The sequence below is a fragment of the Paramormyrops kingsleyae genome, chromosome 16 (assembly GCF_048594095.1).
Source record: "Paramormyrops kingsleyae isolate MSU_618 chromosome 16, PKINGS_0.4, whole genome shotgun sequence".
NCBI lineage: Eukaryota > Metazoa > Chordata > Actinopteri > Osteoglossiformes > Mormyridae > Paramormyrops > Paramormyrops kingsleyae.
In genome coordinates this window covers 11,410,649-11,481,528 of record NC_132812.1, presented here as the reverse complement: position 1 = coordinate 11,481,528, position 70,880 = coordinate 11,410,649, and the positions used below count along the sequence as shown (strand labels likewise).

The 70,880-nt window shown below is 46.4% G+C and overlaps 3 protein-coding genes and 1 long non-coding RNA gene across 6 annotated transcripts; 2 read left to right on the top strand and 2 right to left on the bottom strand.

The window, feature by feature from the left end:
* Positions 1-3,458: 3,458 nt before the first annotated feature.
* nab1b (NGFI-A binding protein 1b (EGR1 binding protein 1)) lies at positions 3,459-19,613 on the bottom strand. The gene is made up of 8 exons (XM_023814854.2): positions 19,265-19,613; positions 14,485-15,242; positions 13,912-14,045; positions 12,699-12,750; positions 9,630-9,752; positions 8,219-8,372; positions 6,559-6,696; positions 3,459-6,134 (listed from the first exon to the last, which is right to left on the bottom strand). Exons 2-8 carry the CDS (start codon positions 15,238-15,240, stop codon positions 6,052-6,054), a joined length of 1,440 nt encoding a protein of 479 aa, XP_023670622.1. The 5' UTR covers positions 15,241-15,242; positions 19,265-19,613; the 3' UTR covers positions 3,459-6,051.
* Positions 19,614-33,794: 14,181 nt separating this feature from the next.
* nemp2 (nuclear envelope integral membrane protein 2) lies at positions 33,795-40,141 on the top strand. Its single transcript, XM_023814840.2, has 9 exons — positions 33,795-33,958; positions 34,241-34,350; positions 34,772-35,000; positions 35,082-35,154; positions 35,417-35,516; positions 36,755-36,869; positions 37,670-37,895; positions 38,249-38,446; positions 38,792-40,141. The coding sequence occupies exons 1-9, from the start codon at positions 33,796-33,798 to the stop codon at positions 39,150-39,152; spliced, it is 1,575 nt and encodes a 524-aa protein (XP_023670608.2). The 5' UTR covers position 33,795; the 3' UTR covers positions 39,153-40,141.
* On the bottom strand, positions 40,098-49,216 carry LOC111845422 (major facilitator superfamily domain-containing protein 6-like). Of its 3 annotated transcripts, none has more exons than XM_023814837.2 (7): positions 48,981-49,216; positions 46,162-47,500; positions 43,747-43,844; positions 42,234-42,395; positions 41,552-41,650; positions 41,204-41,451; positions 40,098-40,520 (listed from the first exon to the last, which is right to left on the bottom strand). In XM_023814837.2, exons 2-7 carry the CDS (start codon positions 47,496-47,498, stop codon positions 40,248-40,250), a joined length of 2,217 nt encoding a protein of 738 aa, XP_023670605.1. In that variant the 5' UTR covers positions 47,499-47,500; positions 48,981-49,216; the 3' UTR covers positions 40,098-40,247. The 3 variants fall into 3 exon arrangements, with proteins under 3 accessions (XP_023670605.1, XP_023670603.1, XP_023670606.1); XM_023814835.2 differs by having other exon boundaries at positions 48,988-49,215; XM_023814838.2 differs by having other exon boundaries at positions 40,098-40,517; positions 48,988-49,215.
* A 53-nt stretch (positions 49,217-49,269) lies between these two features.
* Positions 49,270-56,962, top strand: LOC111845424 (uncharacterized). Its single transcript, XR_002838605.2, has 3 exons — positions 49,270-49,320; positions 50,321-50,378; positions 56,365-56,962. It is a non-coding gene; the product is annotated as an uncharacterized lncRNA (long non-coding RNA).
* Positions 56,963-70,880: the final 13,918 nt, after the last annotated feature.

Sequence of the window (70,880 nt, the reverse complement as noted above, 5' to 3'; positions counted from 1 at the left end):
ATTTGGCTTTAACCTGAAAAGAACTTCAACGAGTACAGGGAATGTTCATTAAAACTTTAATTTTCAAAACCTAAAACATGAAATGGTGGGATTTGATCAATATAACTACTCTCTTCATTGCTGAAAAGCAGCTGGGTGACTTAAAACACTACAACCAAATGTTATGGTTTCCCATTGAATCTTCAACAAAGTTCTTAGGTATTCATTTGTGTATTCCTACAAGAATAGGTGAGGGTTAATTTATCCTCAAAGGGCTGATAAACAATCTGATACATCATTGTTGTGTTTGAGCAGGACGCTGACGCAAAACTCACAGCCAAACACACTTTGGGCTCCATGAAAATAGAACCTCTGTCCTACAGTCTAAGCCCCGACTTGAATGCTGATGAACATCTGTACCAATCTTAAATATTTGGCTCATCTTCCATAATCATTCATCCAGCATAAATGGTCTGTCGCCCATCCCAGGATGCCAGTGGGCATAGCCAGTGGGCATGCTGGGTGGGAGACTAGGCCACCACAGGGCACACGCACAGTCATACAAGTGCCTGTTGGGGTTACAAACTCAACCAACGACGTTTCTGAACAGCAGGAGAAACCCGCATAGGAACAACATGCAGACTCCACACAGGCAGGGCTGGGGGGGCAGGACGTGAACCCCCCAGTGCTGCAGGTACGAGGCAATGGCTCCAGAGGCATCATGCCACCAGGTTTCTGTTAACAAATGATGCCTAATTAACATGTCAAAGCATGGAGAATTTCACCCCGAGAATGTGTTTGACTATTAATCCATCTAGAAGTGGAGGGCCGACTCATCACTCGTCATTTCTGCCAAATGTGGGTCTATAAAGTCTTTACTTAGTGGGATGAGATGCTATCAAGCTAATGAAGTTCATCTGTTTATTTTTTCATTAACTGCTGTTTCACAGTAACACTTCTCTCAACTCTGGAAAGTGTTGAGTGGGTTGTGTGGATCAGTGGAAAAAAATCCCAATTAAATGCATGAAAAGTTCAGGTTGTACCACAATAAAATGTTAAAGTCTGGGGGGCGGGGGGTGTTGGTGGAGGGGTGTCCATTTCCTGTAGGCGCTGTAGTCTTGAATCTGCACATTTCAGCTTGTGTCTATAATGAACTTCATTATCGTAGAGCTTCTGGAAAGAGATAAGAGCCTGAACAAAACGGAACTTTGCAGTAAGGCTTGATTAATGCCCCCTGTGCACATTAATGTAAAGCGTAACAAGATGGATCATACCCCAGTCCCCCGAAGGCCACATTAAGTGCCCCTCCCCCACCCCAATAGGATGCATCTTCATTGCAGGGTTTGTATTTTTTATTATAATTTCCTTTGTTTTCATTTCAATACATTCATTTTCCAAACCCACTCGTTCTATGCAGAATGTAAGGTTCCAGAACCTATCCTGCAAGCAACAGGTGCAAGGCAGGGAATAACACAGGACAGGGCAGCAATCCATCACAAGGCATGCACTTTGTTATAATTTCATAAATAAAAATACTGGTTTTGCAGTGGAAGAAGTCAAGAATCTTGCCCGGTTTCATGGCAAAACTACAAAGGGTCAGACTCACCCAGTGGCATCTTATATATAATGTAATATAATACATTTCACAGAATTACAATAGAGAATCTTTCCAGAGAAAAGAGAAAATGTTTTTAAATGACAATAAAGTTTTAGTAATTTCAGTTATTTCACACCAAAGCTACTTGTTTCGTTCTACCTCCTCTATCTCTATGGACCAGCCGCCTCTGGTCCCCCCCTTTGTGTAACCTTGTGACCCGCCCAGCATTTCAAAGCTGAAGCTCCAGGTGAAGTAGCCTCAAGCTGAACTAAACGCTGGGTCAGGCAGCAGGGTCTGTCCGTGAGGGTCGCCTCTCCTTTGCCCAGTCGTGCCTGTGCACAGGATGCTATGAGAATGGGGTGCTGTGGCGTGACCCGAGATGTTTGTCCCATCGCGCGTGCACCAGCAGATCCACCACAGAATTTCCCGCTATTCAAATGAGAACGGTTGTCCTTCGTCAGCAAGGATGTTACCGAGCTGGGGAACTCTTCCATCTGCAGCTAAGCCTAACCCTTCAGGGCCGCGCAGACCTTCAAACACATCTCTGTAGGCAAGGCTCAGAGGGCCCACACACACACACACACAAATAATGTATACTTTCTTCGAATCTTTGAGTTTTCCACCAGCTACTATCAGAGCAGATCAAAGGAGTTTCAGAAACAGAAAGAGAGATACTTTTCCCCATCCAGTTTCTCAGAAATTATGTTGGCAGGTTAGATTTTATGCGTTGATGGTGAGGAGTACAGGGCATCGACAAGTTGCTGACTTATTACACGAACCCACAGTGAACCTCACTTATCTGTTACAGAATCAACCTCATGTGACGGCCTTTTGTGTGCTGGGATTTCATGGAGAATGTTGACAGTAGTGCATCTGCAGCTTCCCTGTCAAATTAGCTTTTGCATTGTTTTTGCATTGTCTTGGGGGTTATCAGATCGTTCCTCAAGAAGAAACGCCTCCAGTTCTTCGAGGAATGTAAGAGGAGGTAAAAAATCAACTTCACACTCTGGGCTCCAGAAAATCCCACAAAGGTTCACCGACGTTTACAGTATATCTGATCATTTGGGAAGCTGGAGACGTTCTACTTAATCTTGGCATCCGTGAAACCACTCTTTAATTTTAGTAGGATGTTTGAGGGGTCTTGTCATCTTGGAATACGAGTACATCATGAGGGAATACCAGCTTCTGTGATTTTTTCCTAACGTTCATTGGGAATTTTAGGCCCATGCAAAGCAACCAACCATCCTAAAGACCAAGATGGGTGCCAGTTCCAACAGAAGGTGCTGGTGGGTTAAAGGCATCCTTCGGATTTCTCCGAATGGAAACCCATCGTTACTAAAAGCAGAGCGCAATACTCATCCACCTGCCCCAGGACTTCAGCCTTTCAACCCGTTACACCAGGTTATAGGTCATTTTCAAGGTCATGTCTGTGAGCTGTGTCCTGTTGCCCCGTCCCTGCCAGTCTGCTCTTGCCCGTATCCTCTGGTTCCCTTTGCCAAGGCAGGCTGTCCTTGTCTGCCACGTGCTGTCATTATTTACCATACTCTTCCCCTTGACATATTCAATCATTTTGCCATTTTAATGTACTGTACCTGCAATTTGGGCACTGAGCGGTTGGCGTATTTGAGACTGTTACCCATCGCTAATCCTCATGCCAGTGGTGAGGCCTCTTTTGTGGCTGAAACACATACTGCTAACTGGGATTCAGCCACATGTGCAGTGACTCCCATTCATAGCTATTTTCCTAGCTGTGATTTAGTCGCTTCAGAGTTAAAGTCTTTTTTCACGAAGGCCTTTCCATTATTTTCACCGCCTCCTGCATATCTATCGCATGAATTGGCATGAAAAGAACTTCAAAAGAACACAAAAAAGCAACTCACCATCAGATCTCAAAAAAATATAGTTTAATGTTCATATGTTGTATATCAAATTAAATATATTAGTGTTTACAAAACAACATATGCATAACAGTGACGAGTACAGATAGGAATTCTACAAACGACAAACACTATACTATCCTACAGTTCAGCTTTCATCGCTTTCCAACAGAGAACAAAAAACACTTTGAAGCGAGATGAAAAAACAAAACCGTATCAAAGGTGGCAGAGGACAGTAAGAAAGACGCAACAATGTAAGGGGCTGTGGGAACATCCTTGCCCATATTGCTTACGGTTCTTTCAGGAGAGATTTATTTTTTAACTTGCTATTGCTTGTTCCACGTTTTAAACACAAAGAGTGTGTTATCTTAATCACCTTTCTTTCAGCCTAAAGAGTGATGTATAATCTTTAGGGAAGTCACTTCAGGCTACATGTTACATGAGATTTATCTCAAGCATCTAGCATCGTTTGTGGAAACACAAGGATGTTTTTTTTTTCTCTATTAAACTACTCCAAAGGTTTTGTTTATGACTTGAGGGTTTTCAAACATTTCAAAGTCTTGTATCTGAAGGAGTGTGATCGAAACTAGCCAAATATGTTATTCATACAATAAACACCTCAGTACTTCAAATCAGTAAGTTACTGTAGGCTTAAAATATGCCGTGATCTAATCTGATCTAGTTTTATGATAAATGATAAGTTTAACGTTTTATCAGGATGCTCAGAGGATAATTTTACCCACCAGTAAATTGCAGGGGTGGCTATTTTTATAGAGAAATATTTACTCTCTTACTGTTTTGTTAGCTAAGAAACATTAGGCAAAATCAGAATGAAAAAGCACATTGGGGCTCAGCTAAATATCGTAGCAGGTGACACACCAATGTCTTCAAAATAACTTCTCAGGTCATATTCTGAGCTTTTTCCTTTTCATTCAGCATCTCTTCCCCTTGACTCACCCCCAAAATGGCACTTAAGAAGTGAAAAGATTTGCATACTCAAAAGAAGTGTTTGCTATTTGTACACAACTTGAAAAAAATCGTCACACAATTGTGATATTTTCCCGAAACCGGCTCCGAAGTGACTACTGCACACAACATTCGGAGCAACTGAGGGAAGGAGGTATCGATGGCCGTTTAAATAAATGCACAAAGACGCTGAGAAGCTCCAATTGAAAGTGACGTGAGGCGGGAAACCTGAAAATACGCTCCACGACAACCCTCGAGGTTACTGAGAAACTGGGTCCTCTACGACTATATCATATCACTCACTGAACCACTAAGATGACTCTAAAAGTGATGTACTCACAAAAAACACTGAACTCTTTTATGCTTACTCTAACAGCACAAACATTGGCTTTTAAATAATGATTTTTAAAAAACGGTGCATATCAGTCACAGGTAAACTAGCAGATAAGTCAAACTAAGACTATGACTACACTAGTCAACACAGAACTATAGTTATGAGAACAATCTAAGTGGTAAGACAACCAGAAACATTCACTGAGTTTTCTCCACAACAACTATTTGGTATTGCTCTAGTAACATAAACATACTACTGGAATCAGAATCAATGCAGTAAATACTAGTTGGAATGAGCAAATAACAAAATCCTGCTTCACTGATCCAGTTGTACTGTTATTTTCAGATTATGTACATATTAATTCAGAAAACTGACCCCTTCCAAAGAAATGAGTAAAACAGTAAGTAAAACAATGTGATTTTGTAAAAATCACATTTCCCCTTAATCAAGATACCTTCCTTCCTGTAAAGGACACAGACATCGGGATGAGATGTGTGTTGTGCTTATTCTAGGAGGCCACAGAACTGAGGGGTCACCACTGGGCCGTGCTGGTCACATGATCAGCATCGGTCAGCCTTCATTTCAGACGCTTTCATTTCCGCCACTGGATCGAAACGGTGACCTCAACTTAAACACTGAATGTACTCGTGGTTGCAGAAGAGCTTTCATCAGAAAAACACATAAGTCTGTGTGACCTTAAATGTGCCACTAGAAGGCATCTCCTTGGGGCCCCTCAGTCTTTGTAGGCCAATAACTGTCTTTCCTAACAAATCGGAATAACCGGTGTCTCTGCATGTGCACATGAAGGGGCGCTGTGTGCAGCAGGGCAAGCAGACACACGTAACAGGCACACAAACACCGTCAGCCCCGGGTTCGAGGGACAAACGTACTGCTTCTATACAGAGCACATTATTAAATAACATCATGTACAGTTTTCTAGTGGAACATCATATGTACAAACAACACCACCGCGGTCCCGTGTCATGAGACCGGGGGGGGGGAGGTGGGGGAGGGCCAGTCGAAGGCCCCCCCAAAAGTAGTCCCATCGGCAGGAGCACGGGCCCTGGAACCTCCCCGAGAGCTAAGGGTTCGAGGCGCTTCGGAAAAAAACAAACGGAAAACGACAATAGAGAATGAACACACTTCTCCTCTTTGAGGCACCGTCGGTCGTTAAGGCTCTGCTGTAGCTGGGCTTGTTCAGTTTTTCGCTGACAGACGGACTGAACGGGCCGCAGCCGGGGGTCAGGTGTGGGCCAGGGGGAGCTTGGAGGGGTGGGGCAGCCTCGAGGGGAGAGCCGCTATCTGGAGTCTTCTGGCTCTGACTTGATGGTCTTCTTATCGGAGAGGTTGAGAACTTGCTGTGAGAAGTCAGTGCCGTTTTCTGAAATCCAAAAGTAAATGTAATGTAATAATGTAAGACAGTATGTAGTAATGTGCTGCCCCCTATGAGAATGGAAGGCCTCTCTCCCATATATAAATACCAGTGGAGGGGGGGTGGTTAAGGCAATGCTGGGATTTTCTGAGCAACTGGGGATTTCTGACCCACCCTGAACACGTGCAAGTGTATGCGTGTGCGTGTGTGTGTGTGTATTATGTTTATACTACACTGTGGGGACTACATGCCCCCCACATTGTAATAGAAACCAGTTCTTTTGACATTGTGGAGTTTTGTTGACATTTTTCAGGTCCCCACAAAGATCTGTGCAAGCAAAAAACTAAAGGTTAGGGCTGGGTTAGGCGTTAAGGTCGTCATGTTGTGATTGTGTGTGTGTGTGTGTGTGTGTGAAGCAGGAATAGAGGCTGACCTGTGAGCACCGCCTTGCCCTCACTGCTGAAGTGATGCCTCTTGAGCTCATTGGCCAGCTGCTTGCCCAGAGGCGTGTCCCCATCCGTTATGGCCGCCCTCTGGCCGGACACTCTCAGGTTCAGCGGTCGGTCTGCTCCTGCACACATGTGAATATACCTGCAGTACTACCTTTGTTTCCCACCCAAACAAAAGGTACAACTGATAAACTGTTTGTTTAGGCCACTAACCCCAGGATGAATCCTAAAAAAATTGGAACACAATTGGATTGGTCTGGGTTGGGACTCCAATATGATATACCTTCATGGGGCCCAAAATCAGCCACTGACACCCTCGCCAGTCTACGGAGAGTCAGATGCTGCCCCCTGTGCCCCCCCCCTACAACGCCTCGCTTAAGTTGGGGGGCACTCTCACCACAGTTTCAGCACTGACCACATGCTGAGTTGCTGAAAGGCATTATGGGAGAATTTAGTAGGTATTACATGCCTGGGTGGCACTTAATGATGACTTCTTGGTGAGGTGTCACTACACACAGTGACAAATGAGTAATGCGGCTATTTAAGCACCACATCAGGTGCACTGCTGGCCCGCGCACATCAAAGCGCACACTCTGGGTGAACCCAGAACGCTGATCTGCCCCTGGAGAGGTGCCAAACCTGGGTTGCGTTGGCACAGAAAACGCATGATTCCCCGGGTCAGTGGGCCTCACTGTCCCAGAACCCTCAGACGAGCTGTACTAAAGCAGAACGACGGCCAGCATCCGGGATTCGGGTCTGCGCCAAGGGCACTTTCTGCCCGATCCGCCTTCTGTTACTGCAGCCCGAGGCGGGTTCTTTTCCCGCGGGGCGTCAGGTGACGGACCGCCACAAACGACCACTAAGCTTAAGGTGGCTGACGTCAGATGCACAGCAGGTACCAGTGCAGAGTCTGACAGGGATCAACAGACCACCTTAAGAAGCTCACAATCTCGCTGGATTTGAAAGCTCATCTTCTGCTGATGTAATGGCTGAAATCGAGAAAAATCACCAGATCTTTCTCATGTTTAAGATGCTGCTTTTTTATTTCTAAGAAAAATTATACAAAATTTTTCAGCGTTTTAGTTGCCTGTTTATAATCTGCTCCTTGCAGGTGCAAAAACACGCAAACCATTAAATTGACAATCAGTCAAAAATGACATGTGGTACTGTTTAGTCCCGAATGTTTCCGTCTGACATGGCAGTGCGCAAACACACCACTGTGATATCATTTTCGACCAAGTGTGACCAAAACATCGAAAGTTACTGCGTCACGCGTTGGGGGGGAGGGGGGTCTCCATTCACGTCAAGATCGACAGCTCCACGCCTGGCGCACTTTCACTCTGCGTGGTGCATTATGGGACGCGAGAGCCGCCCTCAGCGCCCTCCCACCCACCGCGAGAGACTGTGCACAGCTGTCGCCAGGCCCAGAAATGAAAGCGCAGAGAGAGGAAGGCGGCAGCCGGCAAGGCGCTAACCGCCCCCGCCAGCGCGCTCCCTCCAACGCCCACGCCGTGCCCCCACCCCCTGTTTCAGGATGACTGCCAGTGCCCAATGTGGCCACTTTTTCCAAAACTGTGACGACAGACGGCTAACGGTCGCCTCTCGAGACGGCTGACGTGGGCTGGGGGTGGCGGAGGGCCCTACCTGCCAGCCTGACTCCCTTCTCCGCCGAGAGCCCGTTGCTGCTCTGCTTGAAAGGCAGCGTCGGCAGCCTCCAGTCCAGCACCTGCAGCCGCTCCTGTGCTGCTTCCTCGTGGAGCATCTCCTTCTGCCTGGAGAGGAGGCACTCCAGCTGCACCTGGGGGGGGAGGCGGGGGGGCATGGAGGTCACACACTTAGAAACACAGACACACACACACTGAGAGCCACACCCACACAGACAGTTTACACCATGAAACACACCGGATTTAAGGCAGTGTTTCTGTACTGGTGGTTCCCAACTATAAAAAAGTGTATATATATTACCAGCCCCCCCTCCCACAAATCTGACTGATGCTTAATTTAGGAACATTTTGGATCCTCAAGCTAGGTCAGCTGAGAACTTCTGGTTTAACACGTCCGGCCTCTCGCTGTCATATCCCCTATGTCTCCACAGGGAGATCCTCTCAGACAAAGGGCCACACGAAGTGTCTGTCTCTCCACCGGCTATGTGACAGACGGTGCTAATGTTTGAGGCCGATACAGGCCACTGCTGGCTGACTGGTCCACCGCCACATACGCACACAATGCTGGACACGCACAGAGCCACACACCGCGATATGCTGCTGCACCCCCTGTGCTGATTATCTAGGCCTCGGACGGCCTTGATGGGCCATTGCTTGCTCGTGTTTAAATTCCTGCCATGAAAGATTCATTTCAGCATACCGACTTCTTCCTGTTTAGTCTGATCAAGATCAAGGAGGAAAACTCCACGAGTCCTGCATCATTAGACATTCCGTAATTGCAGCAAAATCAATCTCTGCCCGGAAATCGGTGGGAAATTACATATTTTTTATTTATTTAGCAGATGTTTCTGTCCAAAACGGGCATTTTTGTGAAATCAGGGACAACCTGCACTTGGAGCAATCTGGGGTTTGGGGTCAGCGGCCCAATGGTGAAACCGTACCAACCATGGGACTTGAATCGATCACGGGCACTAACCCACCCATCCACACAGATATTACACTCCAGAATCCCTCACGTTCGATTCAAAGCTGCCTCTGTCTCCTGCTGTCACATCACCCTGATCTTAATTCGCACCCAGCTCTGAGATGAGCAGCTGATGGCAGGCTGTCGGCTTGGGGACCCGCGGGGGCCTGAGGGGTGGGACCCGCTCCCCGCTAAGCCCCTACAGCTGCCCGTCACCGGGGTGACTCATGCCCCCAGTTATTCTGAGCCCTTATTTCCCGTCAGGCCTAATCTGTGACTCAGATGGGACTGGCACAGGGGACAGGGACGCGCCCCTGTGGACCGCCCCAGCGCGCCACGCCGCAACACGGCTGGGCTGAGGCCCCGGAACAAGCAGACAGGCAGATGAACGGACGCCTTTCCCCGGGGACCTGAGCAGTTTAGGTACCTGGATGCTTCGCACCACAGCCTCCTCTCCTTTGGACTTGGCAAGAGCCAGCTGCTCCCTCAGCGTCTCCTGCCGTATGTGAATTGCACGCAGCGCCTCCTGGAGATCAAAGAAGCCTTGTTCCTGAGGACAAACAGGAAATGGCACTTAGCACATTAGCATGCAGAGATGAAGGAGACCTCTTACATGTCACATTCTTAGGGACATCGTAAGCCTTTCAGCTCACTAATTCAGACATGACCTTTGCTAAAGTCCTCTATGCAGCCTTCTGTGGATTGCTAACTCAGACCCGAGTTCTAGTGTCCATGTGTAAGACCTTCTGCGGACTGCTAACAGACCTGACCTCTAGCGCCCTCTATCAGGCCTCCTGCATATTGCTAACGCAGACCTGACCTCTAGCGCCCTCTATCAGGCCTCCTGCAGATCGCCAAAGCAGACCTGACCTCTAGCGCCCTCTATCAGGCCTCCTGAATATTGCTAACACAGACCTGACCTCTAGCGCCCTCTATCAGGCCTCCTGCAGCCTGCTAACTCAGACCTGACCTCTAGCGCCCTCTATCAGGCCTCCTGCAGATCGCTAACGCAGACCTGACCTCTAGCGCCCTCTATCAGGCCTCCTGCATATTGCTAACGCAGACCTGACCTCTAGCGCCCTCTATCAGGCCTCCTGCATATTGCTAACGCAGACCTGACCTCTAGCGCCCTCTATCAGGCCTCCTGCAGATCGCCAACGCAGACCTGACCTCTAGCGCCCTCTATCAGGCCTCCTGCATATCGCTAACACAGACCTGACCTCTAGCGCCCTCTATCAGGCCTCCTGCAGCCTGCTAACTCAGACCTGACCTCTAGCGCCCTCTATCAGGCCTCCTGCAGATCGCTAACGCAGACCTGACCTCTAGCGCCCTCTATCAGGCCTCCTGCAGATCGCTAACGCAGACCTGACCTCTAGCGCCCTCTATCAGGCCTCCTGCAGATCGCTAACACAGACCTGACCTCTAGCGCCCTCTATCAGGCCTCCTGCATATCGCTAATGCAGACCTGACCTCTAGCGCCCTCTATCAGGCCTCCTGCAGATCGCTAACACAGACCTGACCTCTAGCGCCCTCTATCAGGCCTCCTGCAGATCGCTAACGCAGACCTGACCTCTAGCGCCCTCTATCAGGCCTCCTGCAGATCGCTAACGCAGACTTGACCTACTTCCACATTGAAGAGCATGACGAGAGAGATGGGAAAAAGGCCCCAGACCATCCATCTGACATGTACAAAGGGAAAGGCGCTTTTTTTAAAGGGGCGTGACCGCACTCACTTCATGCACGTTAAGCCAGGGATTTCAGTCCTCCGCCCTTGGCCACGTCCCCTGGGCTCTGTGCCTTCCTTACGCTTGACATTTAACGCCACTTTAACCGCCAACGCATCACAAAGCCCAGAAGGATGGCAGCAAGGACCTCAAAGTTTAACATTAATGCGTGCAGCAGGGATGAGTCAGATGGAAGGTACCGGTAAACAAAAGGACCTGTGCTCACATTAGCAGCCCTTGGGGACTGGTCGGGCCCGTCAAGGGGGCGTTGGCGTCACAGGGCCACGCCCTTGAGCCGGTGCCCCCGGCCATTGCTTCCCCTGTCTTGTCCCCGCCCCCTGGTGGCACTAGCGTAAGCGGGCGGGCGTCCGGCAGCTCACTCTTGTGCGTAAGCGGGCGTGCAATCTCCCAGCGGCAGTGCCTTTCATGGCTGCTGAGTATGGGCGTGGGTGATTCCAAGCACGCCTACCCGATGATGTCAGAAGCACCTCAGGACTATGGGTAGGCGTGTGATTGATCTCAGTCAAGCTTATCGCCATGAACGTGGGTGGGCGGCTAATTCTTAATGATGTGAGCGAGGGGGGTTTTTCTGGGGTGGGGGGAGGGAGGGGCATAGACACTGAGGCCTGATGGGGGATGTACATTCAGCCCACCTTCATGACAAGTCAAAGACCCTTACTGATGGAAGTGCAGGGATAGTAGCGCGAGACTGTGGCATAAACGATTAGGATGATCTACGCAAAACTTCAAGCTTGTTAGGGCTGCCACACTCGAAAAACTGTGGGGGGGGGGGGGGGGGGCACTGGGCGTTTATCACTTAATAAAGCGGCCACACAGGCTTGCGTGGTTAAGAAGAAAACCAAAGTTTCCAACCGCCTCGCGTCTGCGTCAGAGTGACTGGGGGTGGGGTGGGGGGTGTCGTGAACCCCAGCTCGCCCCGGGTCGTCCGTGGGGTCTGGACAGCGACCGTGGGACGGAGGGAGTTTCCAGAAGACACAGATCAGATGTCTGGCAGCCACTCAAATATGTTGCCAGTGAAGAGGGTCAGCGGACAACTGCCAGCAACAACATGAAGACAAAAGGCTTCTTCACAGGAGGAACATCAAGCGTGATGCAGAGCAGATAAAGCTCCACGGATCATATCAAAGACATAATAACTGGTCAGGTGAGCCACCCCATAAGCCATGGCAGGGTGTGGAGATACCACGTCACGTCCTGTGAGGCCTACAGCCTTCCATCCCGCTGGAGAAGGGAGAAGCACTCCACCTCCCTGTACACAGGCTGCCTTGGGGGACGTCCTCCCAGTCACCCCGCCCACGTACCCCGGGGCCGATGAGAAGCAGCTATTCAAACAACAAAGGTCATCCCCACCCTACCCTGCCCTGCCCCGCATCCTTCAACATCCACTTCCGCTGTTTTCCTCTTGCACTTAAACGTTTTTTGCCAACGGGCCCCTAAGACCCCACCATTGGAGAACCCCCGACCAAACACAGTAGCTTTTGCGGTCACGAGTGTCCAACACCTCCGGTTTGGGTGCCATGCGCTTCCGGAAGGTTCGGTCATGCCTGTCAATTGCAACCAGGAGGCCGAAATGCATAACGAATGGGGTTGCCGAGGGCTTCTACAACCACTGAAAGATTAGATCTGGACCAAATGCTCAAAGTGTCCCTTTGCACTAAGCAAACCTCCTTGTACTTCTAAAGGCTTCTACAGCAGTGCTACCAAAGTTATGCCCTCCACACACTGCGGAACAAAAGACCCAGCCCACCTACCTCTGTCTTTATCCTCTTAGGGGAGGGTTCGTCCTTTTCTCCGCACCGAGATCTGCGGGAGAGAGAGACTCACTGTTAATCCTCTGTCGGTGAAACAAGTAGGAAAATAAAACGGGGCAGATACAGGTGCACAATGAGACCCTCGTCCGTCTCATCGTAACACGTAACCCTGTCATCATAAAGCACGACGCATCACGCTAGTCGGCAAGAAAACAACAACAACCAAAGGAATGATCCCAAGACTAAAACACTCAACACCCAGCCATGGCAATTTAGAGACATCGGCTGCCAGTAAAGCCATAAAACACTGGAAGGAGCAGGTCAGCATCACTATTGTGAGGGTGGCGACTCAAACGTTACCCACCGCTCATGGTGCTGGTGCCCCAGAAGCAACCTGAAATACCACAGGAGCGGGCTTAGAAATGGACCATGAGCAGAACTCAACTCAGCTTTTCACATCATGTTTCAGCTGCTATGTTTAGCTTTTCTACTAGAAGATTCCTCTGGCTTTCAAAAAAAAAAAAAAGTTTTACCATGAGATATCTTAATGGCTGAGTGCTGTGGCAGAAACGGGGGTAGTTGGGTCCTTTTTTGCCCTCAGGTGACGGAGCATGGAAAAGCCACAGAGGACCAGTACTGCAGAAATGACCAGTCTCTCTAGTGGTAAGTACTTTCACAGAAAATCTCCCAAAAAAAAAAGAACACTAAAAGAACATTTTTTTCTGAATGAAACTGTATGGGGGTGCAATAATAAAATGGGTGCAAAATAATGAAACGAAACAGAGGCCCAAACTTGAGAGACAATTTGTTTCAGACCGAGGAGTCCAGGTGCGATTCAAATGAATCACCTTTGACAGAGAAAAGCAACTGGTACTAGAACAATGCAAACTTAAGCACTTGAAACAATTATGCCATTATTATTGTCTCAGAAGAGGAACGTTTGTAAGTGATTTACTGACTATCTGTTGGCTACAGGAGGATTGCTGTCAGAGCGGTTTGACCGGAGACCCCGTTCTCTGTTCTAGATCCTTCATGCCTCATTATCGGCTGTCACAGTTTGTTCCACTAGAGAGGCAACGGAAAAACAAACCTTTGCCACGTATTTACTGGCATGAGACATCGGAAAATCAAAGGATGTGGACATGACATGAGCACGATCTCAAGGGTGGGGAGGTACTGGGTGGCGGGGTCAGGCTGGGGGGGCAGAGCTTACTTGCTGGTGCGGTAGGTGTACTTGTAGGTGACCTCGCGGGAGATCTGGCGTGCCAGCCCGAAGAGCTCGTCTCTGCGCGTCAGCAGCACCATGTCCCGCATGCACAACTGCGCAGCCGCTTCGTTCACGGTCAGCTGTGGGGAGGGGGGAGGCTGGGGGTCAGAAATGTGCCCCTAGGGTTTGGTGTCTTGCTGAATTGGTGAGTCTTCACAGAACCCTGACACTGCCACAGGTATCATGCTACACAGTCATCCTGGGTCAGAACCACATGCTCACCTTTGATGGCACCCTTCCTCACTCACTCACTCACTCACTCATTCCCTCACTCACTCACTCACTCACTCATTTAATCACACATCACACATTACCCATTCACTCACTGATTCCCTAACTCATTCATTTGCTCACACCACTCACTCATCCGTTTAATCACTCACTCATTCACTGACTCATTCATTCGCTCCTGTTTACTCACTCACTCACTTGCTTACCCGCTGACTCTTTTCCTGACTCACTCATTCATACATTCATTTGTTTTCTCTCTCGAACCCACTACCCGGACTGCTGGTGTACCTCGTGCAACGTCAGGTGCTTGCCATCCTTGCGCTTGGAGTCAAAGCGCCCGTAGATGGCGCTGTACTTGCGCACCTCCTCCTCACGACGCGGGTCCTCCTCGGCCATGTCAAAGATGTGCCCAATCATCTTGGCCAGCTTCTTGTTGCACTTGAGCTGTTCCCTGATGTCGGCAGTGGCATCACTGCGGGGCAGCGCCTGCACCATGCGCTCCACACACTCCGCCACCGAGCGCACGGCCGCCGCATCCAGCGCCTCCAGGCCGTCGCGCGGGGAGGCCGGCGAGCCCTGTTCCGCCGGGGACAGGCTGGGCTCGCTGTCACCACCAGAGCTAGCCCAGAAGCGGGGTTCACTGCCACCCTGCAGGGGCGACGTGCCGGCGGCGTCCGGCTTGCCCACGTCAGCGCCACCGACCGCCGCGCACTTGGGCACCTTGGCGTGCGGTGAGCCCTCGGGCAGCTTATAGACAGGGATGCTGCAGACGGGCAGCGATGCCAGCGGCTGGTTGAAGAGCGCTGGGTTGGTGACCCAGTCGCGCAGTGCCTTCTGCAGGCGCCGCACGTGCAGCGGCTTGCTAGCCATGCCCACCAGCGCCATGATCTCCAGGAACTCGTCCTCGCCAGCTTCGCACAGCTGCTGCACGTCGTCGCCGCCCTGCTGGATGAAGGCCTCGTAGTAGCACAGCAGGTTGGCCCTCTGCAGGATGCGGTAGAGCTGCAGCTCCCCGAGGGTCCTGGGTATAGTTGCTGCTGCCATACCTGCGTGGGACAGAGGGCCAGTGAGATAGACAAGGGAAACCCGGCAAGGAGGAAAGACGAGAAGGAGGGAGGAGGAGAGAGAGAGACAGGGAGGGAGGGAGAGAGAAAAAGAGAGAGAAAGAGGGAGGGAGGGGTGGCCTATTAGCGGAGCGCGCCCCCATCCTGCCGGAGCACGGAGAATAAGAGCCCCTGTCAGAGCGCCGGGCCGGTTGCTGGGAGAGACACATACCACACTCCACCTCTGCAGCGAGCGTGGGCGGGCCCATTCGGCACCACTCCTGTGCACCGGAATTGTTCCCTGATCCCGGCAAGCCGATATCTTTCTGCCAGACGCAGCCCGTAAGGAGAAGCGGGATAAGGAAACGGGGGCGGGTGGGGAGATGGGGTGGGGGGGGGGGGGTGCAGGATTAGGAAGGTGGGGTGCCTCTCCGGGAAGACGAAGCCCATTATTTCCATGATTTTTTTTTTTTAATCTTCCCTCGGTGTATTTCATCTGTGCACAACTGCAGGCTGTTTGTTAAGCTTATGGTAAGTTTACTTCCCTCCCCCTAATTTAGGCAGTTCTGAATTTCTAAATGCTACAAATAGTCCCCCCCCCCCCTTGTTGTGTTTTTCCCGCCATAATTTTCTGCCCCTAGGCGCATTTCCAATGGTGCATCACCTTACTGTGACATTTTCTAACACAAAATCCCCCCCTGCTCCTTAGAATGAGATATAGCGGCGTGACGGGGGTCCCTGGGGTTACCGTGGCGATTGACAGACCAGGGAGGCATCTCTAGTCTGGAGCAAAATGTCAAGAGGCAGAAGGGTGGGCGCCATGTGGTGTGGCGGGCATACCCTCATGTGAAGCTGACGGTCACCAGCCGCTGTGCTCCTACCACAGATCAGAGCGTGCAGCCAAAAAACGCCAAAGGAGATTTCATTTCTGAAGAGTCTCACTGCCCTGAATGTGTTTATTTGTAATTTGATCGACTTCGGGCACCTACTGAGGCCGTTTTACACGCCTAAATCCATAAAAAAGGTGAAACATTCCCTGTGCACATTCCCGCAACAGAAGTGAAGGAACCACGAAGGAACCATCTGCAGACTGACATAAATAAAGACACGTAAGCCCTCTAATTGGCTGTGAGTAGTACCGGCAGGGGGTGTCCTGGCGGTTCCCCGTCCGGGGGCTGCAGCGGTCACAATGTGGGGGGATTTCATGGACCGGCGTGACAGCCTCCCACGCCGGCACTGTCAGGCAAGCTGTACCTGACAGTGATGAGGCCCACAGCCAGCCCTTCCCCCGCCAGCCACACAAGAACTGTGCAGGATATGCTTGCTTCGACAGGGCTGCTGGGGAATGGTTCCCAGGAAACGCCCAGGTTAGGAATCAGTGCTCTTGTGTGGAAGGTCATGGGTTTGAATCCCATAGCTAGTAGAGGAGTCATATCGCAGTACCTTTGAGCATAGACCTTAACGCCAACTGCTCTAGGGGTACTGGATGCTGGCTGACCCTACTGCCTACGCAGCTTTGGACAAAAGTAAATGTAAATAAATGTAAAGGCTGCAGGCCTAAATCTTAGAACTGAATTTAGATCTAATGACCTGAACTGGCATCCCTGAGTTTGCTAGACAGTTCAAACTGTTTCTGTACCGGTTCACCAGTGTGACATGAATGCTACTTGCATAGTGGAGTACGTCCTCAGGTGAAAAAGAGAGGTATAGCAAAGTATACTACAATCTTTCTTTATTTAACATCGTTTTCTTTATTTGGATAGGCTTGCCAGATGTTGCACCAAGAAACCGATGGCGATCTTCATTATGCTCCAGGCTTCATCCATCAAAAAAAAGATATTTTGTCTTCTCTTGTTTGTAAACATGCCATCAGCCCTGGACTCGGTTTTCCCGGGTCTGACTCCCCCCTACGATCGGCCTTGTCATCGCAGGCACCCGTTGTCAAGGTCCGGACGCCCGCGCACGAAAGCCAGAGATCGCGACGCCGGCGATCGTACTCAGCGGCCCGGCGACGGCGCTAGAACCGCGGCTGCCTGACGGAAAACGAAAGCGGGCGCCTTACATAACAGAGAGAGTCGTCGTTCTTGAATCGAAATTACACGAAAGGTGATTGCAGTAATAAGAAAGGCGCTGAGAGATATATACACACAAACCACGAAGACTCCCAACTCATCCTGGGACCGAGGAAATAACGAAATCGTCATCGCACATAATGTATAAGTAGATGAGTCTGCTTTCCAATAAGTAAACCATCATATGGGATTATTGTCTCAGAATCGATTCAACTTCATTGTCTCAGCATGATGTTGAAGGGGGATTATAACGGAACTGTGGGCTTCTCCTGTCCCTTATAAGAGGCCCACGTCAGATTGTTACTTTTCTACACTAGAAATATCACTTTGCTTCTTGATAAGTGCACGTCACTGCTCACCTTGCAAAGAATCGTCTTACCGGAGATAAGGCTGCAGATCGATGAATGGGAAGCGAGAGACGGGAAAGATAAAACACACTTAAGCAATAGAGACACGACAGAAACGGGAAAGATATTTAAAATGAACCAGATGCTGATTTTCAATTGAGTTGCCTCGCATTAAAGTTACTCAGGAACTCTTATACTCAGTCGTAGTATAGACCACGTTTTACAGAAGTGTGGCAAAGCCGCGATAGCAGAACTGGGCATCTTTGAAGTTAAACTCAAAAGTATATGCAAACTGGCCGTACTCTGATCTCTAAGAAATCTGTCTATATTACTTTTAAGCCCAAGTATTAGCTTTATATAGGGTGCGGGTAATGCAAAGCCAAATATATTACAAAGATAATATCAGCCAAACTAAAGACATATGTCTATGCATCATTATTCATTTCGTACCTGAATATAAACACGAATCGTAACATACAGTTTCTGTATGACAGTAAGTTCACTAGCAATTTTTTGAGGTTTAATCATTTTTCTTCCCATGATCATTGTCAGCCAGCGGTGCATAACACGGCTACGCACTAATATTACAAATATCTGATTTCTGTGTTTATGATCGACATCGTGTCACCATTAAGGGGTCACATAACACTCACTCACATCCGTATAGATTTACTACTCCGACCGTTCATCTGTGATTATTAGAGTAGCTGCAGAATATTCATGCATTTTCTTTAAAAGGTATGTTCAATGCCGAAAGTGCACCGTAACTGGTGAGATAAGACACTGATGTAAAAAAAACAACAAAAACCGTTCCCCCGTTGTAGTAGAATGATATGTTATCCCAGTTTATGAAGAGGGCCACAAAGGGAAGAGCTTCAGTTGCTCAGAAGGCAGCAACAGACCACTCCAGTTTGTTTTAATCCTGGACGTACAGTACAAAAAGCATTTTATATTAATCTGTGCCGTATAATTCACACAGCACATTTACAGCCATACTCAGACTGGAGCATCTGCAAGTTTTATTTGAGCTGACTGACTAGAATCAGTGAATTATATACGATACTCCAATCCAAAAACATGTCCACCTTTCAGTTAGTAACAGGTCGGATATATTGCATTTTCAAAACTTACTTCTGATTAATTATTATTCAGCAATTACGAAGTTTCGCAAACGCTTCACGTATGCACACCCCCCTAGATATTTAGAATAAACCGTGCACTTCAGACTACATATTGTGAATTAATACAAGTCAGGCTACAATAAAGTGAAAAGGGACACGAGGGAGAAAGTGAAGAAAGGGGAAAAGCAAAGACTGCATCATTTAATGCTTTCTTTACACAGCTGCTGCGCGACGCCCACCGGCGCTTTTCCAGCTTTCTGGATATCACTGGGACTCACCCACACGATCGCAATACGTCCCGTTCTTCCAAGCAAGACGGACAACGCTTCACTCATCTAACCGAGAAGTACCTAGCACATGGAGCGCAATAACTCAAAAAAACATTACCCATGTACGGGTCAGACACGCAAGCACCGACAGCTCCTTAAAGAAGACAACCGGAGTATGTTTGTTTCTATTTCATATATGCACAATTAAGCACGTACCTTTATCTCTTATTCTCCTCCCGGCAATTTCCTTTGCCTTTATGGGATTATTGCGTTTCACGTGTCCAGCCAGAAGTTATTGCCGATCGCCCTGTCACTGTCAGGACGCTTCTCCAGACGTCCTGCTGGAAAGGGGTGGGGGAGGAGGAGTGTCGTCTACGCACACGGGTCCCAGTGATGAGCGCAAAGAAGCGCATTCAAACGTTAATACCCGCACTCTCTCGCTTGCCCTTCGCACTGTGTAGCCCGACTTCGGCGTTAAGAGGTTGAGTAAAAAAGGGCCCGGGAGCTGTTGGTTTCCCCCTCCTCCCCTGCCGCTAGATTTGGGATATTCCGCTCTTGCTACATTGCTCGCGCACTCCCACGCGCCTGCGTGACGCAGATCCTGGCGTGGGCGGCTGCGTAGCGTGGGAGGCCGCTGCATGGAATACCAAGCATCACATCGCACCGGCGGCCAGCGGGGAGCCGGGGCCGAGCGCAGGCATTCTGCCACGTCTCAGAAAAAAACCCTACTGACCTTACCCTAAATGCAACACACCGAGCAATTAATATCAAAATAATGACGCCAGTTGTCTCGGTGTTCGCGTATATCGTTACTGTTATTTGTCTTTTACACGTATGAATGTGGACCAGAACAGAAATAATCTTCGTTTTAGTTCGTCTGATGAACAGTAACACGTAAACTACACGTAAAATCAGTTTCCTAATGATGCATTTAAGTTGTACTGGTTGTACGTTCGGTTTTTGGACAAGCAAGGTCTGGTGCTATAATTGTCGAGTTCCCTCCACCTATGCTACACCCTCTCACCCGTGCCCAGACAAGCATGTAGTGCAATTCCGTTTTCTTCATTGTCTACCCAAAATAGAAAGGCTCTGTTAGATGTTAAATCACTGGTGTCAACTGAGGAAACTTTGCAAGAATTCCCATAATTGCTGGACATTTTGAAAAAAAATCAGAGCAACTAAATGAATGTACTGTAATTGGAAAAATTGCACTCAAACTCAAGTCAGTGTTATCCATCTATCTATCTATCTATCTAATCATCATTTGATTAGATGTAAAATGAAGGGCACTGTATTTTTTTCAGCTTAAAAGAATAATACATTTGGTTGTTATTTTTAGCTGCTTTTTATAAATCAGTATGTCTGACAAAGGAATGTTTTATTTGGATTAGCTAATAAGGCTAATTAAATGATGTGTTTGATGAACAGACAATACTAGTTAACAAAGAGCTCTTTTGTTTGGATGGATTAATGGCTATGAGAGGATCCGGTTAAGCAACAACCTGCACTGTGGACTGGGACCATTGTGCTTTTTCCCAGCACAATGGTGGGTCACTTTTGCACTGTGGTCACACGGCAGCGCTGTCTAATGTTTGCCTACCGATCTGCCTGCACCGCAGCACATTGTGTGGCAGACGTATGATATTATGGAATCCCTCGCTTCCACCCTCAGACTGCCAGCCCCCCTTGCTCCCTCCCCCTTCCCACTCGTCGGACAGGGCCGGTTTGCTGCCCAGCCTCTGGGTGGAGAAAAGCGAGCACACAGACGGGTTTAAGAGCTCAGGAGGAAGAGAAAGGGAGCAGGGAGGGGACCCAGTGCCACATGTGGGCACTCCACACTCCCCTTTCAGGATATTTACACTCCCACGCACGGTGATTCAGCTGCTGCTATGCCTCTCCCTAAAGAGCCTCTCTACTTTACTACATCAGAGGCTGCCTGGACACTGGCCTCGGACGCTGCTTCCTTGTCGTCCCTCCACGTCGTGTTCCAGCTCCCCAGGCTCCCGAAACGCACAGCTCTCACATGATGATATTTATGGTTTTTCGATGCATGTGCTGCAGCAGGGACAGCTCACACCCAAAACAGCCAGAAAGAGGTGTATCTCTCTCCGTGAGCGATTCGGCACTAAGACAGAAAGATCAAAGGAGAGGAGTGGATTTAGCCCCAGAGATTTCCTCTCAACCGGGTGCCGCTTCATCCGCGTTGCACGTCCGCTGGTTTCCAGCTTAATCCCAAGACTCGGTTGAAAACAAACCCCTGCATTTCTCCTTTTCCCTCCTGGGTGGCGGGGGGGTGATGGGGAGGAGGGGAGGTGGAATCCAGTCTCTTAGATGAGGGATCGCTTAAAACGTCTGCCTCTGTATCGAGGATATATTTAGAAATGAGGAGGGCCCTGGCGGACTGCCTGTGCCCTTCTTACCCCAAGGGAAGGAACGCTCTCTCACAAATGCACTTGTGTCCAGAAGAGCTCCGGCTCTTAATGTCAGAGCACTGCACTTCGTCCACTGTTGACTAAATACTGTACGAGGAAGGACTTTGATTTCATAACTGAATTTACAGTTGGCTGTGGCTGCTCCTCTGATATTAACTCGCAATTACAGCTCACAGCTCCTCTCTCTCTTTAGACTGAAAGTTGCGAATTTGGACTGTTTGCCCATAGATGCAGATTAGAACCAAATTATCAATGTCACATTCTCGGGAAGGAAGATTCGTATGCTTTTTTGTTGATGTGTCCTACTCATGTGAGGTTTTTACGATTGTGGTTGAGCATTTCGGCACTTTAAAGATTGATTGCTTGATAAGTACGCAGTGGCACAGTTGGGGGTGTGGGGAGGGGGAGAGGTTGGCACCCCTCAGTTGAAGTGTTAGGGTGACGGGCAGCTCCGAGTTCGCTAATGAGGCTCTGACAAGTCCGTGACTCAGCACTCTGCAGGGTAGTGCTGCTCCCTCACTGTCCCCTTGGTCCCTCGTCCCCAGTTATGGCTGGTTGGGCCTCCCTGGCACTGGTCACCCTATACAGGGTAAGGGACCACATTTACTTAGCAAATGCTTTTACCTGACATGATGTACAACTGAGAGAGTGTGGTCAGCTGGACCCTGGAGCAAATGGGTGGTTAAAGGCCTTGCTCAAGGGCCCAACTGCAAAATCACTCTGTCGACCCTGGGAATTGAACCAACAGCCTTCTGAACACAAGTACAATGTGGCACAGTGAGGCGTCCAACACTGCTGGTCGATGAAATGAGTGTCAGCTGATGATGAGCCCATGAGGTCCGTAAAATAAGATTTATTCATACCAGGGGGAAATTCTTGAGGAAAACAGATGGCCTGTATGGGAGTCAAACCCACAACCTTAGCATTATTAGTGCCAGGCTATAACCAACTGAGTTACAAAAGCCTGATGTTTTTCTGCTGATGCTGGAATAATCAAACCACACTGAGGCCCCTGGTGGAACTATAGATGGGCCCCTTCGCCAGGATTGGCCGGGCCGTGACGGCACCAGTTCCCAGCTTAGGCACAGCGTGCAGAGCGTAATCCGTTTATGTCTGCTCTCTCCGTCACACACAGACGCACTCTGCGTAAATGCATTCATACACTGATTATGCTCTAATCTTGGGCTCATCCTATGTTCTGCCAATTGGACGAGGATGTACACATTCTCAGCTTCCCGTCCCCACGACTCTACCTCTGTTTTTTCTACACTTAGTACATTTACAAACAGATCTTCCCATTTTTCTTGTCTATTTTATTGGCACAGGAAATGCATCAAACCAGACTGTGAAGTGTCAGTCTCAAGTTGTTGCATAAGGGACCCTTAAATAAGGCTCCCTTCTAATGGCAGACACTTTAGGTACGTCATGTGGTGAATCGCTCTTGTTGGTTCAGTAGTTTAGTGGCTACCACTCTTGTCTCACACCAGCAGGTTTTGGGGTTTAATTCCCTGCCCTTGCTCTTTGTTGCATGTCTGCCCTGTGTTACGCATATTTCCTTTGTATACCATAGCTTCCTCCTGCGTCCAAAAACACATGGTTAGGTGAACCAGAGGCGTGGTGTTTGGCTGAGCACGTTAGGATGCTATACCTGTGATCAGAAGGTTGGTGGGTCAAATCCCAGCATCAGCAGAGTGATATTACTGTTTACTTCTTGAGCAAGGCCCCTAATTCTCAATTGCTCCATAGACTTGCTAATCCTGCTTTCTTAACTGTATGTCGTTTTTGTATAAAAAATAAAATATGAAAATAAAAGTAAAACGGGAGCCCAAACTGCGATGATCTGGCATCCCATCTATGATGCTCCCTCTCTTGTACCTTCTGAGATTGTCGCCCAGATCACCATGACCCTGTTCTTCATAAGCATGGATGGAAGTCTTTCTTCCACTGCAGTAATAATTTAGGGCATTTGGGTTTGACCCCCAAACCCCTAAGGGTAATCTACATGTTCCACAGAAGCACGTAATACACTCACCTAAAGGATTATTAGGAACACCATACTAATATGGTGTTTGACCCCCTTTCCCCTTCAGAACTGCCTTAATTCTACGTGGCATTGATTCAACAAGGTGCTGAAAGCATTCTTTAGAAATGTTGGCCCATATTGATAGGATAGCATCTTGCAGTTGATGGAGATTTGTGGGATGCACATCCAGGGCACGAAGCTCCCGTTCCACCACATCCCGAAGATGCTCTATTGGGTTGAGATCTGGTGACTGTTGGGGCCATTGTAGTACAGTGAACTCATTGTCATGTTCAAGAAACCAATTTGAAATGATTCGAGCTTTGTGACATGGTGCATTATCCTCCTGGAAGTAGCCATCAGAGGATGGGTACATGGTGGTCATAAAGGGATGGACATGGTCAGAAACAATGCTCAGGTAGGCCGTGGCATTTAAACGATGCCCAATTGGCACTAAGGGGCCTAAAGTGTGCCAAGAAAACATCCCCCACACCATTACACCACCAGCAGCAGCCTGCACAGTGGTAACAAGGCATGATGGATCCATGTTCTCATTCTGTTTACGCCAAATTCTGACTCTACCATTTGAATATCTCAACAGAAATCGAGACTCATCAGACCAGGCAACATTTTTCCAGTCTTCAACTGTCCAATTTTGGTGAGCTCGTGCAAATTGTAGCCTCTTTTTCCTATTTGTAGTGGAGATGAGTGGTACCCGGTGGGGTCTTCTGCTGTTGTAGCCCATCCGCCTCAAGGTTGTGCATGTTGTGGCTTCACAAATGCTTTGCTGGATACCTCGGTTGTAACGAGTGGTTATTTCAGCCAAAGTTGCTCTTCTATCAGCTTGAATCAGTCGGACCATTCTCCTCTGACCTCTAGCATCAACAAGGCATTTTCGCCCACAGGACTGCCGCATACTGGATGTTTTTCCCTTTGCACACCATTCTTTGTAAACCCTAGAAATGGTTGTGCGTGAAAATCCCAGTAACTGAGCAGATTGTTAAATACTCAGACTGGCCCGTCTGGCACCAACAACCATGCCACGCTCAAAATTGCTTAAATCACCTTTCTTTCCCATTCTGACATTCAGTTTGGAGTTCAGGAGATTGTCTTGACCAGGACCACACCCCTAAATGCATTGAAGCAACTGCCATGTGATTGGTTGATTAGCTAATTGCATTAATGAGAAATTGAACAGGTGTTCCTAATAATCCTTTAGGTGAGTGTATAACTGGCATGGTGAACATCTGGTTAAATTTGCCAGTCAAAACGAGCTAAAAATATAAATAATACAAAAAATAATGTACAGAAAAACAAAACAAGATCTCTGAGTCAGATGGCTAGAGAATTAAAATGGAATGCGAGTCTGACCGTCAGAGAAAAATATTAAACAACAGCTCAGCGTTATGACACAGCCCTACAGTGTACCTTATCCAGAGTAACCCCAAATATCTACGGAAATAGAAAACAGCTTAAATTCCCTTTGTGATTTAAGCGCAGTCCGCATATGGGCTTGATGGTATCTATCTATAGCAGATCCATGTGAGCCGCTGCCAGCACTGGCTTGCAGCTCTTAGACGGCACTGCTGTGTAATTCTAACATTAAATGACTGGGAATCTGCGCAGATGGTTTTTACAAGTGACCCATTAACGAGCGCTGTTTGGACACAGAGGACCTCGGCATGCAAGAAGGCTGCGCATGAAAGTTTGCACCGGGAGGCGAGGTCCGGAAGAGGCGCTGCCTTGACCTGCAATTGGTGAACGTAACCCTGTCTTAGCAGAGGTAATAAATTATACAGCATGCAGACAGGTAATTTGGTCTGTGCGGTTTGCCAGATGACAAGTAATCTAATGATCCATTGAAGGAACACTTAGCTGTAAGCAGAACAAGAGGGTAATAATGAACGTTTCTTAATCAGAAACTCCCTTAGGCACTGCAGGAAATTAGACTCGGAGAGAGGCTCATTGGGTAGCTCCTGCCCTCACACCTCCACAGCTGAGGTTCGACACCTGCCCCGCATTTACGTGTGAGGAGGTTCCATGTTCTTCCTATGTTTTCAGGGGCTTCCTCCCAATCCAAAGGCGGCTGAGGTGGAGCCTGGAGCCCGTGATGGGATGCCATCCCGCTGATGGTGTCCGCTGCCTCATTCCCCAGGCCCCCTGGGACTGAATTCTGACTCACCTGGGACTGGGAAATCAGTTACAGAAAAAGGCTGGGATGCAAGGGGGTAAGATGGAGCCAATAAGATGTGATGTGGGAAGCTGGAGCAGACCGACGTACTGTAGAGTGAAGTCTTTAGCATCACACTGCAGATGCATACAAGGTACCCCAGAATTATCTGCTACGGTACCTGGAAGAACATAATAGGCAAAGAAGGATATTTTAGGAGAAGGCAAAATTACAAAACTGAACATCTTGTGTCCCGGTGAGACATCAAAGAGGGGGAACAAGTGGAGACCCAATTAATGTCAGTCTCCGGTTTGATGAGGATATGCATGTCGAGATGAGGACCTTGGCTCATGGGAGGGATCACTTTCAGAGCTAATAAAGCCACAGGGATGCTGAGATTTTATTAAGAACAGAAGGGCTTTAATCCCGCGCTGTGTGTTTGTGGCTGTTCAATTCAGTGTCTGATAATAACCTGATCCCTTCATAGAGGGGACTCATTTTCCGAGCCGTGTACCGAGTTCAGCTCAGACGGGGGATCTCTGGCTGGTCATACGTCCCGAAGCTCTCGGCGACAGCTCAACCCGTTTCTTTCTTCATCCCTCCCTCCATCTCTTCCTCCCACTGGGCAGTGTTGACCTCAGGATGACTCTGCTCACACCATTCAGCCAAACAGATTTCCTACTTTCTCTGCAGCATAAAGCTGCAGCTGTAGAGCAGGTCACGTAGCCAGGAGATGCCCCAGTCGACACGAACGAGGCTCTGGCAGCACCTCCAGTTGCCTGTGAAATGTCTCCCCCAGCTTCAGGTGAAATCAGGCTATTTATTCAGTTTGTTTTGCTGCCACCACAGACTGACTTCATGTTGTGTGTCATCATGACACCGGTTTCCATGGCGTCTGTTCTGAATAATCTCTGGGACACCCATGACAAGTACAGTGCAAAATAAATAAAAATATAATAAAACAAAAACAAGACTGTCTGTGCCCCACACGGATGCAGAGAGTGACAATGCAGAATACCAAACTATAAAGACTATAGGAGGAGGTAGCTTTGAATATTCCACCAAAATTATGAACAGGATTAGTACAATGTTCTGTTATAGAGTTACCATAGACCAAAATATTATATGTAAATGCATTAGCTTTAGTGTTTGCATTAAACAAACAGCAACAAAGCAATAAATAAGAAATGAACAGATATGAGCAATAAACACAGAGGAGAAATATTTATGATTCTTTTCAGGGTGCACTCATGAAGACGTTTTATTGGCTTTTGATATTAATACTCGGTTTTATTAATTTTCTTTTTAAAGTGAATCAAAAAAAGAAGAAGTTGTTGAATAAACAGATGGTTCGGCGGGAAAGGCTCTCACATTTTTCAGCAAACTTTCTGCCCTCGCCGTATTTTCGTAACTTCATTTGACTTTGCGTCACGCATCCACACCAAACGGGGCCCCGAACACGCCACAGCCTTCCCCGGCTAGAAGCGGCAGAACCACAAGCCCACGCCGGGGCCTGACAGCCCCTCGCCCTGTGATGAAGACGCCCACGCGCCTCTGAGTCCTGCCTCTCGCTCACAGCTGCCAGAGACACCCTATTATTCAGAACCCAACCAGCCAAACCCTCCCCTCGCCTCCCCCCCCCCCCCCCCCCCCCGCGACTACGCCCACACGCTGACAGGGCTCGACTCGCGGTGTGTGTGTGTGTGTGTTTCGCGTGCGTCTCAGCGTGTGAGGTGCAAACAAAGAGAGATGGTGAATTCTGTGTGTGTGTAAGACAGTGAGAGAGGGAAATTGCATTGAATATGTTGTTTTGCCGTGTATTCCAGCAGGGTGTGAGTGTGTGTGTGTTTTTTGAGGGTGACCATTTTTAGATGTGAATTGCCCACATCTGAAAAGGGCATCTAGGCCCCCGTGTGTGTCTGTGTATGTGTGTGTGTCTGAAGCATCTGCAAGTATGGGCAGGTACATAGGCGGGGAAGAAAGTTTGGGTGTGTGTGTGTGTGTGTGTGTGTGTGAGGACGCAGGATGGGCAGAACATCTGCGTAAGAGTGTTTGCCAATGAACGCAACTGACTGAGCGGTTTACGGCCGCGAGAGCATGTGCATGCATGTGTGGGAGATTTTTTCGAGAGTGTGGGTGTACTGGTACGGGGGTGGGGGAGGGGGAGGGGGGGCGACTGGCGTACACTGACAAGGGGCTGTGACTTAGAATCTTTTCATAGTGTCAGTGTCTCTACCTAAGACTTACTTCGCTGTCAAGGTTGAAGGTCATCATCAAGCAACAGATAGCAGATCATACATCTCACGCAAGGTTGCAGTCAACTAGTTTTCATACTGGTTTGTGGTGTGACGGCTTGGCCGTTGGGCAGCCGGAGCTATGAGCCTCGCAGCCAATATGGGCTGACTTCCCACCTCCGGCAAAACTCATCGAGCCCCGAGGACACGTAAGAAACGAGGCTGACTCTCCCAAACGAATGTTCGATCTGTCTTCTAGATCGCATGATGTCATTTGGGTTAGTCGATCTTGCCGGAGACTTCGGCCGTGACATACGTCCTGAGTGGATAATCCCAGAGTCAGAGGGACCATCTGAAGATCTTTGGAGAGTAAACATGCAGGCCAGGGGAGTTTGTGCGGCCAACAACACAAACAATGCTCGAGATCGAGGTCAATGTGGGAGGAGGGGAAGGGAACCAGCCCCAGCTCAGCTAACCAGGCTGGCCTCTCTCTCTCTCTCTCTCCATCACACACACACACACACCCAGCCTCCGCATGGTCATTAGCTTCCCTGGACCTAGTGTGGGGCTCGGACCACCTCCACCGACGTCCTCTACTCCATTACAGGCAATTATAGGCCCCTGCGTGTAGGCGGGGGGGAGGAATCCAAAGCCACATGCTGCCCTCGCACTGACCAAGCCCAGCTTTTCTAGGTCTTTCTGTTTGTGTCACAACATGCGAGCAAAGGGATACAGCTTTTACCACGGAAAATCACCCGTGAAAATAGCTCATTTCAGATTACGCTGCCTGAGAAGGACCAGCCGTACGCTCTTTTGATTACATGTGCTCTCCAGGGTCGTGTAGCTGCCAAACTGCCGGCTTAATCGCAAACTTGTTTTAAAGTTATCTGATGAATTGGACCCAGCAGGGTGTTGGTTTACAGTCACCCAAGAAGCAGCCTTGAGTCTAAAACCCAGGGCCTCTACCATCATCAGCAACACAACTCAGATCAGAAGTAGGACACAGTCATCTGGCAGATTTTCCTCACATCGTCAAAGCCGCTATTGTATTTAAATGAAAAGAACAAGCTATTTGTGTAATGACGTTAAATCTATTCCTGACTCACGCCCATTTATATTCAAGTGTTAGATCGACATCCATTCTATCATTTTTTTTTTTGTTTGTTCAAGAACTGACACCAAGAACTTCCAGAGCTGAAGACGTCCGTACGGACACGCTTGACGTACGTCAAAAAAAGTACAATGTCGCCAAACAACAAAGAGTGCGTAAGACCACAGAAAAGACACCTTGGTTACGTGTGGTAGGATAGCTGACACGCAGCCACAACTGAAGGCCGTGAAAGGTCATGCCACATGCGACACGCCTGGCGAAGCAAAGGCCGTGCATTCCTGACAGGTGAACACACGACCGCGGCCAGGGGAACACCTTAACGTGTCAGTGCCAATCGCGAATCTCTCTCAAGAGGCACAACACGCCCAATAATTATAACGATAATAAAACAGCATTTTATAAAAAGGCAAAAAATAAAGAATGAATTACTATAAATCAAATTTTTAGTATTCAGTGATGGCTATCTTTCACTTCCTGATGATCATGGTCTGGGGGGAGGGGTGACATATTTAATAACTTTGGTTTGAATATATTTTGATTTTGCATATGTGATAGAAGCCTCATGGTTAAAGTTACACTCACCTCAACCCCAAGGATGGCAGAAGATAAGTCAGAGAGATTTGCAAAGTCAGACAGCACATCGACTCAGGGCAGTTAGACGTCCATCTATGGACAGAGGCAGCAATAGCGACTGATATACTAGCAGGTGCAAGTTGACTTGAGATTTCTGTCTATGGGCCCAAATAAGTCACACAGCACTAGCTGGTAATCTACAAATTGACTGTTGGGCCCTTGAGCCTGGAGATTAACCATCAATTGCTTGAGGAACTATCTGACCCTATCACGAGAATGCACCTCACTTTATATAAAAGCAGCTGCTGAACAAATAAGGAGAAACACAGGTGGTGGAAATGAAACAAGAAAACACCACGGGTATGAGCCGAACTTCCGCCATCTTGGGAGACCGCCAATGTCAAAGAATAATAATGTGACAACGGCTGCAAATTTACTTTCTGCTTGGCTAACACCACCAGCCCCAGTTCCCCAGGAGACCAGATGAGCTTCACACCTGTGGCGTTGCCTGCTTGAGGAGAGCGTTATGCGAGCCCAGCTAGCTGGGCCTCCTGCAGACGGGCCTGTGCCTCCTCCACCCACCTCCCCATGTGCTTCTCTGCACCTCCCACACCCCTGGAATGGAATGGCTGCTTTCTCCGCCTCCTCCAGCTGCACTGGGAAGATTGTTGTCTCCCAAGGGCCTCTTGCGCTGGGCTCTGCTGGCAGAAATCTGGTCACACAGAGTCCCTGGTTTGATCATCACCCTCAGTTGGCCTCAGCTTGGTCAATCAAAGAATGCTCATCAAGCGCTGCATGCCAAAGAGGAGAGACAATAAGGCTTGATCCTGAGGGGCTTGAAGCTACACTCACTGTCTCCCCTTATTACGGGGAAGGCCGACACTGCTATTAGACTGCAACACATACAAAATGATGAGATCTTGAACAACAAAAAAAATTCCACGATGGCATAAAGCATGCGCTGTAATATGTGGTTAATTTTTCCAGCAAGGTCTACTTCCAAATCGTATTCATGGGAAATCTGCGGAGCTGCATTTTTAATGATAGCCAGACAGCAGTTAAAGGCGGGGTTTTCCAGTGAGGATTGGCTCCTCCCACACACCTGCCCACCCTCCGCTGCGGCTGATTCGCCCGTCAGGGTCTGTACCATCTGACCTTGCCCTTCGTGTCTCCTCCCCGTTTGGCCTGCAGGTGTTGCTGACCGTCCTGTCCTCCTTGTCGCTTGCCCCTTAAGCCCCTAGTGTGTTTTACTTCGTTTTACCATGCCGGGCACCAAACAGGCGGTTTCGTTAACCGGAGCTGGACCTGCCATCACATGCTCGTTAGGAAACTGAGGGTCAGGGATACAGGCCTGTCTTCCACCACTGTCTTAAAGGAAGCCATTTTGCTGCAACTGCTCTCAATATACGCTGCATGGATGCAGCTAAATTTTCATGCAGAACTGGAGTGAAAGTTAATGCCTGGTCGTGGGAGCAGGGAGTGACTGCCACTGTGAGGGATGCCAAGACCGTGGATGGAAAGGCCAGAGACATCGCGGTCCCTCCAGGCGGCAGCCCCTCAGTCCAGCCCACTGGAGTCCAGGGGCCCTGCTGGTCGGACCCTCGTAAACCGCGGCGGGGCTGTGGCGAGTGCACCCACGGCGGCCCAGCCCGGTGGGTGTTGTGTATGGGCCTATTGACAGCCCTAAACACTGGGTGCCTTTCTGTCGCAGGATGACCGCTTCCCCTCATGTGAGCGCCACCATTTGGTTGAGAGCAGAACTGCATGTAATGCATGGCGCGTTGATAATTTGAGGACTGCAAACGGTGAGACAGCAACGTACCACCACAAGCAAACAGACTGCAATCACAATTTATGTTAACAAAGCAGATATTTTACGCAAAAAAAAAAAAAAATTAAAAATGTCTCACAAACACCATTTTAAAGTTTACTGATATATTCTGCTGGATACATTTGCCCAGGCTATTCAGATCAAGTACCTTGCTTGAGGGCACCGTAGCTGGTCCTCTGATGAGACAATGTGCTGGCACTGGACCAGTTAGACAAGAAAAAAAAAAACACAACAAAAAACAGAAACAAATTCTGCTGACAGCAGATTTAAGAAATATACCCAGCCTTAAAGAGGCATGAAATGCAGAGATGCACAGTATGGAGCCTTCATCAGCCAGGCTGCTTTGCGATAAGGGGCTTTTCGGAGATGAAAAAGCACCAGAAACGACCGTTTTTTTTTTCCATGATTGTTTTCCCCTGTGACTGCGTCTTTACACCCGTTTGCTGCTCCGCACAGCTGCAACAATGAAAGCAGTGCATTTCAGCCATGCATTCTGTAATGATATTAAGTTACTCATCTCTTTTATCTTGCACCTTTTACCATCTACGTCCTTTCCTGAATCCTGTCTGTAAGGGAACACCTCCAATAGTTCCGATTTTAACTTCCGTCCTTGATGTCCACGTATCTGATTTATTAACGATTCAGAGCACATGCATCTTAAGGCGAGATTTAAAAAAAAAAAGCAAAGCAAGGCTGTATTAGTCAGAGGCAGACTCCATGCTACGCGTGTGACAGCGGCCCTGGGCCCGGCCCGGCCCGGCGTGGGCGTGCCTGTCAGGAAAAGCCGCATCCTAGAGAAAGCAGGACGCGGCCACCTGCCGCGCACACCCACGGCAAAAATCCCCCTCCCAGAAAGCGCATCAATGACATTTCCAGCGGCCGCTTTTAAGTTCCGTTTTTGAATTTCCCTGCCGCTGCGTGCGCGTCCGACAAGCGCCGAAACAGACGCGCTGAATGTAGCGCCAGGCGCGTCCCTTTGCGGCGACAAGGCGGGTATCGGCGCCGGAGCCCTTAACGATCCCCACGGAAAGACGCTCATTGTAAAACATGCATGGTGGGTCGCATAATCAGGGGAAATTATAGCGTTATGCATTCTGACTTTGAAGCAAGGTAGTGATAGGGATCCTACTTTTTGCAAGCGGTGGTCTTGTGGTATATATTAATCTTGCTCAACATGGTTGATGTAAAAATCCTGATAAGACAACTCTTTCACCTAAAGTGCAAAAATATTATGTCTCGGTATATGGACCGTGTTCCCCAACAATTAAATTATTCCCCTTAAGCAGTGGGTCTATTTCCCCCGCTGTCGCACTGTCAACCCTGGAGCCGGCAAGATTTACCAGGGAGAAGATTATTTCACTAAACTAAAGTCAAACTGGTCCCCTGCTGAGACTCTGGGAGGGTTATGTCACCATTGCGTCAGTGTCACACACTCATGCACTGCGAGTCCTGCTGCATACAGGCATCACACACAGATATTATTCACATATAATAACTAACCGCATTTGGCGTTTAATAATCACACACTAAACATGATTAGCGGAGAAGTCAGAATAACGGACCACATCTTATAACGAAGGGAGTAGTTCATCAACAGCTGTTTAAATTCAAAAGGTTCAGCTGTCAAATACAATTTATGGAAGCAAGTTATAATAATGTCAAGGGCACCGAGACACGCCTCCCTTATGAGTCAACATTTACAGTAGAGGCGGAATCAGCGCCGTCTGCATCCACTTTACATCTCTGCTTGAACATCGAACACGTAAGATGCTGATGACTTCGACAAATGTAAATTAAGTATAGAAGTAAAGCTATTTATCTTGATATCGAGTTATACACACTCAGGATATTGCAGTACCAAGTAAACCACAAATGAATGCGTTCGTTTTCACACCGGCGGTGACGGCTTATTCTGTCCAGTGCCAACCTGAAGCGTAAAAGACGTAACAGCACATTGTTATAATTTATCCACTAGAGGGCTTCTCCGTTAAAGTACAGCAATGCAGAAATATGCATAACTGAAAAAGAAAACAACCGAAATCCTTGCGCGTGTGTATGTGTGCGCGCGCGCTCTCGCGTAAATAAATAATTAAAATATAGAGAATATAAATACCTTTTGGGTCATATTTACATTATATTTGACTTCCCATTTAGATCTAAAGTTAAGTTCACTCCCATATGAGACCCAACTAATAGATAACTGCACGCTACACCAAGTCAAAACAATCACCTAATATACCATAACATATAAGTATTTGCATCAAATTTTATATACTACATTCAAATGGTGTACAAGAACATTCACATGGTGAGTGAATGAGATTAAAAAGCGACGTTAACACCCCGAACTTGTACCATGTGTCGAATCGTTTGCTTATGTCTGGAGCGCAAGGGGACGCTTCTGAATTTGAAAGTAAAGCTTTGGCCGCTCTTGCCACCATGAAGGGTCCATCGGTGCTGTCAGCGCCCCTGCTTTTCGTAATAATCGTCAGTTTTGGTCATATGTGTGCTGCAGATGAGCAGCATTACTCACACGCAGGTAAAAGCCCGCATGTCGGCCGGTCCGGAGTGCGGAAGGGGGGTATGCCTCCCTGCGGAGGTCTGCTTCCGCGTGCTCGCGACGTCCCCATAAGTGAAAAATGATCCTAAATCACGTCTTACTTCAAACTATTTCTAAATAATCTTCAACAACACATGCTATTGTTTATTCGACTTTGCAAAAGAGAAAAAAATATAGAACAGCATTTCACTCATTTTTATCGCATTAGTTCCGCCAACCCTATATGGTGAAACTACGTGTAATACTTTAATTGCCTTGCAGATTGCACTTATTTAAAAGAAAATGAAGCCAGTCCATACTACGGAGGGCGGTGTTTTTGCTACAGCTCCGGTACAGCAATAAAATGGAACGACTTCTGCTCCACTTTTCAGGTATATAAATACAGAGATAATACGTACGCCCACTCTCCGTATTTCACTCCGCAAATTGAATTGACAGTTTGCATTTTAAGTTGTTCGTGAAGATCTTTGCTAATAATGTTATATATTAAATGTGTTATTAGGTAATCCAGGGTGTTAAGTGTCAATAGTATGGCAGACCATGATACCCATGTAAAATTGTCTTGGTAAAACATGCGGTATACTTGTCTTTATGAAAGTAGTTCGCATAAAATGTTCATGAAAAACAAGAACTAATATTTTTCTAACATGCAATTGAAGAGCTTATCCTTCATTGTGTGAGGTGAGAGTCAATTCAAAAGATTTTCTTGTTTTTTTTTTTAAGTGCTAAGCTATACATTGTGTTCCTATTTGTTGCACCTCGACTATTTGTTGTCATTGTTCCCTGGTCCAGGTGCATGTGGCCAGTGCTTATGATGTTCACATCACTTTCCCGCTGGAGGGAAACGGCTCTCAGCGGCCTAGGGTCCTCGTGACTCAGCTGAGGGGCCTGCTGACACAGTTCTGGCCCTGGGGTGCTCAGGAGGATCTTGGGGTGGGCATCCCGATGGAGGGCAAGGAAGTCTGCTTCGCTGTCCAAGCCAAGCCCAACGTGGGGTACTCCTTGCATCTAACAGGCAAACGTAAGTGAGTGTTTGGTGCAAAGCGCATCGCGGGTTGAGGAGGGGGCCGAGATGGATGATCCTCTTTTGAAATGTTTTCAGGAGTCAACTGGATGCATTTCAGCCTGTTTCTGTGTGGAGTCTTCCTGTTCCTCTCTGCCAGGACGATGTGCAGGTACTTCTGGCTTTTAGGTGTCTCTTTATACTCTGACCTTTTTTGGGCAAAGAAATCACTTAAGTTGACTTGACATAATGATAAAATTCGACCAGTTCCCATTTATATAACACAACAAATGAGGCATTTGCCTTCTTCCCTGAACAACAGCTGCTGTTAATTATCCCTCACAAAGTAATTCCCTTCCCTGAAGAGCAGCCAGTTAATATTTCTCAGGTATGTTTATCAATGAATGCCGTTCAGGTCTGTCTTTTTTTGACAGGAGTACCCTGGTCTACTATGTCACAAACGTTTCCCTGGGAATTCTCTTCCCTGGGAGTTATATCCTCATACTGCTGGCTCTGAAAGGCTTCACACGGAGGGTAAATGTGGCTCAGGAGTCGATTTCAATGTTTGCTTGGCTGGGGTAGCTTAACATCTGTAACTCGCCCTCTATCGCAGTCTTCAAATCTCCCTCCACTCTGTTGTTTTTCTGTTTTTAAATATCTGGGTTTTGAAAAACACTGTGTAAATCACTTTGTTTGTTTATTGTTTAAAGTTTCCTTTTAAAAGCCCACAACTTAGGCCTACATGCTTCACACATTCCGTAGTTTTGCCTGGTGAACATTATGTGAATTTCAAATCACTGTTAAATGGATACAGAGCTGTTGTTATGGGGTACGGACTTTAGTCCTTCCTCGAGTGATGTCATATCGTTCATGTATGATAATCACCAAGGCTTGAGATGACAGGCGAAGCATTTGGTCAGACGCCAGCTTTTCAGTTCTATACAGACGTTTATTTATGCCCATAATTTGGTAAGCAGATTAGTAGTACAGCTAAAATATTAATGCCATACTTTTGTAACACACAGAAGTTAGTAATCAGTATAAGCTTGACGTATATTTGTTTATTACATTTCATTTACTAAAAAGCGGAGCACACCAAATAATGTTATGGTATACTACGGTTTGGTATACTTCAGGGCGATATGCACTGAAGTGGCGGCGAAGAAAGGAACAGCTCAGCAGCCATGACATCTTTTAAAAGAGGAGATCTTGTGGATAAACGAGGTAAAGATGTCTGTGGTGTTGCAGTACTTTTTGCCGTTTAGTCAGACATGTTTATTAAACATAAGGATATGCCGAATTTATATCGATTACTAACTTTTGGGTATCATAAAATGTCTGATTAATATTTTAGCTGTACTACTAAACCTCTTAAATTGTGGGCGTAAATAAAAATATACGTATAGTACTGAAAAGCTGGCGTCTGGCCAGATGTTTCCCCTGTCATCTGAAGCCCTGGTGATTATTATTATCAGTATGATATCGTCCAGTCCGACTCAGAATGTAATTACACTCCTTTTCACCTTGCAACCCCCACCCAACCCCATGTGTGTTGAGTTTAAGTAGCTAAGTAGTAACTGTTCCAGAATTTGGTCTGTCCACATTCTGAATTATTGTACTCTGACCTGCATCTGGTTTGTGAAGGAGACCCTTGAATATGGCTTGTTGATTGGCTGCAATTGAGCATCCTCACCAGCCCTTATTGTGACCTGGCCAAACCTGTTCTGCCACATCAGCGTCACATGTCATAATGCCGGACCCCTTGCTGACAGAAAATCCTGTTCCTGGTGCTGCTGGCAGTAAGCTGTGGATTAAATTGGCTGACCTGTAGATGGCTGCTGACCAACTGGGATCCAGCTCTGTTCCTCTACAGGAAGGAGCTCCTGGGTAAGCAGCTGGATCTCCTCAGGGGGGCACTTTTCCGTTCCGGGGGGCCTTGGAGGTGGACGCTGGCTGAGCTGATCTTAGGGCGGAGCACAGGCCTGGATCCAGTTTTGAATTGTCTGGACCTCAGGCAGGGTTTAACCATTCCATGTGGGCCATGCTAATGGAGCTTCTAGGGCAGGAGTGGGGAAGCTGACCTATGGAGAGCCGCTGGGGGTGCGGGTTTTTAGGATCAACAACAATCAACCAATAAAAAAAGCAGTGATTCTCCAGTCCTGGAGGCTCATTGGTATTGGCTGATTGAGAGGTCATCCCAAAATCATGTTCCCCACCCCTGTTCTAGAAGGTCTTTAGATGAAGAAGTTTTGTGAAACACCACACATCATCATTTCATTCCATTCCATTTCAGTTCATTCCATTTCATTACATTTCATTTCATTTTGCATCTGTCTGCATTCCGCCTGGTGAACAAGGCCCCTGTGTGCTTGAAGCTGGCTGTCTCAGAGTCACCTTAACGGCATAGCTGTACATCCCCAGCGTGAGTTTAATGAGCATGTAAGCTGTCCCTGGTGTGCAGCAGCAGCATCGGATTCTCAGGCGTCTACCTCCCGACGCCTTAATCGGCTCAGAGAGGCGCGGAATCAGTTTCCTCGCAGTTGTGTGATGACATTAAACTCCAGAGCTGTGGGGACTCGGAGGCAGGTCCTGAGCGGGCTTTTCCATGCTGCGATTAGGATGCATGCAATGAGCGCGGGCTGCCGTCTTTGTCGCTTTGTCCCACGGTCCTGTTTACTCCTCTGCAGGATACCTGCTGCTGTCCGGTGCTGTCAGCTTCGCCGTCTGCCGCAGGCATCGCCCCGACACGGGGACGTGCACCCTGGCGGTGATGACCTGGGGGCTCCGGGGGGTGGGCCTGGGCCTGATCTACCTGGGTGTATCATACCTGCCGGCGGCCCATGTGACAGCAGGCGTCTTGCTGGGCCTGAAGCTCCTGCCGCTGTGCTGGGTGTTCCTCCGTGGGCTCTGCAGGTACCGTGGGGTTAGTGTACAGGTGGAACACTTAAGAGATTTTCCACGGCATCGATATACAGTATGTGGAGGACACAAGGGGGCGCTGTGACTGAAGGTGTTTTACCCCAGATTTAATTATGGATGGTGAGGGACCTTTCATTCGGTTATTGTATGTCATAGACCATAGAAACCCACAATAGTTTATGCGTTTGGTTTATGAGCTTAATAATTCTTTTTACTGCGTTTCTTTGGGTTTCATCATTTGGTAAAACGCCTCAGTTTTCCAGCACTTAAGGAGCGGCCCTCCCGTTAACGAAGCGATGCATCAACTTGTTTTTTCCCCTTCACTCCCATCTTCCCTCCCCCCCCAGAGAAGTGGGTTACCCACTTGCCTCGGTTCTGGGTCCACTCTGGCCTGGACGGCCGCAGGCCCGGCTGCTGACGGAGGAAGAGTACCGAGAGCAGGGGGAGGTGCAGACGAGGGCATCGCTGGAGGAGCTCAGGCAGTACTGCAACAAGCCGGGCTTCCCCGCTTGGGGCACCGTGCTGCGGCTGCGCTACCCCCAGAGGTACGGAGGCGTACCGAAGCACGACGGTCTGAGGCTCAAGACACCTCGGGATCAGGGGGGGCCGTATGAGTCAGCATTCACTACGTAGCACCCACCTGCAATGTGGTGTCCTGTAGGGTCACATGACTCCGCTACCCTAACGCCGCCACCTCTTAATCTATGACAGCCTCGCGATTTTGGTGAGATTAGCATGCGGCCCTGGAGCCGGGAACACGTGTCCGTTTGTGGTGCTCGATGGCAGGAGAGGGTCACGTGTTGGGAGGTTACAAAGGGATGGGGGATTCCAACGCCAACTTTTCTTAAAATGTGCTTTTGCCCCCCCACCCGCCCTCCACACACATTCAGGTTCGCTGAGTTCCTGCGCAGCGGCTCCCACGTCACCGCGGAGGAGTCCCAGAACCATGACCGCCAGTATGGGGTGGGAGGTGCCTTCTTTGAGGACATGATCTTCAGCTCAGGAAGTGCCACAGACCCCGGCATCGGGAGGCCGTCCTCCCAGCTGGGGGCTGGTGACGACGTCTTTGCCGACGAACCGGGTGGTCAGGAGTCTGTCCCACCCCCCACACCCGGGTTGCCCCCTCCTGGCACCCCCTACACCCCCATGCCGCAGGTCGGCCCCCTGGCCTACAATCTGGCCCTGTGTCCCTACCCCTCCACCCCCTACATACCCCTTTCAGAGCCCATGGACACAGAAGAGCCCTTCTGAGGGGTCCCACCACTGGTTGCCTTGGTAACCCTGATGGGGTTAATTAACCATGTCTGAATCTTACACATCACACACACAGTCCTGTTCTTAAAGAACAACTGCAGCCCTGGAGGGAATTCAGCAGTTATAAGCGTGTTTTTATGTTGTTTGTTTCCGAGAGGCATTTTTAAAGATACAGGTTATTCTATTATTTCAGGCAGTGAATACCCAGGGTATACAAAAGAGACCTTCATCCGATTTGCGTAAATTTAACCTCTTTCATTTCTAATATGAGTTTTCTGTATTTCAAGTGCCTGGGGGTAAGTTTCTGTTGTTCACCTGACTGGTAGAAGTTTCCTCATTGATTCCTGCTGCCCCCCAGTGGTTGATTATCGGAACTTAAATTCTTGTTTTTTTCCCTGCCGTACTCCAAGTGTTGACTTTTCTGGCTCAAACTTTTGCTGTTATCTGTTCTACCTCAGCTTTTAATTTGTTTGCATTAGAAGTTAGCTCACCATGGATAAATCTGTATGTTTGTGTGGGCAGTGGTGTCTTTATGGTTAGGGGAAGCGCACTTGTAACTGAAAGATTGTTGGTTCGAATCCCCGACCATCAAGGCACCACTGAGGTACCTTGAGCAAGGTACTGCCGCCAAGCACTGCTCCCCGGGCGCTGAATCAACGTCACATATAGATTAAATGCAGTGCAATGTTGTGCGCTGTGGTGTGTCAACAATTACCACTGATCACTAAATTCTAAAAAATTCCCAAATTGGGAAAAAGAAGAATAAGGTAACTGGAAACACAATATCCCAAAAAAGTAACTACATCTTTCAGGTGATGCCTGCGCACAAAATGCCTAGATAATATATTTATTATGTGATATTTTAAAGTATGAAATTTTTTGCAAACTTGATGACAATATGGCTTTTGTTTCTTAATCTTGGCTAATGAAAATCAAAACCTGTTTGTTAAACAGATACAGTTTTAATAAAAACCATTTTTACAGAGTCCCGGTTGTTTACAGATCTGCACCCTGCACTGGATTTCGTTCTCAAACTGCAGTTCCTGGGTGGCTTTGTTGTCGGCGCTGTGCTTTGTCATGGGCATGTGTGTCTTACTGGTAGAAAGGGTTGTTTGAGGACCTGTGAGGAGGTAGGTCAAAGTTTCCTGGTAATGGGAAATGGTTATCTACAGTACTGTTGGAGCCAACAGGGGGCGCCGTGGAGGGAGGCCTCTCAGTCCCGTCTGAGTCTGTACGTTCCTTGAGCTTCTTGCTGGGCCTCCTTACTGGCTTGTTGGAGGGCTCCAACTGTTGCGATGTGCTGGGTTGGGCCGCTGGCATGTCCACTGGCGGGGAAACTGGAGCAGTGGTGTCATTGGTCACCTGCTGACACAAGGATGCCACCCGCAGGTCATGCCAGCACATTTCAGTAGAATAGCATGAATAATGCTAATCACGATGTGCGTGAGAAATCTCAATACTCAAATTTTTTACATTTGAAACATTTGATTCCCCAATATTTTAAGCATCTACAAGGATTTCACTTTACAGGACTCCTTATATATCACCAGACTAGAACTTCCCGACCTTCAGATGACTCTGGATCCTCATGCGTCGTGCAAAAACTTAATGGACCAAAGGATAACACACATTAATATTGTCATAGCTTGTTTGGTAATTAATAAACTGTTTGCTTAACCTTTGCTTACTATTTCCAGCTCCAGATGTGATAAAATTGCTGACTGGGGGTGGGGAGGGGGGCTACATTAAACGGCACCTAGATAGCCCTGAATAGCCAAACAAAAAAATATATCATTCCTGTTTGTCTGTGACAAGGGATCCAGTCAGAATCCGATTTATTAGCAAAGTATGCTTGTATAGAATTTGCTGTGGCGTGCCAGAGAATGCAAACCAGTCCTGCTGAAGGCGGAACACAAGAGCTGCTGATTCCTGAAAAGGGTTTGGGCCAAAGCGGTCGAATGTAAGGACATGGCGAGGTTGTCGCCGAACAGGAAGGAATAATCTACACCCCGTCGCAGCCAGATACGCAGAGAAGCGGCGCCGGATACCTGCGGGTCCTGTGTGTCTACTAGGGCCCTCCTCTTTGCCATTTTTATCGTCTCCAGGACGTGGAAGATGGTGAAGGCCATGGTGACCCAGGGCGAGACTGTGAACGCCCAAGGAGGCATGTCGCGGTCCTCCTGCTCCTCCTGGTGCTTCCTCTTCCTGGGTGGCTCCGGCTGGAGCGTCTGAGGCTCCCGCGTCAAGTTGATGGTCGCTATGGAAACACTGCCGGAGGAAGCCATCGCCTTGGCTTCTGGAAAAGACCCAAATGTGTTTTATTATTTCCCCCGCTCAGATGTCAGAGTGCACCTTGGACACACTTCGCATCCTACAATGACACGGCATTGCCATACCGCCGCTGTCGTCCTGTCCCATGAGAAACTGGATGAAGGAGAACAAAATGAGGATGATGAGGGATGCCATCCCCAGTCCTCTAAAGGTCGCCGCCTCTCCTGGAAGAACACAGGAGATGATGACAGGCTATTTGGGAAGGGCCAAGTGGCAACCATCATCCCTGCCTACAGCTATGGAAAACAGACCTTGAAGACGCCTACTCATCACAACCGCACTCCTACGACGCTGGCAGCCCGTCCCAAGACAAAACGTGCACGTTATGTGCAAAATCAGCATCCTGCAGACGATATCAAACCATCTGGCCCTGTGATCATTCTTCACACAAGAATGGATCAGCATGAAATGTTGGTTGCGTATCCATCCTTAATTTTAAGGCTGCCTGAAAACGTGCCCTGAATTAGGCCATGAGTAATCGTCTTGTTTGTATTGAAAGGACGAGTCATAAGCTGGGTTGGGCACTGGGTCATTATTCGCTTGCACCACCAGGTAGGTGGAGCAGTTGCAAAGTAAACGGCCTCTTATTTTACAACCTCCCTCATTAAATCTGACCTCCACCCTCAAGGAACTTCCCACGGATGATGTTCTCCTGGCTGGAAGTAGATATTAGCCGATTGCGGGGGTACGCCGGAAATCGCAGCGGTGACTGCTTCTATGATATGTGGAGGAAGCTGGTGTCCTTACCAAAGTAACTGACGAAGACTCCGCCCACCATGGCCCCGCAGCCCCGCCCCAGCCCCAGGTGCAGGCCCTGCAGGACGCCTTGGGTGGACGTGCGGAGGGCGAGCGGCACAGTGGCGCTCAGGTAGGAGATGCAAGCCGCCCACACCAAGGCGTGCGTCATACCTGCCAAGACAGATCGGTGCGTGTGTTCAGTGAGCCAAAAGTGACACAAACTGCAGAGCCGGCGAGCATCTGAAGGGGGCGGAGTGGGGCTGGGGAGGGGGGCTGTTAGAAACACTCAAAAGCAGCACCGATCACCAGCGCCACCCTCTAAACCCATGACCTCTGGAGTTTTCACTGCAATCATTACCGTGTCAGAAGCACCTGATGCCGGGCGTGGTGACAGCGAGGCAAAGCTTTAAAGAACAGCAGCGGTGCTGTATTCGTCATGCAGCCAATCGGGCCTTTATCCTGAAGACACTGACTAGACCTGCAGACAGGACCAGCCTGTTTGTCCCAGGACCGAGGGTGGCACGTCACCATCACACCATCATGCCTCTCTCCGGTTCATGCAGTTCCTGGAAGAGCCAGTTTCGAGGGGGGGGGGGCTGGTCCAACCCCCACATCAGAAATGCATTCTGAGAACCGTCCTTCAAAGCCACGGTGCATTTCACATCCTTGATGTAGATCGGTGCAATACAGCCATGATTTTCTGATCGACCCCAGGAAACCTGAGATCTGTGTTCGTGACGCCTGTTCCACACAAGCAGATCTACCACAAGAAAACCCCTGTCTGAGGACCCACATTGTCATGTGAAAAAAATGTTTATGTTCAATACTGAATACAAACATTCAGTATTGAAGACAACAGCCCAGCTCAGCCAGTAGACCCGAGACCAAAACTCTCCCTCTATATTTCACTCCTCTCCCCCATATCAGGACCGGGCCTGCAGTTGAAAACGCAGTGAATAATCCACTCCTCTTTTAAATGATCCAGTCGGCCTCATTCCTCAGCTAGCTGTAGCCATGTCAATCTCCAGTGAGCTTAAAGCATTGCTGTGTCATGACCTGTCCTGAGAAAACAAGTCGAGATACCAATAAGTTACAAAATGTCTTTCAGAAATTTGACCACAATGCTATTTAAAGCACAGGCAACTGGTTGGACAGGTCTTGAAGGAGCCCTTAAGCATAATTTTGAAAGGTAAGATTGTGTGTATTTATCTGGTTTTAGCCCAGTATTGTCTTTAGAGGGTAGATTTCCCCAACACCTTCTCAGGTTGTGTGCAGTGCAAACAATTACCAAGGTCAAATTTCCTCAAAGGCTTTAGAAAACAATAGTTATCACTGTACATGAGCTTTGGTAGAGGGTCTATGCATCAAATGCCCATGCTGTAACCTCCAGTAGGGCATTTTATTGTTTTATAACCAGTGGTTTCCCATCCCTAAATGCATACCGCACAACCTTTGTTAAGTTTCCATAGCTCAACTGCCACAGCCTGATTGGTTGAGCAGAAGCCTGGAGCGACTGACTGACCTTGAAGCACCTCCATGGGGAGAACGGTCCAGGCATTTTCCAGGTAGGATATGTAGAGATAGCGGGCAGTGTTGCATGCCAGACCCAGGTACAGCACCCTGCAGGGACAGGAGGGAAAGAGGGACGACTGCAGGCCAAACCGACACTGATACTTTTCAAAAAGGCAACCTGCACTTCAGCCAGAATCCTGTAGCATCTGAGCAGAAGCCCGAGGACATGTGCTCTGAACCGTAAGACCCAGAACTACCCAGAATGAGTTAGCTAGCCCAGTAACCCTGTTAGCTAGTCTGTGACACCTGCCATTTGTACAAAATGGGTACACAAACTTGTTGACCTTCCCTGTGTGTTGCATTGCAAGTGGTATGATTTTCTGCTCAAGATCAAGGCAATGGCACTGTAATAATGCCCATGCTTTTTGCAACACGACGCATAATTAGCTCAGTCATCCTCAGGAAATAACACCAACATTAGAGACGCGAGGCTTAATTGCGGACGAGAAATCAGAGCATCATGAAAACATCGCTCCTGCTGCCAGGAAGCGACACTCTGCATGGAGTGACTATTGTTTCCCTCTCTATTGGGGGGGGGGGGGGGGGTTGTTATAGCCAACCAACAGAAAACACCAAAACCCTGCCAGGGATAGCATTAGTGATTCCCAGTGGTAGGCTGGATACCATGTCTCTTCAGCAAAGAGATTTGACGCGCTCTCCTCTTTTAATGACTATATGCCTCACAGGGTGTCAGCTGAACAGCTACACGTTTCAGCCTGAGACAGATAAGTGTGCGTCATGGGGCGGCTTCAGTTTGCCATGACTGTCTGAGGAGGATCCTTCGAGAGGGAAGCCGTGACGTCCCCGAGTCCTCAGTAGGCGTTCGCGAGAAGGTGTCAGTCGCGGCTCCTCTGGTTTTGCCTGCGGGCTTCTGTGTCTCCACCGTCAGCAAGAAGTGGCTGGACGTACCGAGTGTGGCGTTTCACTCCTCCGAGAGAGAGTGCAGCCAATCAGAGCCAGCCATGTATACCCATCAGCAAGCGAGTCGATTATAACAACAAATAAACAAATCATCGCTACATGCATTCAAATCACAGCTATGAATCAACTAATCAGCAATAATGAATAAGCCTGCAATAACTCTAGAGAGACACACAGATGTTTACATTAAAGAGCAACGTTTCTTTGGAGTTTTACTCTCCAAACAAGCAGAGTAGAATAGATGTACCCCAATCTGTTTTTTTTTCATTGCCCGATGAGTCTGTAAAACACATTTTAAGATTGTGAAACCGCTCCAAGTCTGATGCGAGGAGCAAACATTTGGCCACCAAATGAGTCACTGCATCTGCTGGAGAGAGAAGCAGTCGGATTTGCGAAATGTCAAGCAGTGACAAGCTGCATCGAGAGAGACGTCATGTAAATAGGCTCTCTTTTGTGCTGTCAGGCTCGTGCCTTTGTTGCGGCTACCTAGTGTAGCAATTCCAGCCTTTATCAAAGCTATCCAGCGTAGCCTTTGTTGTGACATCCAAGTGTAGCGAATCTGGTCTTTGTTGAAGCTAGCTAGAGTGGCAATTCTGGCCTATGTCGAGGTTACCTAGCATAGGAATTCCAGCCTTTGTCATAGCTACCTTGATGTAGCAATTATGGCCTTTGTCCAGGCTATCCAGCTTAGTAATTCCACTCTTGCAGCTCATGCTATTCTGTGCCCTGAATCCAAGATGGGCCTAAAGTGATAAAGATTGCAAGATGTGATATCTGAACACCAACGGGGATGTTTACAGTGGCTAACACAGTGGCTGACTGCCTGGCAGCAGACTTCCTGGTAACCAATCCAAGGTGTAGCCCAGCCCTGTGTTATCTAGCTGGGCTCCAGGTCACCCTGCGATAAGCTGTTGGGAGCTGTTGGATGCATATCTGAATACAGCTATTTTACAGTTCCATAATGCTATAGTGGTTAAGTGGCTGTTAAGGAGGATGGATGGATATTTTGCAATATTTATGTTCTTGAAAGACTTTTTAAAACAATACACGTATATAGCTGGGACTAGGTGTTTTTGGGTTATTCCAATGGGGTTTTTAGGGAAGATATTCTGTTAGATTCAGTTTCGGGTGGGGAGTACTTATAGAAGTCTCAAAGGAGGTGCAAAGCTGACGTGGTCAGGTTTCAAGCAACATGCCTGGAAGGCACCATTTTCCAGGGATGCCTGAGAGCCTGGTCTATCTGTGGGGGGAGATTTATCAGCCATGGTTTGTGTCAGCTCAGCTTAGGGAGGGACAGAAAAGCCTTGCAGATGATGGTGAAAAGACTGAACTTCACCTGCTAGTGAAATAGCTTTGGCTATTTCCACATGAAAGCACTAAATGAGCCCCGTAATCACGCCGCCGATACTGGCCAATCCCCCACTGGCCCCCGAGGCCGCCGTACCTGATGTGGCCCACCAGCTTGATGAGCTTGTGGCTCGTGAAGTAGGCGACCAGCTCGGAGACGTGACTCAGCACCGAGCATATGCCGAACAGGGTGGTGGTCCCGTTCAGCGTCTGCAGGTACCAGTAGAGGAAGCTGAAGACGAAGCCGTAGCCGAAGCCCATGAACCAGGCCACGAAGAGCACGGTGCTGTATCGGACACTGCACAGCACCCTGAGCAGGTCCGAAAAGTGAAACTCACGCTGCCCCTCCGCAACGATGGCCCCAGGGGAGGCACTGTCATACACCCCCCTGCTTACTGCCGATCCACTACTGTCAAAGGAGAACTGGGTGGCCACCAGGAGGGCGAGTCCCGCAAGTACCCCGAACACAACAAAAGTAATCAGGAAGTCCTTCAGGTGGAAAAGGCCGCAGTCCTGGATGAGGACAAGGAGCTGCATGTGATCGATGGAGATGCCCACGCAGAGCATGGCCAGACCCCAGCCGAGGGCACCCCACATCCTCTGCAGCCCGTAGCGGTCGCGGTGTCGGCCCAGGTACTGCAGGGTGACCGTGTCCACGATGGTCACCGCAGGGGCGCTGAAGAACTCGCCGATGATTATGACCAGCAGGATCGTGAGGAAGATGGTCTTCACCTGTCCTTCATCGTAGATTAGTTCATGAGTATTAGAAGCGACGGTCGTTGCAGTAAATTGTTCTGTGGTGAATCCCGAGCTGGTTGCATTTTGGGGGGTTGATACATGAGTGGAATTATCTCCCATAGGTTGGGTGGTGGAGGTCACCTGTGTCGTGTTTGCCTGGGCGGAGTTATTGGAGGCTTCTGGAGGGCTCTTCTCCACGCAGTGCATTTCGGCCGGCTTCACAAACCCGATGCCTCCATTGAACAGCAGAAAGCACAGCACGGAGAACAGCAGCACAGCCTTGCCCTTCTTGAAGCGGTCGGCTATCACACCCCAGAAGGGGGCGCTGCAGAACTCGATGAAATAGCGGATTCCCACCAACAGGCCACTCCGGCTGGCCGTCATGCCCAGCTGTTTGAAGTAGATGGGTAGTAGCGGATGCAACGAGCCATACGCCGCGTAGAAGAAGAAGTAGAAGATCTTGGAGACCAGCAGGTGTTTGTTAACCTGGCCAAAGGTGCTTCCCACTGTACCCACGCCGGGCTGCGACGAGGTTGTGGCTGCATCGCTTTGGGGACTCTCTGGGGCTGGAACCGGGGAGGATGTCCTGGGCTTCTCCTCTGCAGGCTCAGTATTGTCCAGTTCATCCAAAGTATCATTCCACCTTTGGTCTGTCTCATCATCCATCAGAATGCCAGTCCTGTCATCACTCGCCATCTCTGCAAAAAAGTTTGGACAACGATGACCTTAAAGATGACAATAGTGATTTGTAAACATTTCAGTTTACTGTAAGAAAATGACAGTAGGGTAAAATATGATGTTTTAATCCACAGGTCCTGGAGAATAATAAACTTAGCGTCATTGTTATTTCAGGTGTTTAAAAAAAAAAAAAAAACTTTTATTTTATCGTTTTTACTGGTATTCCCATCCTGGGTGTCCCCCCACCTGCCTGTGATAAGCTCCAGGCTCACTGTGACAGTACCCAGGATAAGCAGCCATTGAAAGTAAAAGGATGGAACAAGTGGTTTTCCCATATGCTTTGTTTATGAGTAATGAACACATGTCATTTGCGGTGCTCCAGGTACTTTACGTCATCCTTTCATTATAGGAGATAAAAGCTACACTGAGTTCGCTATTAATATTAAGCCCTGAGTACTGGAGTATAAGAGAGTTATAGCCTGCTGAAGACCAGGGGAGTTTGTAGCTTTTGCAAAGATCAGAGGCTAAGTCAGTTTTACCTGGGCTAGACTTTTTTTAAGGAAGATGGGCATCGGGGCTAAAACACTCGTTCGGGGCTAGTACTAAAATACTCGGATTATAGCCCTGAGTGATCGGACCGAATGACGCCCATGCTGAAAACTACAAGAGAAGATTTTCTATTCTGCCAAAAAAAAATCACGCAGTAAGTACTGTGTAAAAAAAAAAAAAAAGCTCTGCCATGCACGTAACCGCGTCAATATTATTAAAAACAAACTTAGAAACCTCTCCGGAGAAAAATTATATACATAGAGCTAAACCAAGTAGTACAAAATATTGTGTCACGCACTTTAAAAACAAACATCTACATTAATAAATTACAATTAAATGTATAATTGTATTCATTGCTACATCCAAGTGTACCGCGATAGGTTAAACTTTACATTACTGACGATATGTTATACAGGCGCTCTCAAAGACATCTAGCAGTGTCATTTAAAACGTGCATTTATGTGACATGTTAGTAATTTCAAGGGGCAAATCACAAAATACAGCGAGAACTAACCATCGTTTTAAAAGCAGTTTACCCATTAATTTTATTAGGTTGCGGAAGTATAAAGAAGTATTCTTTTGTTATGGATTGTTATTCAAAGTATTCGATTGTTGTGGAATATTAAGTTATAAGTTACTATTACATAGTAGATAATAACCAACATTCCATAAATTATGTATGTATAGGATGTGATTTGTAAAAAATGCCGCTGGAGAGACCAGTTAGGCTATACTTTCACAATCGCATTTTTTTGTCTAGAGTATAATTCATAGAAGCAAAAATACATGTTACTGCATAAAGAGAATTTAAAACTGGATATTCGAATCTAAGCATTTTCACGAAGTTTAAGCGCTTTCTGACAAGGTCTGGTCCTGCAGCAACAACTTCTACGGTCCACAAGGTATGTGGCAAACAGCGTTATCTCATGCGGTGAATAAAGCTTACAGCACCTCTTACCTAAAACCCCCTTGTGAAGTTCACACGGCTCCGGTCCGGTGACTAGATCACCCAGTTCGATCTGCTGAAAGTCTCCTTGCTCGCATTGTGCGCGTCCCCGGCCGCCTTCAGTCCCCGGCTGCGCGCCGCGATCGGACAGGTGCGACTTGCCGTAAGTTTGCCGGTAGGCTGCGGTAAGTTAGCCGTCAGTTTTGCTCTAAGTTCTCCACCGCTCAGCATCGCCTGTCATCGCACGTTTCCGTGCCTAAACCTGTATATCCTGTGGTCTGCCTGACGTCAGCCCTCCCTCGCCCAAGACCTGTGGCAGCGCGAAGTGTAAAAGCTGCGCTTTGCGTAAGATATTTAAAATGAACGATCTTCTTATTAATGAAATACTCTTTTACGAGGTCATCTCGCTGTTTCACAGTACTGGATGTACGTTTTCAAAGGTTTTTGTTTATTTGAGAGTAGCAGGATGAGAAGAATGATACGCATCTAAAAAACAACCAAACAAGTAACCAACTAATGTTGCCTAGAGAATATCGTAGTTACTTGACCAAAATTCGGACGTTTCCTAACGTGATGGAGAAAAGGGCTTTAAACGTTATTGTTTGATGGGGTGTGCAAAAAACAGGTTTGATTGCCTTTTGGTCTGGAGTAGGTAGTCACTGCTAATGAACGATGAAGAATAGATGAGAGGATTATACCTTATTTTCAATAGCTTGTTCAGCCGCTTTGTTGCATTTACAATGACCAATTATAACTGATTTTTTCTCCATGTCTGAAATCAGCTGTGGAACACATAGAAAATAATGGCATCAATGTTGACACGTTCTCACATCTTGTTTCTCATATGAAAGGTCACATTACCACACAGAAAAAAGTACATTGGAGTACATTGTTGTGACAGTAGAGTTGCAAGTGTACAATGCCTTCCTTTTAAAGGAGCCTTCAAGACCGAACACTGATGACACTTACTGTTGTGCACACTCATTTAAGTCATTTTCTAATTTAAGCCCAAGTTTGATGTTTAGAACATTTACAGTTGTGTTCAGAATATTAGCAGTGTGTCTAAAAAAGTGAATAAATATGAAAATCTTTCTAATAGTTTTTATTTCCATACATGCAAATGCATTGGGAACGCTACAAATTCTATTCCAAATCAAAACAAGAAGAGAAATTCATCACATTTGTGTTACTCCTTTACAGAAAGTGAAGGAACGGGAATATTAGGCTGTTCAAAAATTCTTCTTTACAAACTCAAAGATTCACTGTATGAACTGAAAAATGTTTTAAGATTTTGCTTTCCTTTGAATCATTGAACTAATATTTAATTGTATAACCACTGTTTCAGAGAAATGCTGCACATCTGTGTTGTATGGAGTCGACCAACTTCTGGCACCTGTGAACAGGTATTCCAGCCCATGATGATTGGATTACATTTCTTGGTTTTGCCTCAGAAACAGCATTTTTGATGTCACCCCACAAGTTTTCTATTGGATTAAGGTCCGGGGATTGGGCTGGCTGCTCCATAACATCAATCCTGTTGGTCTGGAACCAAGATGTTGCTCATGTGTTCGGGGTCGTTTTCTTGTTGAAACACCCATTTCAAGGGCATTTCCTTTTCAGCATAAGGCAACATGACCTCTTCAAGTATTTTGAAGTATTCAAACTGATCCATGATCCCTGGTATGTGATAAATAGGCCCGCCACCGTAGTATGAGAAACATCCCCATATCATGATGCTTGCGCCACCATGCTTCACTCTCTTCACAGTGTACTGTGGCTTGAATTCAGTGTTTAGGGGTCATTTGACAAACTGTCTGCAGCCACTAGACCCAAAAAGAACAATCTTGCTTCCATCAGACCACAAAATGTTGTGACGTTTCTCTTTAGGCCAGTCAGTGTGTTCTTTGGCAAATTGTAACCTCGTCAGCACGTGTCTTTTTTTCAGCAATGGGACTTTGTGGGGGCTTTTTGCAGATAGCTTGGCTTCATATAGGCATCATCTGATTGTAACAGTACTTACAGGTAACTTTAGACCTTCTTTGATCTTCCTGGAGCTGATCATTGGCTGAGTCTTTGCCATTTTGGCTATTCTTCGAGCCATTCGAATGGTAGTTTTTCGTTTTCTTCTACGTCTTTTAGGTTTTGGTTGCCATTTTAAAGCATTTGCGATCATTTTAGCTGAGTAGCCTATCATTTTCTGCACTTCTTTATATGTTTTCCCCTCTCCAATCAACTTTTTAATCAAGGTACGCTGTTCTTCTGAACAATGTCTGGAATGACCCATTTTACTCAGAATTTCAGAGAGAAATGCACTATAACCAGCATGGACAACATTTGCTGCCTTCCTTCCTTAAATAACGCCCATAATTGGCACCTACTTTTTCACAAAGGCCCCGTTTACACTGCAGATCTTGATGCCTAATTCCGATTTGTTGCCTATATCCGATTTTTTGGACCGTCTGTTTACACGGTCTTTTTAATTGTGACCCATATCCGATTCGTGTGTTTACACTTGCTATAATTTCACGCATGCTCAACGGGGGTTTTTGCACGACACCGTAGCCAAGACGGACGAACGCGAAATTTGTTTTATGTTAGCTTTGCGATGTATGCGAAGTTCGCCGAACAACATCACGATTTTGAGGCGAAGGAGGAGGAAAAGGGCCATCATTGCAGCCGAAATATCCTCGAAAACAGATTTGTTTCTGTAGGAACCTTTAATTTTTATCCTGAACGGATTCTTCTCCCCACAGGGTGAGAAGGTAGGCTATTTCAGGCGTCGACCACTGCCCTACACTTTCCTCCTCCATGTTTCGTGTGTTTCTTGAATGTTACGCTTCCACACGTACTTCCCACGTACTTTTCACGTACGCAGTTTAATGACGTACAGAACGCAATGCCTCAGAAAATCTGATCTGCCTGTTTACATTACAGTCGCATTGGCCCATATCTGATTTATATCTGATTTATTTCCACATATGAATGAGGCCTGAAACCGATCTTGAAATATCCGAATGCATGCGTTTTTTTCCCATTTACACTGTCACAGAACAGATCCGATCTGTGTCACATATGAGCAAAAAATCGGAATTAGGTCGCATTTAACAGACAGTGTAAACGGGGCCAAAATGAATGACCTCACTAATTGAACTTCACACTGCTATTATTTTGAACACAATTGTATTAGTTGGGTGCAACTTTGTTTGCAAACCTTTCCGTTTAAATGAGGGAGATACTGGATTTGAATTGCATTGTCAATTGCAGAATGAATGAATTGTCAGTTGCAGGAACTGTTTGTAACTATCCTGAATTGCAGTCGAATGTTTTTAAAAGCTTTCACTTCAAAATGATGCTTTCAGATTCCCGTCTCTGCATTTGTACCCACCTCATACTCACCCGAGCTCTGAAAACGGCTTTCACAATGCCGCTACACAATGCTATGTACAGAGTTTTTTGCATCACTACAAAGTGTGTTTAAAACAATCTTTAAATTCATCCATCCATTCAAAGTGGCACTTGGATCTAGTCATTCCGATTACAGAATTGAGTTCAGGCCAACTGATTAGCAGAAATAAAAACAGGCATGGTAATAAAATGCAGACAATTCAGGCTGAGTTTCTCTCCTGAGCAGAGCCAAGTGTCTCTAAAGGGAGGTGCTCAGTCATACAGGAAGTCATTTTGCTGACTGTCAGCAGAGTCTGTACCAAACCTGATCAAACTTCAGATAATAAGGATGGCGTGATGCTTGATTAGAACATACCCTCTTCTGGAGGGCTGCAATTTTAAACATTAGCTATTTTTAACCTGAGCATAACTGACATGGATGTTTAAAAATACAAAAGGGTGACTGTCTATAATTTAGCCAACTCCCCTGAAAGTGGAAGCCTCTGTAAATAGCCAGCCAGCATTCATTGGGTGTCCATTCTGAAATGAATGACTGTAGGGAAGCAGCAAACATTGCTTGAAATCGAGGAGCAACTCAGATATAAGGTGAGATTCTCTGTCCTGTAGCTCAACAGGTAGATCATTGCTCTCATACTGTGACAACCATGGGTTCAAATCCCAGGGAGCATGCATAAATTGTAGCCCTTCTCTCTATTGTAAGTCACTTTGGATGGAAGAATCAGGTACATTAATAAATGTTGACATAAAACCAGTTTGCGTGAATGCATTTGCCCAGGCTATGCCAGTTCCGCTGGCTTGGCGTGAAGGTACACTATGGCCCGGGGCACATAGGTGCAGCACACAGCCGCGGTACGGCATGTGCTGAGACTGCACCGCTTACGAGCTAACAACCGCACATGCCGTGTGAGCTGGGCTGTGTTATGGGTTTGTGACTAAGCAGATTAGACCTCTCTGCCTGTGATTGCAAAGTCGTGAATTGCAATCTCATGCTTGCAGGAGTAGCTGCGTCAGGTGGGCATCTGTAAGTGAATGGTGTGTGAGTGAATGGTGTGTGAGTGCATGGCGTGTGAGTGTATGGTGTGTGAGTGAATGGTGTGTGAGTGAATGATGTGTGAGTGCATGGCGTGTGAGTGAATGGCGTGTGAGTGAATGGCGTGTGAGTGTATGGTGTGTGAGTGCATGGCGTGTGAGTGAATGGTGTGTGAGTGCATGGTGTGTGAGTGAATGGTGTGTGAGTGAATGGTGTGTGAGTGAATGGTGTGTGAGTGAATGGTGTGTGAGTGTATGGTGTGTGAGTGAATGGTGTGAGTGCATGGTGTGTGAGTGAATGGTGTGTGAGTGAATGGTGTGTGAGTGCATGGTGTGTGAGTGAATGGTGTGTGAGTGAATGGCGTGTGAGTGAATGGCGTGTGAGTGCATGGCGTGTGAGTGCATGGCGTGTGAGTGAATGGCGTGTGAGTGAATGGCGTGTGAGTGTATGGCGTGTGAGTGAATGGCGTGTGAGTGAATGGTGTGTGAGTGCATGGTGTGTGAGTGCATGGCGTGTGAGTGCATGGCGTGTGAGTGAATGGCGTGTGAGTTTATGGCGTGTGAGTGTATGGCGTGTGAGTGAATGGCGTGTGAGTGAATGGCGTGTGAGTGCATGGCGTGTGAGTGAATGGCGTGTGAGTGAATGGTGTGTGAGTGCATGGTGTGTGAGTGAATGGCGTGTGAGTGAATGGTGTGTGAGTGCATGGTGTGTGAGTGAATGGTGTGTGAGTGTATGGTGTGTGAGTGAATGGTGTGAGTGCATGGTGTGTGAGTGAATGGTGTGTGAGTGTATGGTGTGTGAGTGCATGGTGTGTGAGTGAATGGCGTGTGAGTGAATGGCGTGTGAGTGAATGGCGTGTGAGTGAATGGCGTGTGAGTTTATGGCGTGTGAGTGTATGGCGTGTGAGTGAATGGCGTGTGAGTGAATGGTGTGTGAGTGCATGGTGTGTGAGTGAATGGTGTGTGAGTGCATGGTGTGTGAGTGCATGGCGTGTGAGTGAATGGCGTGTGAGTGAATGGCGTGTGAGTTTATGGCGTGTGAGTGTATGGCGTGTGAGTGAATGGCGTGTGAGTGAATGGCGTGTGAGTGCATGGCGTGTGAGTGAATGGCGTGTGAGTGCATGGCGTGTGAGTGAATGGTGTGTGAGTGAATGGTGTGTGAGTGCATGGTGTGTGAGTGCATGGTGTGTGAGTGCATGGTGTGTGAGTGAATGGTGTGTGAGTGAATGGTGTGTGAGTGCATGGTGTGTGAGTGCATGGTGTGTGAGTGCATGGTGTGTGAGTGAATGGTGTGTGAGTGAATGGTGTGTGAGTGCATGGTGTGTGAGTGCATGGTGTGTGAGTGCATGGTGTGTGAGTGAATGGTGTGTGAGTGCATGGCGTGTGAGTGAATGGTGTGTGAGTTTGCCATGTGATGGGTTTGGTGACACATCCTGGGTTGTTACCTGCCTTAAGCCCCTAGGTTCTGGACCCCCTGCAACCCTGGGTAGCGCATGTAGTTTCAGAGAATAAAGGGATGGATGCCTTAAAAAAGGAGAGCAGGATGGGGTATGTGAAAGAAAGGCATGGGGTCACAGAGGCATGCCCTGGGGGATTTATAGCTATTTTAAAGAGTCAAGTTTGTCTGGGGCTAGACTTTTTTTTTAAAGGAAAGAAGATTGGTGTCCAGGCTAAAATACTCTGGGCTAGGCTTAAAATACTCTGGGCTAGGCTTAAAATACTCTGGGCTAGGCTTAAAATACTCAGAGCTAGACCTAAAATACTCAGGGCTTTAGCCCCAACTGATCGGACCAAACAGCGCCCATGCTCATTCCAATGTATAAAAGGCAAATAAAACTGGTTGCATGAGCTTATATCAGCACCTAAGCGGTGCTCGGCTCTGCACACACACTCTGCTCTGAGAACAGGAAACCACAACTTCTCTAGTTGGATTCGACTGATGCACAACACACACTGTAAAACCTCCCTTTGAACACTATATTGGGATATTTGAGGGAGTTATAACAATTTTCAGACGTGTGCATCAACCTGAACATCCTACCAGCACATTCCAGAGACTGTAATCGCCTCTGGATCTGCTGCCACGCTCCATTCTTCTGCTGAACACTTAGCAGACCAAACAAAAGAATGCTTGAAACTCTTTCCACAGTTACATCTGGTTCATTCAGATGCCTATGGTGATGGAAAAGTTGGACTTCAATAATAAGTTGTCAGTTGGTCATTTGTCAGAAAGAAAATAATTAATTAAGACAGATTTGATGTCCATTCTGTTTCCTGCCAGTAGAGGTCAGTGATGGGCGTTCTGGGTACATTTTGAAGCATATAGTGAAGTGTAATGTGTAACATTGCATGTCATTTATTTTATTCAACTCTGTTTAATTATTCTGTTATGGGTTATTTTCTATTAATATATTATTATTATTATTATTAATAATAATTAATTAATTAATTTAAAATTTATCTATTTATCCATTTATTTTATTTCGTTTTGTTTTACAAGCGCTTTCTGGCACTTACCAGCCTGTCACTGTAAATAAGAAACTGTTCTTAATGCTTTGGTAAAATAAAGGTTAATGAATGAATGAAAATGATCATTTCAAAGTATTGCACATTAAATGTGGCTGGTATAAAATCTGGAATATGTATCATTATCAGATCATCTGCGAATAACAGGTAATTCAGCTCACATTTAGTTTCTGAGTCATCATTTGACGCACCATTTTATATAAGTGTGCTTTTATGGATGTATCTCACCTAATAGCCACAGACTCCAGTTTGTGTCTTTTTACAGCTGCTACTTACTAGCTGGTGATGTTGTATGTATATATAATGTTGTATGTTTTCCTACACTGCCCTCTGTTGTTAATTCTGCAAGGAACAGCAGCAGCGTTTCAGTGAATGGAATGTGTTCATACTAGTGAAGTGAGATGTAATGCCACTGGCCCTTTCTGTCAGGAGGAGCACAGCTAGGAGGAGCCCAGCTAGGAGGAGCCCAGCTAGGAGGAGCACAGCTAGGAGGAGCACTGCTAGGAGGAGCCCAGCTAGGAGGAGCACAGCTATGAGGAGCACAGCTAGAAGGAGCACAGCTAGGAGGAGCACAGCTAGGAGGAGCACTGCTTCGGCTTTCTGACAAATTTGGTTCATGTGATATTGTACAAGATGGGCAATTACCTAATTAGATATTAAAGTATTACAGTGTTGTTGTGATTGGTAATACTTGGTATTGTTTGATGAGGAATGGAACAAATTACCCAGGCAATTTTAAATATAGTGTTTATTTTAGTGTACAGAAACCTAAAGTGCAGTAGCCATCTACGAAAGCCTGTGAAAGGTTATTGTATTATTTGATAGACACTAGGTGGTTCTTCTTTTCCTGTCTACATATTTAACAGCGGATCCTGTAAAGAAATGACCTTTCAAAGTCATAAAATACCTGACGGAAATGTATTTGTGGCTCCCCAGAGTTGTAGGTGTGTGTACTTATACCGTGCTGTTGTGTTTACGAAATATTGGACATGTAGACGCTAAATTTCGAAAGTAAATAAACTTGAGGGTGGAGCTTATTTTGGAGTCTCCTTCCTCTTATATATGTACCTACACCAGCTTCTCAGCTTCTATTCACATCTGTGAAACTGATGAGGTCGCCGGGGTCCCAACACTAATTTTTAGAGAGTGTATCAGTCTCCTTACTCCAGTGGCCCTCTTCCTGTGCCTCTCAGCCACCGTGATGGCAGATACCATGGTGAACACCGCAGCATCTGTAATGATGAGGAAGTTCACTGTGTCCACCACGCAGCTGGTTCTGATTCCAGCTCTACCATCCGCTATCTCTGAAGTTTTGGCAGCTCCCTGAGGCTGAGGTTGTAGCAGCCGGATGGAAGGAGTCTCTATATGCTGTGCAGCTTTTGGTACATTCTTTGCTGCTTCCAAGCAGGGCTTGGATCTTCAGGAATGTCTTAAAGACAAGAGAGTTACGGAGTCTCTGGGCCTGACCGAGCACAGCCAAACCATTACAGGATATGAAGACATTGTGGTGACAGTTCCTACGTAGATTGAGGAGCTCCAGGGAATGGCGCCACCATTCCCAGACGTTCTCTGGTTCTTCTGCAATTGTAGCTGGCAAAACATTGTTATGCTCTGAAGGCTCCTACCTGGTTTGACTGGATGATCCTGGTGCTCAGGTTGAGTTTCTGAAGACCATCTAAGTACAGGAAGTTCCTGCTGTGCAGGGCTGTCAGCTGGTTCTCAGCAAGAACAGGTCCCTGAAGAAGCCCAGGAACCTTCAGAAGCTTGCACTTCCTGGATATCCTATTTCAGATCAGGTGGAGCCCCTGCAGGCTTTCCAGAAAGATGAAGAGCCCCCTCTGCTGGACAGTGATGTTGTTGCAATTCAAGAGAAGCATGTTTAGTCTGCAGAAGGGTTGGAAAGTTCCTACAGGGAGGCTGACCAGTGACCAGCAGTGGGGAGGTGGGACTACAGGGAGTCAAAGCAGCCGACAATTCAGAACTCCCTGGGCAGGTCCGGCCTCGTACCCGCAGGCTTCCCTAAAGACAGTAAAAATGGGTCACCACCAAAAGACAAAATGAGAGCTCAAAAGAGGAGATTAACTTTGGGTGTTTGTACTGTGAGAGCTATAAGAGCAGATATGATTAATAGGGGAAAAAAAGAAAAAAAAAAAACTGAGGATATACAGATAAGAATCAAAATGAGGAAAGATGCTCAATTTTAAATGGAAATATAAACATGCAACTATGATATGGACATACAGAGTTTGTGGAAGTAATGATTCTGGTATTTATTTGTTTTAGTTGTTTCCAAACTGGGGCAGTGGTGGCCGAATGGTTAGGGAAGTGATTGTGATTGGATGCTTGCTGCTTTGAATCCCTGACACACACCCTAAGGCCCCAAATTAGGGTTAGCAAACTAAACCTAGGGTTAGGGTTAGAAAAACTATGGCATATCCAGACATCAACGTGTGTTTTTATGACAGTTCTGCTCCCCACACGGATGAGAAAACAAAATTCAGCATGCTTTAGTAGCATATTGCCTACTTTCCAACTACCTGTTGATTCACCTTAAGGCCCCAAATTAGGGTTAGCAAACTAAACCTAGGGTTAGGGTTAGAAAAACTATGGCATATCCAGACATCAACATGTGTTTTTATGACAGTTCTGCTCCCCACACGGATGAGAAAACAAAATTCAGCATGCTTTAGTAGCATATTGCCTACTTTCCAACTACCTGTTGATTCACCCTAAGGCCCCAAATTAGGGTTAGCAAACTAAACCTAGGGTTAGGGTTAGAAAAACTATGGCATATCCAGACATCAACATGTGTTTTTATGACAGTTCTGCTCCCCACACGGATGAGAAAACAAAATTCAGCATGCTTTAGTAGCATATTGCCTACTTTCCAACTACCTGTTGATTCACCCTAAGGCCCCAAATTAGGGTTAGCAAACTAAACCTAGGGTTAGGGTTAGAAAAACTATGGCATATCCAGACATCAACATGTGTTTTTATGACAGTTCTGCTCCCCACACGGATGAGAAAACAAAATTCAGCATGCTTTAGTAGCATATTGCCTACTTTCCAACTACCTGTTGATTCACCCTAAGGCCCCAAATTAGGGTTAGCAAACTGAACCTAGGGTTAGGGTAAGAAAAACTATGGCATATCCAGACATCAACATGTGTTTTTATGACAGTTCTGCTCCCCACACGGATGAGAAATCAAAATTCAGCATGCTTTAGTAGCATATTGTCCACTTTCCAACTACCTGTTGATTCACCATAAGGCCCCAAATTAGGGTTAGCAAACTAAACCTAGGGTTAGGGTTAGAAAAACTATGGCATATCCAGACATCAACATGTGTTTTTATGACAGTTCTGCTCCCCACACGGATGAGAAAACAAAATTCAGCATGCTTTAGTAGCATATTGCCCACTTTCCAACTACCTGTTGATTCACCCTAAGGCCCCAAATTAGGGTTAGCAAACTAAACCTAGGGTTAGGGTTAGAAAAACTATGGCATATCCAGACATCAACATGTGTTTTTATGACAGTTCTGCTCCCCACACGGATGAGAAATCAAAATTCAGCATGCTTTAGTAGCATATTGCCCACTTTCCAACTACCTGTTGATTCACCATAAGGCCCCAAATTAGGGTTAGCAAACTAAACCTAGGGTTAGGGTTAGAAAAACTATGGCATATCCAGACATCAACATGTGTTTTTATGACAGTTCTGCTCCCCACACGGATGAGAAAACAAAATTCAGCATGCTTTAGTAGCATATTGCCCACTTTCCAACTACCTGTTGATTCACCCTAAGGCCCCAAATTAGGGTTAGCAAACTAAACCTAGGGTTAGGGTTAGAAAAACTATGGCATATCCAGACATCAACATGTGTTTTTATGACAGTTCTGCTCCCCACACGGATGAGAAAACAAAATTCAGCATGCTTTAGTAGCATATTGCCTACTTTCCAACTACCTGTTGATTCACCCTAAGGCCCCAAATTAGGGTTAGCAAACTAAACCTAGGGTTAGGGTTAGAAAAACTATGGCATATCCAGACATCAACATGTGTTTTTATGACAGTTCTGCTCCCCACACGGATGAGAAAACAAAATTCAGCATGCTTTAGTAGCATATTGCCTACTTTCCAACTACCTGTTGATTCACCCTAAGGCCCCAAATTAGGTTTAGCAAACTAAACCTAGGGTTAGGGTTAGAAGAACTATGGCATATCCAGACATCAACATGTGTTTTTATGACAGTTCTGCTCCCCACACGGATGAGAAAACAAAATTCAGCATGCTTTAGTAGCATATTGCCTACTTTCCAACTACCTGTTGATTCACCGTAAGGCCCCAAATTAGGGTTAGCAAACTAAACCTAGGGTTAGGGTTAGAAAAACTATGGCATATCCAGACATCAACATGTGTTTTTATGACAGTTCTGCTCCCCACACGGATGAGAAAACAAAATTCAGCATGCTTTAGTAGCATATTGCCTACTTTCCAACTACCTGTTGATTCACCCTAAGGCCCCAAATTAGGGTTAGCAAACTAAACCTAGGGTTAAGGTTAGAAAAACTATGGCATATCCAGACATCAACATGTGTTTTTATGACAGTTCTGCTCCCCACACGGATGAGAAAACAAAATTCAGCATGCTTTAGTAGCATATTGCCTACTTTCCAACTACCTGTTGATTCACCCTAAGGCCCCAAATTAGGGTTAGCAAACTAAACCTAGGGTTATGGTTAGAAAAACTATGGCATATCCAGACATAAACATGTGTTTTTATGAAAGTTCTGCTCCCCACATGGACGAGAAAACAAAATTCAGCATGCTTTAGTAGCATATTGCCTACTTTCCAACTACCTGTTGATTCACCCTAAGCCCCCAAATTAGGGTTAGCAAACTAAACCTAGGGTTATGGTTAGAAAAACTATGGCATATCCAGACATCAACATGTGTTTTTATGACAGTTCTGCTCCCCACACGGATGATAAATCAAAATTCAGCATGCTTTAGTAGCATATTGCCCACTTTCCAACTACCTGTTGATTCACCCTAAGGCCCCAAATTAGGGTTAGCAAACTAAACCTAGGGTTAGGGTTAGAAAAACTATGGCATATCCAGACATCAACATGTGTTTTTATGACAGTTCTGCTCCCCACACGGATGAGAAAACAAAATTCAGCATGCTTTAGTAGCATGTTGCCTACTTTCCAACTACCTGTTGATTCACCCTAAGGCCCCAAATTAGGGTTAGCAAACTAAACCTAGGGTTATGGTTAGAAAAACTATGGCATATCCAGACATCAACATGTGTTTTTATGACAGTTCTGCTCCCCACACGGATGAGAAAACAAAATTCAGCATGCTTTAGTAGCATATTGCCCACTTTCCAACTACCTGTTGATTCACCCTAAGGCCCCAAATTAGGGTTAGCAAACTAAACCTATGGTTAGGGTTAGAAAAACTATGGCATATCCAGACATCAACATGTGTTTTTATGACAGTTCTGCTCCCCACACGGATGAGAAAACAAAATTCAGCATGCTTTAGTAGCATATTGCCTACTTTCCAACTACCTGTTGATTCACCCTAAGGCCCCAAATTAGGTTTAGCAAACTAAACCTAGGGTTAGGGTTAGAAGAACTATGGCATATCCAGACATCAACATGTGTTTTTATGACAGTTCTGCTCCCCACACGGATGAGAAAACAAAATTCAGCATGCTTTAGTAGCATATTGCCTACTTTCCAACTACCTGTTGATTCACCGTAAGGCCCCAAATTAGGGTTAGCAAACTAAACCTAGGGTTAGGGTTAGAAAAACTATGGCATATCCAGACATCAACATGTGTTTTTATGACAGTTCTGCTCCCCACACGGATGAGAAAACAAAATTCAGCATGCTTTAGTAGCATATTGCCTACTTTCCAACTACCTGTTGATTCAGCCTAAGGCCCCAAATTAGGTTTAGCAAACTAAACCTAGGGTTAGGGTTAGAAGAACTATGGCATATCCAGACATCAACATGTGTTTTTATGACAGTTCTGCTCCCCACACGGATGAGAAAACAAAATTCAGCATGCTTTAGTAGCATATTGCCTACTTTCCAACTACCTGTTGATTCACCGTAAGGCCCCAAATTAGGGTTAGCAAACTAAACCTAGGGTTAGGGTTAGAAAAACTATGGCATATCCAGACATCAACATGTGTTTTTATGACAGTTCTGCTCCCCACACGGATGAGAAAACAAAATTCAGCATGCTTTAGTAGCATATTGCCTACTTTCCAACTACCTGTTGATTCACCCTAAGGCCCCAAATTAGGGTTAGCAAACTAAACCTAGGGTTAGGGTTAGAAAAACTATGGCATATCCAGACATCAACATGTGTTTTTATGACAGTTCTGCTCCCCACACGGATGAGAAAACAAAATTCAGCACGCTTTAGTAGCATATTGCCTACTTTCCAACTACCTGTTGATTCACCATAAGGCCCCAAATTAGGGTTAGCAAACTAAACCTAGGGTTAAGGTTAGAAAAACTATGGCATATCCAGACATCAACATGTGTTTTTATGACAGTTCTGCTCCCCACACGGATGAGAAAACAAAATTCAGCATGCTTTAGTAGCATATTGCCTACTTTCCAACTACCTGTTGATTCACCCTAAGGCCCCAAATTAGGGTTAGCAAACTAAACCTAGGGTTATGGTTAGAAAAACTATGGCATATCCAGACATAAACATGTGTTTTTATGAAAGTTCTGCTCCCCACACGGACGAGAAAACAAAATTCAGCATGCTTTAGTAGCATATTGCCTACTTTCCAACTACCTGTTGATTCACCCTAAGCCCCCAAATTAGGGTTAGCAAACTAAACCTAGGGTTATGGTTAGAAAAACTATGGCATATCCAGACATCAACATGTGTTTTTATGACAGTTCTGCTCCCCACACGGATGATAAATCAAAATTCAGCATGCTTTAGTAGCATATTGCCCACTTTCCAACTACCTGTTGATTCACCCTAAGGCCCCAAATTAGGGTTAGCAAACTAAACCTAGGGTTAGGGTTAGAAAAACTATGGCATATCCAGACATCAACATGTGTTTTTATGACAGTTCTGCTCCCCACACGGATGAGAAAACAAAATTCAGCATGCTTTAGTAGCATGTTGCCTACTTTCCAACTACCTGTTGATTCACCCTAAGGCCCCAAATTAGGGTTAGCAAACTAAACCTAGGGTTAGGGTTAGAAAAACTATGGCATATCCAGACATCAACATGTGTTTTTATGACAGTTCTGCTCCCCACACGGATGAGAAAACAAAATTCAGCATGCTTTATTAGCATATTGCCTACTTTCCAACTACCTGTTGATTCACCCTAAGGCCCCAAATTAGGGTTAGCAAACTAAACCTAAGGTTAGGGTTAGAAAAACTATGGCATATCCAGACATCAACATGTGTTTTTATGACAGTTCTGCTCCCCACACGGATGAGAAAACAAAATTCAGCATGCTTTAGTAGCATATTGCGTACTTTCCAACTACCTGTTGATTCACCCTAAGGCCCCAAATTATGGTTAGCAAACTAAACCTATGGTTACGGTTAGATAAACTATGGCATATCCAGACATCAACATGTGTTTTTATGACAGTTCTGCTCCCAACACGGATGAGAAATCAAAATTCAGCACGCTTTAGTAGCATATTGCCCACTTTCCAACTACCTGTTGATTCACCGTAAGGCCCCAAATTAGGGTTAGCAAACTAAACCTAGGGTTATGGTTAGAAAAACTATGGCATATCCAGACATCAACATGTGTTTTTATGACAGTTCTGCTCCCCACACGGATGAGAAAACAAAATTCAGCATGCTTTAGTAGCATATTGCCCACTTTCCAACTACCTGTTGATTCACCCTAAGGCCCCAAATTAGGGTTAGCAAACTAAACCTATGGTTAGGGTTAGAAAAACTATGGCATATCCAGACATCAACATGTGTTTTTATGACAGTTCTGCTCCCCACACGGATGAGAAAACAAAATTCAGCATGCTTTAGTAGCATATTGCCTACTTTCCAACTACCTGTTGATTCACCGTAAGGCCCCAAATAAGGGTTAGCAAACTAAACCTAGGGTTATGGTTAGAAAAACTATGGCATATCCAGACATCAACATGTGTTTTTATGACAGTTCTGCTCCCCACACGGATGAGAAATCAAAATTCAGCATGCTTTAGTAGCATATTGCCCACTTTCCAACTACCTGTTGATTCACCATAAGGCCCCAAATTAGGGTTAGCAAACTAAACCTAGGGTTAGGGTTAGAAAAACTATGGCATATCCAGACATCAACATGTGTTTTTATGACAGTTCTGCTCCCCACACGGATGAGAAAACAAAATTCAGCATGCTTTAGTAGCATATTGCCCACTTTCCAACTACCTGTTGATTCACCCTAAGGCCCCAAATTAGGGTTAGCAAACTAAACCTAGGGTTAGGGTTAGAAAAACTATGGCATATCCAGACATCAACATGTGTTTTTATGACAGTTCTGCTCCCCACACGGATGAGAAAACAAAATTCAGCATGCTTTAGTAGCATATTGCCTACTTTCCAACTACCTGTTGATTCACCCTAAGGCCCCAAATTAGGGTTAGCAAACTAAACCTAGGGTTAGGGTTAGAAAAACTATGGCATATCCAGACATCAACATGTGTTTTTATGACAGTTCTGCTCCCCACACGGATGAGAAAACAAAATTCAGCATGCTTTAGTAGCATATTGCCTACTTTCCAACTACCTGTTGATTCACCCTAAGGCCCCAAATTAGGTTTAGCAAACTAAACCTAAGGTTAGGGTTAGAAGAACTATGGCATATCCAGACATCAACATGTGTTTTTATGACAGTTCTGCTCCCCACACGGATGAGAAAACAAAATTCAGCACGCTTTAGTAGCATATTGCCTACTTTCCAACTACCTGTTGATTCACCCTAAGGCCCCAAATTAGGGTTAGCAAACTAAACCTAGGGTTAGGGTTAGAAAAACTATGGCATATCCAGACATCAACATGTGTTTTTATGACAGTTCTGCTCCCCACACGGATGAGAAAACAAAATTCAGCATGCTTTAGTAGCATATTGCCTACTTTCCAACTACCTGTTGATTCACCCTAAGGCCCCAAATTAGGGTTAGCAAACTAAACCTAGGGTTAGGGTTAGAAAAACTATGGCATATCCAGACATCAACATGTGTTTTTATGACAGTTCTGCTCCCCACACGGATGAGAAAACAAAATTCAGCACGCTTTAGTAGCATATTGCCTACTTTCCAACTACCTGTTGATTCACCATAAGGCCCCAAATTAGGGTTAGCAAACTAAACCTAAGGTTAAGGTTAGAAAAACTATGGCATATCCAGACATCAACATGTGTTTTTATGACAGTTCTGCTCCCCACACGGATGAGAAAACAAAATTCAGCATGCTTTAGTAGCATATTGCCTACTTTCCAACTACCTGTTGATTCACCCTAAGGCCCCAAATTAGGGTTAGCAAACTAAACCTAGGGTTAGGGTTAGAAAAACTATGGCATATCCAGACATCAACATGTGTTTTTATGACAGTTCTGCTCCCCACACGGATGAGAAAACAAAATTCAGCACGCTTTAGTAGCATATTGCCTACTTTCCAACTACCTGTTGATTCACCATAAGGCCCCAAATTAGGGTTAGCAAACTAAACCTAGGGTTAAGGTTAGAAAAACTATGGCATATCCAGACATCAACATGTGTTTTTATGACAGTTCTGCTCCCCACACGGATGAGAAAACAAAATTCAGCATGCTTTAGTAGCATATTGCCTACTTTCCAACTACCTGTTGATTCACCCTAAGGCCCCAAATTAGGGTTAGCAAACTAAACCTAGGGTTATGGTTAGAAAAACTATGGCATATCCAGACATCAACATGTGTTTTTATGAAAGTTCTGCTCCCCACACGGACGAGAAAACAAAATTCAGCATGCTTTAGTAGCATATTGCCTACTTTCCAACTACCTGTTGATTCACCCTAAGCCCCCAAATTAGGGTTAGCAAACTAAACCTAGGGTTATGGTTAGAAAAACTATGGCATATCCAGACATCAACATGTGTTTTTATGACAGTTCTGCTCCCCACACGGATGATAAATCAAAATTCAGCATGCTTTAGTAGCATATTGCCCACTTTCCAACTACCTGTTGATTCACCCTAAGGCCCCAAATTAGGGTTAGCAAACTAAACCTAGGGTTAGGGTTAGAAAAACTATGGCATATCCAGACATCAACATGTGTTTTTATGACAGTTCTGCTCCCCACACGGATGAGAAAACAAAATTCAGCATGCTTTAGTAGCATGTTGCCTACTTTCCAACTACCTGTTGATTCACCCTAAGGCCCCAAATTAGAGATTGTTAGGAAATTAGGAACGTCGACTTGGAACGATTCCATGACTTTTAAAAATTCATATCTCCCTCAATTATTAACCTATCGTTAAGAAGATTGGCTCCTTTGGTACTCCTCGGCCTCCTCTACCACAAGAATTTTTGTTTGGCTCCATAGCACTAACGGCTGCTGAGAAATAAAATGTTGAAAATGGCCATTTTGCCTGAAATTCCACTGCTGGCCATCATTTTTGGTGGTGCTATCGCTCCACCATTGATTAAAAGTGGTCTTTACAGCTTTCAGTCTGACAGCTTCCGACTAGTAGAGCATGTCTTTGTCCTCAAAGCTACTACTATTAAGTCTACCCAGGGAAGGTGCATCCAAAGCCGGCTAGGGTTCCTGGGACCCACCGGTAAACTACCCCCAGGGACCAGGGGACCTTCCCTGGAAGTCTACCCAGGGAAGGTGCACCTACAACCGGCTAGGGCCCCTGGGACCCACCGGTAACCCACCCCCAGGGCCCAGGGGACCTTCCCTGGAACCCTACCCAGGGATGGTGCACCCAAAGCCGTCTAGGGCTCCTGGGACCCACCGGTAAACTACCTCCAGGGACCAGCAGACCACTGCTTCAAAGTGCCAATTTAGATTAGGGAATTGTATTTTTTCTTTGGAATGGCTCCCATGTATCTCAATGGACCGACTAGAGAATAATATTTTTTACCTGGAATGCCTCTCAAGCCATCTTAAATTGACTGATTAGAGAACAATATTTTTTATTTGGAATGGCTCCCATGTATTTCAATGGACCGACTAGAGAATAATATTTTTTATTTGGAACGGCCCGGCCTACAAAATAGGTAACAGCCACTTGTCATATGAAAGAAGCATAATCTTAATAGACATGTATATATGAGATTAAGCAGTGCCATTTCTAGTTTCAGAAACACTTTGAACCATCTTTCTAGGCCACTCCTACATGAAGTTATGGCCTGTCAAGTGACAGCCAAAGCGACCTCATTGGCTTAAACAGGCGATCTTGGCAAATTCAAAAGGTCACTGCAGGCCTTTGGTAAGGGCTACAATCACCAAACTTGGAAGACTTATCCATCACCATGTCTAGTTTATGAATCTAGAATTTCAGACCTCTGGCTGCTATGGTTCAGGTGTGACACCACATGAAGTTGTGTGAAAAGTAAAGTCAGTCCTCTCCCACATTGTCTTGGCTCCATGTAAGTATAACAATGCAAGGCGCACTGGATTCTGAAGTTTGGTCCCTGGAAGTCAACCGAGGGGAAAAGCTTCATCAAACCACTGGTTAAAGCTGGCTAGGGTTCCCGGGACCCACTGGTAACCTACCTCCAGGGCCCAGGGGACCTTCCCTGGAACCCTACCTAGGGAAGGTGCACCCAAAGCCGGCTAGGGTTCCCGGGACCATAAGATGATCTTACAGATCGTGGTTTTGGATCGTAAGTCCAACTTGAGAATAAACATCGAACCACATACAAGCTCCTTAGCCTGAGCATTTGGGAGTACGCTTCTTGGAATCAAGATCATACTTTTGTAATAAAGATTACCATAAGATGATCTTACAGATCGTGGTTTTGGATCGTAAGTCCAACTTGAGAATAAACATCAAACAACATACATGCTCCTTACCCTGAGCATTCGGGAGTACGCTTCTTGGAATCAAGATCATACTTTTGTAATGAAGATTACCATAAGATGATCTTACAGATCGTGGTTTTGGATCGTAAGTCCAACTTGAGAATGAACATCAAACCACAAACATGCTCCTTACCCTGAGCATTCGGGAGTACGCTTCTTGGAATCACAGATCACGTTTTGGGAATAACTACGCCACCTGGTGTACGAAAATGCCATTACAATTGGATCGGAGATGTGGTACTAACACGTTCCAAGCTGCCATTGACTGAGCAATGCAAGTGATGGAAAGGGATTCATTCCCTGGAATCGCTTCCAAACTGCCTATTCCGGCCCATTTTAAAGTTTCCGCAATGACGAACAAAGTCCTAACCCTAATTTGGGGCCTTAGGGTGAAACAACAAGTAGGCAACATGTTACTAAAGCATGTTGAATATTGTTTTCGTATGCAACGGGGGAGCAGACCGGTCATAAAAACACATGTTGATGTCTGGATATGCCATAGTTGTTCTAACCATAATTTGGGGCCTTAGGGTGAATCAACAAGTAGGGAACATGTTACTAAAGCATGTTGAATATTGTTTTCGTATGCAACGGGGGAGCAGACCTGTCATAAAAACACATGTTGATGTCTGGATATGCCATAGTTTATCGAACCATAACCCTAGCCTCAGTGTGCTAACCCTAACCATAATTTGGGGCCTTAGGGTGAAACAACAAGTAGGGAACATGTTACTAAAGCATGTTGAATATTGTTTTCGTATGCAACGGGGGAGCAGACCGGTCATAAAAACACATGTTGATGTCTGGATATGCCATAGTTGTTCTAACCATAATTTGGGGCCTTAGGGTGAATCAACAAGGTGTTGGAAAGTAGGAAATTTGCTACTAAAGCTTGCTGAATTTTGTTTTCTCATCCGTGTGGGGAGCAGAACTGTCATAAAAACACATGTTGATGTCTGGATATGCCATAGTTGTTCTAACCCTAACCCTAGGTTTAGTTTGCTAACCCTAATTTGGGGCCTAATGGTGAATCAACAGGTAGTTGGAAAGTAGGCAATATGCTACTAAAGCATGCTGAATTTTGTTTTCTCATCCGTGTGGGGAGCAGAACTGTCATAAAAACACATGTTGATGTCTGGATATGCCATAGTTTTTCTAACCCTAACCCTAGGTTTAGTTTACTAACCCTAATTTGGGGCCTTAGGGTGAATCAACAGGTAGTTGGAAAGTAGGCAATATGCTACTAAAGCATGCTGAATTTTGTTTTCTCATCCGTGTGGGGAGCAGAACTGTCATAAAAACACATGTTGATGTCTGGATATGCCATAGTTTTCCTAACCCTAACCCTAGGTTTAGTTTGCTAACCCTAATTTGGGGCCTTAGGGTGAATCAACAGGTAGTTGGAAAGTAGGCAATATGCTACTAAAGCATGCTGAATTTTGTTTTCTCATCCGTGTGGGGAGCAGAACTGTCATAAAAACACATGTTGATGTCTGGATATGCCATAGTTTTTCTAACCCTAACCCTAGGTTTAGTTTGCTAACCCTAATTTGGGGCCTTAGGGTGAATCAACAGGTAGTTGCAAAGTAGGCAATATGCTACTAAAGCATGCTGAATTTTGTTTTCTCATCCGTGTGGGGAGCAGAACTGTCATAAAAACACATGTTGATGTCTGGATATGCCATAGTTTTTCTAACCCTAACCCTAGGTTTAGTTTGCTAACCCTAATTTGGGGCCTTAGGGTGAATCAACAGGTAGTTGCAAAGTAGGCAATATGCTACTAAAGCATGCTGAATTTTGTTTTCTCATCCGTGTGGGGAGCAGAACTGTCATAAAAACACATGTTGATGTCTGGATATGCCATAGTTTTTCTAACCCTAACCCTAGGTTTAGTTTGCTAACCCTAATTTGGGGCCTTAGGGTGAATCAACAGGTAGTTGCAAAGTAGGCAATATGCTACTAAAGCATGCTGAATTTTGTTTTCTCATCCGTGTGGGGAGCAGAACTGTCATAAAAACACATGTTGATGTCTGGATATGCCATAGTTTTTCTAACCCTAACCCTAGGTTTAGTTTGCTAACCCTAATTTGGGGCCTTAGGGTGAATCAACAGGTAGTTGGAAAGTAGGCAATATGCTACTAAAGCATGCTGAATTTTGTTTTCTCATCCGTGTGGGGAGCAGAACTGTCATAAAAACACATGTTGATGTCTGGATATGCCATAGTTTTTCTAACCCTAACCCTAGGTTTAGTTTGCTAACCCTAATTTGGGGCCTTAGGGTGAATCAACAGGTAGTTGCAAAGTAGGCAATATGCTACTAAAGCATGCTGAATTTTGTTTTCTCATCCGTGTGGGGAGCAGAACTGTCATAAAAACACATGTTGATGTCTGGATATGCCATAGTTTTGCTAACCCTAATTTGGGGCCTTAGGGTGAATCAACAGGTAGTTGGAAAGTAGGCAATATGCTACTAAAGCATGCTGAATTTTGTTTTCTCATCCGTGTGGGGAGCAGAACTGTCATAAAAACACATGTTGATGTCTGGATATGCCATAGTTTTTCTAACCCTAACCCTAGGTTTAGTTTGCTAACCCTAATTTGGGGCCTTAGGGTGAATCAACAGGTAGTTGCAAAGTAGGCAATATGCTACTAAAGCATGCTGAATTTTGTTTTCTCATCCGTGTGGGGAGCAGAACTGTCATAAAAACACATGTTGATGTCTGGATATGCCATAGTTTTTCTAACCCTAACCCTAGGTTTAGTTTGCTAACCCTAATTTGGGGCCTTAGGGTGAATCAACAGGTAGTTGGAAAGTAGGCAATATGCTACTAAAGCATGCTGAATTTTGTTTTCTCATCCG

What these genes read in the sequence shown, in the direction of transcription:
- nemp2 (XM_023814840.2), top strand. Translation starts at nt 33,796, where the DNA reads ATGTCTGGAGCGCAAGGGGACGCTTCTGAATTTGAAAGTAAAGCTTTG. An exon ending in ACTTCTGCTCCACTTTTCAG is followed by an intron (nt 34,351 to 34,771) that starts GTATATAAATAC and finishes TCCCTGGTCCAG; the next exon opens with GTGCATGTGGCCAGTGCTTA. An exon ending in CGGCTGCGCTACCCCCAGAG is followed by an intron (nt 38,447 to 38,791) that starts GTACGGAGGCGT and finishes ACACACATTCAG; the next exon opens with GTTCGCTGAGTTCCTGCGCA.
- LOC111845422 (XM_023814837.2), bottom strand. Translation starts at nt 47,498, where the DNA reads ATGGCGAGTGATGACAGGACTGGCATTCTGATGGATGATGAGACAGAC. An exon ending in AGTCTTCGTCAGTTACTTTG is followed by an intron (nt 41,651 to 42,233) that starts GTAAGGACACCA and finishes GTGTTCTTCCAG; the next exon opens with GAGAGGCGGCGACCTTTAGA. An exon ending in TAGACACACAGGACCCGCAG is followed by an intron (nt 40,521 to 41,203) that starts GTATCCGGCGCC and finishes TCCTTGTGTCAG; the next exon opens with CAGGTGACCAATGACACCAC.
- nab1b (XM_023814854.2), bottom strand. Translation starts at nt 15,240, where the DNA reads ATGGCAGCAGCAACTATACCCAGGACCCTCGGGGAGCTGCAGCTCTAC. An exon ending in AGCACCTGACGTTGCACGAG is followed by an intron (nt 14,046 to 14,484) that starts GTACACCAGCAG and finishes CCCTCCCCACAG; the next exon opens with CTGACCGTGAACGAAGCGGC. An exon ending in TACACCTACCGCACCAGCAA is followed by an intron (nt 12,751 to 13,911) that starts GTAAGCTCTGCC and finishes TCTCTCCCGCAG; the next exon opens with ATCTCGGTGCGGAGAAAAGG.